This window comes from Marmota flaviventris, chromosome 7 (genome assembly GCF_047511675.1).
Source record: "Marmota flaviventris isolate mMarFla1 chromosome 7, mMarFla1.hap1, whole genome shotgun sequence".
Classification (NCBI taxonomy): domain Eukaryota; kingdom Metazoa; phylum Chordata; class Mammalia; order Rodentia; family Sciuridae; genus Marmota; species Marmota flaviventris.
This window is the reverse complement of record NC_092504.1, coordinates 70,724,303-70,796,391: the sequence shown is the minus strand read 5'-3', so window position 1 is coordinate 70,796,391 and position 72,089 is coordinate 70,724,303. Positions and strand designations below refer to the sequence as shown.

Below are 72,089 nucleotides of genomic sequence, written 5' to 3'. Positions count from 1 at the left end.
AGAATTACCTTCTTTAGAAGTCTTTCGTATACAGGGGCAATATAGCACAATAATTAAGAACACAGACCTGAAATCAAACAGCCAATTCTCAAATATTTACTCTGTCACTTCTTAGCTGTGGATCATGGAAAAGTCACTTAACCTCTATGCCTTAGTTTCCTTACCAATGAAATGATTATACCAGATTGCCCACCTCATAGAAATGTAGGGAAGATTGTTAGTATGTGGGTAATTGTAAAAATAGTGCCTAAGTACTTAAGACTTAGAAATGTTAGCTATTGTTAATTACCTAATTTTAAATGTTAATCTCTGTCATTTGCACTATATATATAACCATCACATTATAATAAACCCATTGATTTATTTGACTTCCTCCTTTGTAACTTTTTAATGCTGGGAGGCTGGGGGATTACTGCGTATTGAATCTAGAGGCAATTAACCACTGAGCCACATCCCCAGAACTTTTTTATATTTTATTTAGAGACAGGGTCTTGCTGAGTTGCTTAGGGCCTTACTAAGTTAATGAGGCTGGCTTTGAACTAAGGAAACTACTGCTTCAGCTTCCTGAGCCACTGGGATTATGCCCAGCCCTCCTTTGTAACTCTTTTTCTTAAAATTTCTTTTTATTTGTTCTAATTAGTTATACATGACAGTAAAATGCACTTTGATACATCATACATAGATGGAGTATAATTTCTCATTCCTCTGGTTGTACATGATGTAGAATCCCACCAGTTATATAGCTATATGTGTACACATTCAACATCTTTAGCAACTAGAGAAATGAAAATCAGAACTACTCTAAGATTTCATCTCACCCCAGTCAGAATGGCAATTATCAAAAATACAAACAACAATAAATATGGGGGGAAAGGTACACACATATATTGCTGGTGGGAATGCAAATTAGTGTAACTGTTATGGAAAGTAGTGTGGAAATTCCTCAGACAACTTGGAATGAAACCACCATCTATCCCAGTTATCCCACACCTCAATTTATACCCAAAGGACTTTAAATCAGCATATTACAAGTGATGCAGCCACATCAATGTTAATAGCAGCTCAACTCAAAATAGCTAAACTATAGAACCAACCTAGGTGTCCTTCAACAGATGAATGGATTAAAAAAAATGTGGTATACTTTAGATTAGGTAGAGGGGAGTGAAGGGAGGGGAGGGGATATGGGAGTAGGAAGGATAGTAGAATGAATCAGGTATTATTAGCCTTTGTAACTCTTAAGGCAGAAACTATATCCTTGTACTTTGATAGCATCTAGGAAGCGGTCAAAAAATGAATGGAAGAGTGAATAAGTGATGCAAGTTCTGGCCAACTAGACATATTTCTTTTTGACACATTCAGCTACATTTAGATTTAGGAATGTGGAGGAAACTCCTATCCTCCTGTGGTCAAATTAAAAGGGAATCCTTTTACAAATGTAATTAGCCATTTAGATCGCTATAAAAACCAAACTCAAAAAAGAAATAAGCCTTTAATCCACAACACTTTTGATTATTCTTACTGCCCATTTGTAAAAAAAAAAAAAAAAAGTGGTAAGATTCTCTTAGTCTAATTTCATTGTTATTTATGATGAATGTAAGAAAGAATCTTGAAGTTAAAGGAAAATTTGGTAAATTTGTGGCCAAAGTGAACCTTAAATGTTCCATCGGAAATTTTTTTTTGACCTTACAGCAATTTTATATTATTTTCTTGGACTTGAAGCTGTTTATTTAAGAATCACAACTTCTCTTGAAGATGAGTGGAAAGAATTAAAGTTTATTGAGCAATTGCTGCATGTTAGGTATTGTTATGAATAGCACTAATAATCTTTACAAAACTGAGTCAAATATTATATTAGGGTTCTCCAGCAAAAATTGAACTGAGGAAGAGAGATTTATTATGAATATTTGTCTTTCATGATTATGATGCCAAGAAATTCCCATATCTGTACTCTGGAAACCCAGAGAGGCCCATGGTATAGTTCCAGTTTAGTTCTAACACTCAGAGAATGAGAAGAACTGAAGGTCCCAGTTCTAGTCCAAGTCCAAGGCTTAAGAACTGGAAGACTGATGGCATAGTCCTGGCCTGAGAGTATGAGAAGGCCAATGTCCCAGCTCAAGCAGATTGGCAAAAAGAATTCTCCCTTCCTCTGTTTTTTGTTATATTTAGACCCTCAACATATTAAAAGATATCCACTCACAAGGGTTAGGGAAATCTGATTTATTCAATCTAATAATTCAAATGCTACAATCTTCCAAACAAACCCTTAAAAGATAGCCAGAAATTATGTTTAACCATATATTTGAGCATCTAATGACATAATAAGTTGACATATAAAATTAACCATCAAAAATATTATCCCCATTTTAAGATGGGGAATCTGAGACTCGGGTATTAAGTAACTTGCCAAATATCACATGGATGGCAAGTATTGGTCCTGGGTTCAAACACAGTTCTACACCAAGGGCACTAGTCCCCCTCTGATAAACCAGTGTTCCTTGGTTATGGCAATGTCACTCCCCATAGGATATTTGGAAATGCCTGTAGACAGTTTTGGTTGTCATAACTAGGGAGGGCTGGCGGACTGACACTGACATCTAGTGGGTTGATACCAGGAATGCTGCTAAACATACTACAATGCATAGGATGGATCTCCACAACAAAGAATATTCCAGCCCCAAATGTATAGCCCCAAACTATACACTAAGCTGTATTGTTTCAGATTTGTATAGTTTTTACAAATAGAACAATAATATACTGACCTATAAGTAACTAAACTTCCATAAATTTAATAAATACTTATGGAATGAATGATGAATGCTAAATTTTGGAATAGAGGGAAAAAACTTCATTTTTCAGTGATTGTTTACAATTAGCATTTACTAAAGAATAAAATATTTTAAGTGATCGTCAATAATAAAGATATAAGTAGATCTTACATATTTGCTGTGAAAATTAAAGTCGATATATAAAATATTTTATTTTTGATACAATAATCATAGAATGTATTTTAGGTTTAACAATTTAAAGCTAAAAGATAGCAGCATTTAGGAGCTCATGAAATTCATAGATTTTCAATTTTAGAGTTCTAAAGTATTAGAGCAAATCATCTAGGCTGCCTCTTCACAGTTCATCACAATAGAAAGCTATGTCTAAAAAAGGATAAGTAAACTATCTAAGATTCTTGGCCAGTTAGGGACAGTGCCAGAGCCAGAGTCCAGTTCTCCTGATAGTTTGAAGCTTCTTTTATTGTAAAGGAAAAATAAAATAAGAACTAATTTTCAGAGGGACAAAACTGGTAAAAAACTGTAGTTATCTGGCTTTTCAGACATACTATTCCACAAAGACAATAATCTTCTCCAAATACAAAAGACAATATCAAACTCAATATTTGCTAAGATTATTTTTTAATCTTTCTTAAGGAAACTTTTTCCCATCACTGAAATTATCTTCTTGGTTCACAGGTCCAGAAGCATGAAGACTCTGCTGTTTTTCATATACATCTTGGGAACTGCAGTTGCAATTCCGGTAAATTTCCTTTCTTCTGTTATTATATCTCTCCCTCCTGACATTTAATTCAGAAACCTACTATTTAAAAGGAAATATTCTAATATAGTGGCTTGAAGTTCTGGTTTTTATTTCAATTATATTCTTTCTTATGCAAATCATAAATGTATGACTAAAAATCAAGATAAGGTGCTTTTCAAAAATATTTTCTCAGGTCTATCTGGTTTTATAAGACACAATAAATACAGCTGAAAGTGTTGTCAGTCCTTTTATTAACCATAGAATATGGCCAAATACCAAAAGGACAGGAAAAAAAATTCCCAATGGATCTCATCGTATTGGTATGAGATATCTATGCATTTAACTTGGAGCTCATATATATATATCCACATCACCAGCATTTTCTTCAAGATCGAACACATGCTAGATGAGAAATCCTGACAGTCTTGTGATAAAAACAGGAACCAATGGGAACAGAAGCACTGTGGTGATCATAAATGGGTTCTTATCTCATTTTGAGGCACTGTCCAAACAAGTATGCTGAAAGTGGATAGGACTAGAGCATTCTCTAAGTCATGATGAGATATACTGGCTTCAGCATTCACAAGCAATCAAGGAGCCATACACAAATCAGACCATTTCAGACCAGGTCAGCAATCTCAAAACAACCCAAAAGTTCAAAAAACACAATCATTTATATGATCATTTTAGATGCTCTACAAATGATCCATAGCATCTTTAATTTATATCATGTTTTTCTTTTTTTATCAATGAACAATGCGATTTCTCTATTGTCCCTTCCTTCCCTTCCTCTCTAGGTTTAAAGTTCTGTCCTTGCTTTTCAGATAACTGGTGGCTGCTTCAGGTTAATAGCTGTGTCAGCAAAAACAAGCTACATGCCACCCAGATCAAGCAGTCCAAAGAAAACAGAATTTCTGACCACCACTAAGAATCGTGCTTAAATAGTAGAGAGCTACTCCAGCTGGAATTACATAGTGTACTTTAAAATTACAAAACTGGGACAAATTAATAAAGAAAGGAGATCCCAGAGAGTTATTGTTTTCTCCTGAAAATGTGTTTTGCCTTTGCAAGGACGGTGGCATTGTAAATAGGCATTAAAAACTGTCTTTGAACCAAATGTTTGAATGACATGTCTGCCTAAAGACACATGCCAGATGTTTCTTTTCCAGGGTAATTTGTTTTATGCAGACCCAGGCAAATATCAAAAAGCTAAATATTTTTTTCATAGTATTGACCTATTAAAAATCTTGTATCATTTTCCTCACCTGCACAAATTCTCCAGAGAAGTGAACTATGAGTGGTTGGGATATTCCAAATGCACTTCCAGAGGGCATGTTAAATATAGATATGGGTCTAATAATATAATAGACTTTTAATTACCAGACATTTCTGAAAGAAAATAAGCTGCCATGGTTTTTATGCATTTCTTCCTGCTAGGGGAAGGTATGATCATGTGAAGGAAGAGGTAAGCACTGAAGGAGAAAAGCCATCCACTGAAAAAACTAAAATCTCCCCCATCTGTTGTTTTCCATGAAGGCCCTTGTTGGCAACTCGTCAAAATAGCCACCTTTCTTTCTCCTTGCTCTCACAATTGTTTTTTTTTTTTTTTTTTTTTAATCTGTTAATTGCTGGGGAGTGAACCTAGGGCCTTATGCACACTGGGCAAGTACTACTCTACAAAGCTACTTTTCCAGACCTTCCTTTCTCCTTTTTTTTTTTTTTTTTTTTTTTTTGGCAGGGGGGGAGTGCCAGGGATTGAACTCAAGGGAACTTAACTACTGAGCCACACCCCCAGCCCTATTTTGTATTTTATTTAGAGACAGGGTCCTACTGAGTTGCTTAACGCCTCATCATTGCTGAGGCTGGCTTTGAACTTGTGATCCTCCTGCCACAGCCTCCTGAGCTGCTGGGATTCCAGGCATGTGCCACTGAGTCCGGCTTTTCCCCTTTCTTTATGACTTCTTTCAAAACTTTTTTGAAGACTACTAATCCTCTTAGTTGAAAAAAGGACAAGAAGCAAAAGAACAAACCAAATCTAAAATACATTTATACCTCATGGATTGTTTTACAGTACACAGCACTACTGGACCTGCTCGTGAAGTAAAACTGAGTCAATCCAAATAGTCTGAGTTTTATCCTTACATCTGGATATAGCTGCTAAGTACCCACAGCATCTCTATAACAAAAATCTATGGCAAATACCTGCGTCAGATATTTGAACAGTTCATATTATTACCACCATATGATATTATAATTAGGAATTTTAACTTGGGTAGCTCCTCAAAATTTGCAAAATAGTTTATATAAACAACTTTTACTTGATATTTATGCCCACTTCACTTTGAGATTGCAGGGTAGGGTTAGCAACTCCTCAAACCACAGGTGGGAAGTAAATGGCAGAGTTAAGACTTGAAGGGAGGCTTCTCACCATCCAAGTCCAGTTGTTTAACTTCCCATCATGCCTCACTGCCTAGCTCTCCATTTTAGTCCCCAGTCTTTCTAGAAACAGACACAGCTGTCTCTGTCATGAAAATGTTCCATAGCTGCCTTTCTCTATTAGGCTGAGTGCCCTGCTTCACATAATCCTTGAATTAGTTCTAGATTAATTTTTTTTTATTTAAAAACTTCCTAATGGATATTAAGGCCAACAGTGTTAAAAACTTGATAAATAGTAAAAAGTTTTATAGTTTTTTCTATTAATTATCAGCAAATCCTTAAATGTTAAGGAAATGTACAATACTATATCTTATGGCCAGTTTTATTGACTTCCACTTTATACAAAACAATACTTTTCAAAATTATTAAGCACTAATGCATTGTAAAAATTTGAAAACAAAATAATTTCCAAAATCAAAGGTAATCATTATTGAATTATCAAATCATTATATAATTATTGAAGGTTTTTGTTTATTTGATTGATTTTTACCTAGTTTCTTTACACATAACTTTTTTTCAGGTGGGAATTTTGTTTTCACTTAACATTATTCTGGGCATTTGCTTGTATTCTCAAATATTTTACAAAATACCATTTAGCTGATGCGCTGAATGAGGAAAACTGCTACTAATAATGATGATAACTAAAGAGCAGCAGAAAAATTTTAAATTGGCACCTAGAGGTGAATGACACAAACAAGCTCTTAATTTTTTCAGACAAATGCAAGGTTTCTATCTGATCATTCCAAACCAACTGAAACATCATTAATACAAGACAATACTACAATTCCCAGTGCAAAGGTTGAAGCTGAAGAAAATGAAAAGGAAGCTGCAGTATCCAGAGAAAACCTTTCCAACCATAAGGTAAAAATAGCAGTGTTATATTAATATAATTGTTTATTTCTCCAAAGGATGACTCAGTATTAAACCATGGTCAAAGAGATTACATTATTCATGTCCTCAGTTTAATTTATTTTAATATGATGATCATATCAACTTCCTCCAATCACTAGATGATATGAAGATTAATGAGTTTTACTCCTTGGGCTAACACGCTATATAATTGTTTCACTTTACAAAATTCAAGTTCAGGTTGAATCTGTGGCCCATAGAATGTGAAGAACATCATTAATACATTTACATGATATGTGTGAAGAAAAAGAAGGATGAATATTAAAGGTTAGCTTAGGAATTGTAAATAAGATAGCTTGTTTCAAAAACAAACATTAAAATTTTTCTTTTAAGGATGAAAAATCTTCAATATTAAAGTCAGAAGAGGAAAATCAAGAACAGTCAGCAGAACAGGATAAAGCTTACAGCCAAGAGCTAGGACTGAAGGATGAGGAGGATAGCGATGGTGACTTAAGTGTGAATTTGGAGTATTCACCAACTGATGGTAGCTTGGATCTAAGAGAAGATATAAGTGGGCCTCAAGAGAAAAAACTCCCTGAGAGCACTGATTTTCCTCCTCCTGATTCTGTGGATTCTAACCAACAAGAAAACATCACAGAGGGAGAGGAAAACCAAGAACAACCCACAAATTATCCACATCATCATTTGAACAAGAATGATACACACAGCCAAAACCTAAGGGATCAGAGAAAGCAAGAGCAGGATCCTAATACTCCCAATGAAGATGAGGAAGAGGGAAAAGAGCCAGGGGAAATTGGTAGCCCCAGTGATAACCAAGAATGGGAGAAAGAATTTCCTAAAGAGAATTTTAACAGTAAGCAAGAAGAAGACAGTAAGAAATCTGATGATATTTTGGAAGAGTCCAATCAACCAACTCAAATAAGCAAAATGCAGGATGAACTTGAGCAGAATAACCAAGAACAAGAAGAGGATAATTCCAATGCAGAAGCAGAAGAGGACAATGTATCAAACATAAATAAGCACATTCAAGATACTGAATGGCAGAGCCAAGAAGGAAAAATGGGCCCTGAAGCTACTGGCAAGCACGAGGACATGGATAAAAAGACTGTTTCTGAGGCTTTGCTCATGGAACCTACTGATGATAGAAACATCATGCCCAGAAATCATGGGGCTGATGATGCCAGTCATGATGGACCCAGGCAAAGTGCAACTGATGTCGATTTCACCCCAAGCCAGGACTTTCTAGAGGCTGAAAGAGCTCAGTCCATTTCCTACCATCTCAAATATGAGGAGCAAAAAGAAAGAACACACGAGAATGAACATGAAGATACCAGTGAGCACGGAGACTACCAAGGGGTGAGACTATTTACAATAATTCTTGTCCATTAGTTATCAATAAAGATCCATGGCCTTTCTTTGTGATTTCACAATCTCCTGTATTTCTTTTTTTTAAAAAAAAAATAACTTTTTTTAAGAGAGAGAATTTTAATATTTATTTTTAGTTTTTCGGCGGATACAACATCTTTGTCTGTATGTGGTGCTGAGGATCGAACCCGGGCCGCACGCATGCCAGGCGAGCGTGCTACCGCTTGAGCCACATCCCCAGCCCAATCTCCTGTATTTCTATCAGTACATTATTAAAATAAATTATAAGTTGAGCATCGCTTAACTGAAATGATTGAGATCCTAAGTGTTTTCAATTTCTTTTTATTATTTCAGAATATGTGCATATACATAATTTAAATCCTAGAGATGAAACCCATGTCTCAAACTAATTTATGTTTCATATACACTTCATATGCATGGCCTGATAGTAATTTTATATAATATTTTTAGTATGTCTGCATTTTGACAGCATTCCAGCTCATGAAGTTAGGTATGTAATTTTCCACTTTAGCATCATGTCAGCAATCAAAAAGTTTTGGATTTTGAGTATTTGGGGTTTCAGATTTTCAGATTAAGGATGCTCAGCCTGTACAATTATTTATTTTTCTGTCCATCTCCATCATTAGACTGAGAGCACCTGTTTTATTCAGGTTTCCCCTAAAGTTATTGGAGAGACACAGGGAACAACAGAGGAGTGGAGAAATAATTCAGGCAAGGAGAGTAAGCTAATGAAAGCAGCATCATTATTCTTTTAAAGAAAATTCCTCAGAATTTTTCCATTTGGGAAATAATTAGGGCATTTATTTTGGCTGGGCGATGCTAGAAAGCACATCCAGTCAATTGAGTAGACCAAGTAGATTTCCATGGTTTCTGGGACCAGAAATGCAGGTGATGGCAGATGAAAATGCCTGAGGCTAGCTGGAATTGGTTCTGACAGACCTGAAAAATAGAAGACATTGATGGTCACAGTTCTGATGTCTTGAAGGCAGGTGCCATGTTGTGTTGCAACTGAAGCATCAGTGGCAAACAAACTACCTCTGACATGAGAGCCAGCAATGTCCGTTGAGTCAGATGTAAATATTAAGGTACTACTTTATTAAGCAAACATATACCAAAATGAGAATCCAGAAATACTGCATGGAGGGAGTATATTGCTATTTGGCTGTTTAATCATTTGGAGTTTTTGTGCAAAACTTTGCAGCCACCCATCAGGCACAGCTTTTGGTGAGCAAAGTCAAAACTAATCTCAATTACTGAGAACTCTGCCACCATTCTAAGATAGGTGTTTTCTTACATTTTAGAATCCTGTGAGGAAAGCCTTACCAACTTCATAGAGATCACTGATGTAACCCTGTCTTAACTACAGAATCACAAGATAATAATACATTGCTAGTGTTTTCCCAAATCCAAAGAGAAGATCCTAACTCATATTGCATACTCCCCCCAAATACAGCACTGAATTCAGTTGAAGCTAGAGAAGGGTTTTGGTCTCCAAAGATTATTCTCTACCTGTGTAGTTGTGAATGGTTTCCCCTTTTGAGATCTGACATTATTTGGCCGCAAAAAACTCTGTGAAGGCAAACACAGTTGGAATACAAGTTAAGTAAGTTTAACTTTTCTGCTCTTGCTATTTTAAAGGCCAAGAAAGCAGGCAGCTCATCAAACGAAGATGACACTTCAACTGAAGGCAATGTGGGGGTGCACAGTGTGGGTACGTGCTGAGCGAGCTGTTTGTGACTATCCCAAGGAAGAGATGGGATCTGCCATCTTGGGTTTGTCCCTCCCTTCATGACCAGAAATTTCCTTCTCCTTTCTCTCCAAGGAAATGTTCCTATAAATTGTTGATATTATCTTGTGATATTTGATAAACTACAGATCAATGTGTTTACAAACTGAAAGTCCTGTTGAGATATAGTACACAGCTAGAATTCTCTTTGCTTCTGAGAAAGAATTAATTCTGCAATCCACAACTTACTATTAAATTTAGATTCCATACTTAACTAAGCGACTAATTCCTACCCTAATCACAAACATTTGTAATTTCAACACAATAAAATTCTTATGGCTTATTTAACTTCTAACCATTTCACACAACACTGCACTACATATTTCAGATTATGTTCATCTCGGGGAGGCCAAGAAGAACTGCTTGTTCTTTTTACATCACCAAACCAAACGGCTTCAAGAAAGCTAAACAATCATATAAAATTCTGATGCCAGACGGTTCCATCTGGAAATCAGCGCATCAGTTAAAGCAGTTTGTAATGTTTTCTCACTTTGAAATCTTCAAATTTCAGGGTTTCAAAATTTCTGCCTTATTAACAAAAATGAAGTGAATCATACATTTTCATTTACATACTCGATTTTGCTGAGTCCATGTTTCCTCTCCAAACTTTTCTGTTAGATCCTTGTGTGAACTTCCAGTGTAAGAGAGGACACATCTGTAAAGCAGACCAACAGGGAAAACCCCACTGCGTTTGCCAAGATCCAGTGACTTGTCCTCCAGCAAAACCCCTTGACCAAGTAAGTACTCAACAAAGTAGTCCTTCAGACACATCAGAAAGGCCAAGGAGGGCCCAGGGTTGTGACTCAGTGGTAGAGCACTTGCCTAGCATGCGTGAGGCAGTGGGTTTGATCCCTCGCACCACATAAAAACAAATGAAATAAAGATATTGTGTCCATCTACAACTAAAAAAAAAAAAAATTTAAAAAAGAGGGGGCCAGGGATTTGAATGAAAATAGTTTGCACTGAAATTTTTTTGAAGGTAGATGCTCAGTTTATAATCTAATATTTGAAGTAATATTGAACAGAAATAAATGCCAGCCAAATCAAAGTATTTCAATGGTTCCATAAAAAGATAACAGTGGTATTTGGGCTATGAATATAGTTTGTTGCCAAACTGGAGAGTTACAATTTTAATAATCTTACCTTCCTGACCATATCTTTGGCACAGCACCATTTACCAGACACTCTTTGAGCTTTCGGGAGCAGAGTACTATCCAAAAAGCATCAGGATCTATCAACTTTTTCTCTTGCTTGTCTTCCATAGGCTTGTGGCACTGACAACCAGACCTATGCAAGTTCCTGTCATCTGTTTGCTACAAAGTGCAGACTGGAGGGAACCAAAAAGGGACATCAACTGCAGCTGGATTATTTTGGAGCCTGCAAATGTAAGATTCCATCACTTCTGCCAACCACCATTTCTGGGAGGCTTTTGGGTGAATCTGTACATGCTTAAATCCTATATATGTAAATAAGAAAAGGCTAATGTAGTTATGAACTTAAGCTGAAAATTTAAATCAATTGGAGAGACAGAAAAAATAAGGATTCACAGGCCTTAACCACAGGTGATTCTGACTTAATTGAACTGGGCTGGAACCCTGGCTTTGCTTTTTCATTTGTTTTTCAAGTAACCTAGACAATTCTAACATGCAGCCAGGCCTCAGAACCACTATAATAATGTTATCTACTTAATAATAGCGATGAGAAATGGAATTTTGCCAAACTATTTGCCCTCTTCCCAATTTAATTTAAGCCTTTACCAAAAGGTTTTATGACAACATATTCTTCCAGAAGTTTTTGTTTGTTTGTTTGTTTTTTTAAGTTGTCTTCCTTCCCCAGGATACTCTCATTTGTGTTTGCCTCCCCTTGCTGATAAATGATTCTCCACATTGGCAGTGCTCACCCATGTTCTGGTTCTTGCCTCCTTGCAGACACCCAAGAGGATTAAACTTGCCAGACTCCTTGATGTTAGATGTAGTCATATGACTTGCTTTGTTCACTGGAATAAAGCACAATCACCCATGTACGTTCTGGGCAGAAGCACTTCAGAGCTGGTGTGGTTCTCCACTTTTGCTCCCTTTGCCACCACAAACCCAGAGGTCTTGTGTTGAGATGGTAGCAGCAAAAGATAAGCCCCAGGGAGACAGCAGCAGAACCCTGCTGCCAACTTGTATTGGAATTGTAGCAGAATGGAGAAATAAGCCTTTGTCTCTTTAAGCCATTGAGAATTAGCATTCTTTGTAATGATAGTGTAAGCTAAACCCTCCTTTTTCCTCTCAACCTCTAGTAAATAGCTCCTGTCTCCTCCTTTTCTAAATTCCAGCTCTCTGGTTCTACAGCACAGATTCTTAGCTCTAGCTGCCCATCAAGATTACTTTTGTAGCTTTTAAAACTCCTGATGTCCAGTTTCTACCCCAGACCAATCAAATTAGAATTTCTTCAAATGGAGTCTGGTATTTGATATGTTTTTTAAAACACACCAGGCAAATCTGTGGTGCCACCATGATTAAGGACCTCTGAAGTATGAAGGGGCAGTGTGGATGCTCTCTGGGTCCCCAGAAGTTATTAAGCTTCCTGTTATGAAGACTCCAGAGGCAGAACTAATGGTCATGTATTTTCTGCTTAAAACAGCTATTCCTGCTTGTACAGACTTTGAAGTGGCTCAGTTTCCTCTACGGATGAGAGACTGGCTCAAGAATATCCTCATGCAGCTTTATGAACCTAACCCTAAACATGCTGGATATCTAAATGAGAAACAGAGAAGTAAAGTAAGTTATTCACAGGTCTTCTACCTAAGGGTCTGTCTAGAGGGCCTGAGGAAAAAAAGATGTGACGGCTACCTACCTCTGCACAGCTGCAGAAGCCCATTCTGCCTCCCTGCATCTGATTACCCCACAGGGATTAACATTCTTGTAGTTGTCACCATTCATGCCACAGGATTTGAGACACTGTCAAATTGCCCTATTCCTACTGAAAGAGCAATGTCCTTTGAATAAGGGCTCTTTAATTCATACCTAGAGCCAGCAATGGTGGGGCAAAGTTAACATATATTTAGTATTTGTATGTGTTAGTCAGCTTTCTGTACTATAACAAATACCTGAGATAATGCAACTTTAAAAGCAAAGATTTATTTTGCCTTGCCATTTCAGAGATTCCAGTCCATGATTAATTGGTCCCATTGTTTTTTAGTTCTGTGTGAGACTGCACATCATGGCATAGAACATGTGGTAGAGCAAGCTGCCTATCTCATGTTGGGCTAGGAAACAAAGAAAGAGGAAGGGCCAGGATCCCAATATTCTCCCATATGACAAGAAGATTGCCAACCTTTTAAACTTCCACCACCTCCCAATAGTGCCATGGGCTAACCAATCTTTAACATATGGGCTTTGGGTGATATTGCAGATCCAAATTAGAATAGACCCAAATGTATTTAAATCTGAACTTTTGTTTGCCCTCATAGATCTGATATAGATATATAAGGAAAATCTATTATTCACAATGTCAATGATATATGTTTAAGTTAGCTTTTTCACTGCTATGGCCAAAAGACCTGATAAGAACAATTTTAGAGAAAGAAAGTTTATTTGGGGCTCACAGTTTCAGAGGTCACAGTCCATAAATATCCAATTCCATTACTCTGGGCCCAAGGTGAAGCAGCACGTCATGGAATAAAGGTATGACAGAGGAAAGTAGCTCAGGACATGGACACAGGAAGCCAAGAAAGAGAGAGAGAGCTGCACTCTCCAGGAACAATATAAAAACCCCAAAGGCATACCACCAATGACCCACTTCCTCCAGCCACACCTTATCTGCATATAGTTACCACCCAGTTAATCCCTATCAGGGAATTAATGCACTAATTAAGTTAAGGCTCTCATTACCCAATCATTTCACCTCTAAACCTTCTTGCATTGTTTCACACATGAGTTTTGGGGGGATGCCAAAGATCTAAAACATAACAATATATTAAGATTAAAAAGTGAAGAATATTAATTCCAGATATTTCCAGGAAAAAATTCATTCACCATATAGTTATTGAGAATAACCTACATTTCAGGAATTGATGTAACTACTGGAGATACAGCAATGAAAATCTCCCACCTGCAAGATAGCGAGAGAGAGAGAGAGTGAGTGAGTGAGTTAGTTTATGAACATATATATGTAAATATAAACCTATGCAAATATGATCAAATCAGCAAACATATGTATAAGATATGTCAGGTTCTTTAAAACTTGTTATGAAGAAAGATCAAAGAAGGAGGGTGTGCATTAACTGTGTCTCTGATTTAGCATGTGATAGTCATTGTTGACCTTGACACTAGCTGTAAGGTGGATCCAGGCAAGGGAAGACTGAATTGACAGAGTTCAAGAGAGAATAAGAGGAAGGATGTAAAAGCAACAAGTATACACAATACTCTTGAGGGTTAAAGAGAAGTTAAGTGGTAACAGGAGGGGAAAGTGAATTCAAGAAGTCCTTTCTACCAGTTAGAGATGATAGAGGATACTTGTAAGTTTCTACAAATAACCTAGCAATGAAGTAAAATTTAATGAAGACCAGAGAAATGTACCCAACTTCTAGAGGGTGTTCTTGAGTAGTTGTTTCAGGCAGATGAGAAGGGTGAGGCTCTGAATAGGAACACAGGAAGTTCATCACTGGTAACATCGAGGGAAGCCAGTAGATGTGGGCATGGGAAGAGGTGGAAGTTCTGTTTGCTTCCAATTGCTTAGTGAAATAATAGGTAACATCACAAGTTGAGTCTTATGTGCATTGCTCATGGATAATTTCTGTCCTTCCCTTTAGTACATTGTCACAGATAGACTTTCAAGTATAAGGTATGAAAATGGGAATTTCAATGGAGGTAGCCAGGAGCAACAGATTAGAGATAAGCAGACTGAGCAGGAATAGGGAATGAAGAATTGAATATACCAATTGCAGAAAGAACAGGATTTTTCACTAAGTAATCAAAAATTTTGCTCAAGTCAGTTCAGTTCTTTTCATTAAAACCTTCTCATAGTTTTAAGGAATGTAAAGAACATTACTAGTTAAAAGATCAAAAAAGACTTTCTTTTGAAAACCCCAAATTTCTTACATTTGCTGTTTTCTATCTAGATGTAAGGAAGGCTAGAGTATTGACTAGAAGGCATTTAATTTGATGCACATGATGCCTGAGTGTATTTTCCTCTGTCACATTATTATTGTTACTCTTCAAGCAAAGCTGAACAAGTGTCAATTCCATTACTGTTGACTGATGCTCTGACAATCTTCTCAACTTTTTAATTCCAGGTCCAGAAAATTTACCTGGATGAAAAGAGACTTTTGGCTGGGGACCATCCCATTGACCTTCTCTTAAGGGACTTTAAGAAAAACTACCACATGTATGTTTATCCTGTGCATTGGCAGTTTAATGAACTTGACCAACATCCTACAGACAGGTAAAAATTCTACCTTTCCATTACCAGGTCACTCTCTGATATACAAGTATCTATGCAAAAGGGAAAGTGAAATAGAATTATGAAAATCTCCACTTCATGTTAGAATGATGAAATGCCAAATAATGGTGGTTAGGAGTCTAAACACAAAATTGTTTTGAAAATAACAGAATATGGCTACATACACCTCTCAAGTTTACATGCTAAGATCCACCTTCCCACAGAAACTCCTCCAACTTTTTCATTCTTGATTCTAAATTCTATAGATAATCTGACCAACTAGATCAAATGCCTACATCTGGAATAATAAAGTATGACCAGTGGGTTGGAACCAGGTTGTATAAGTGTGACTCTAGGTAAACTCTAGATTTAGGGTGGATGGAGGACAGTTTCCAGTGGAGAGAAACCTTGGTTATTGACATTCCCAAAACTCTCCACCTCACCCACATATTGTTTATTTCACTTTCAGGGGTTTTTTTTTTTAATATTTTTAGTTGTCAATGGACCTTTATTTTTTATGTGGTGCTGAGAATCGAACTCAGTGCCTTACATATGCTAGGCAAGGGCTCTCCCTCTAAGCCACAATCCCAGCCCTCACTTTCAGCATTTTATTTGTGTACTATTTATTTGGCACATGCAGCTAACTTGTGGAAGAAAACTATCCCCGGTGATCCTAAGATTTAAATCTTTATATACAAGTTACTCAGTTAATAGGCTGCCATTTATTTCCCTGCAGAGTCTTGACACATTCCGAGCTTGCTCCTCTACGAGCATCTCTGGTGCCCATGGAGCACTGCATAACCCGCTTCTTTGAGGAGTGTGACCCCAACAAGGATAAGCACATCACCTTGAAGGAGTGGGGCCACTGCTTTGGAATTAAAGAAGGTAAATTCATCATCAGCCAAAGGAGGATGTTGACCCCTTCCCTAAATAAACCCTGAAGGCCTAACAGAGAAGTCCTGCTGTAGGTTCTAATAGAAACCTAAAGGCCCATGAGGTGACATATCCCAGACAGGACTGCCTCATGCACAAGCTGTCATTGCAAGGTCATTTCTCACTACTTTTCAGAACGAGGGTGAATATGCGCTGCATTCTCAGCAACTGGATAAGCCTAAAAAACTATGTGAATCCAGAGAGCCATGCCAATCTCAGAGGGCTTTATACCTTATTTTAATCTCATTGCTTAACCTAACTATAGGGCAAACCTTTAAAACTTATAGCTGCACAGCAAGGCTGCTTCTGACAAGGGGGTATGTCAGAAGACATGTTAGAATTCACTATTAATTAAAGATTGGATCTTATATCACAAATTGTAACCAGATAGTATTGCTTTAATCCAAAACTAGCTCATGCCTGCATCTTCAGTGATCGGTGGGCCAGGAAGCAGGGGGAATCAGGTGGTTCTTTCTTTACTCTTGCAGTGGAAGAATTTAAATTAAGACATTTGTTATACTGGGTTATGTCTTAATCTACTTCCTTTTATTTTCCAAAGTTAGAGTTGACTTTTATGAGTAAGCATGTTTTCAATAATCAAGTTATGAAGCATATCCAAAAAATAGCATTGAAACTGCTCACAAAATGTAAATCAACATTAAACACAAAAACTCTAAAGCAGAGACTTTAGGCATATGATTATTACACAGATGTAGGATGAATATGCAATCAAACAGTAAAGAAAAGCAAGTTCATCAAAAGTCAGAATTTCCCAAAAAGAGGTAAACCATTGCTTAAAAAATATTCTTCATGCTGATGTATAAATGCTTGACATTGAAAAGAACTCGGAGCATGAGGATTTGTTTATTGATTAATAGATTGGCAGAAAGATTAGTTCTTTTCTCCTTTAATATTATTCTGTGAAAGTAACACAATCATAATGAAAAATGTCTATTCATGCAAGCACTTAGTTCTGTGTATTAGCTATCCATGCTACATAACAAATTACCCCAAACTTAGCCATGTAAAATCTCTCACAGTTTTCAAGGGTCAGGAATCTGGGAGTAGCTTACCTGGATGTTCTGACTTAGTTTCTCTAGGGATGAAATCAAGCTGTCAGTAGTGTGTCATCTGATGACTTGAATAGAACTGACAGCTCTACTTCTAAGCTCACTCATTTGGCAATCTGCAGATTTGACTGCCTCACCATGTGGGCCTCTCCACGGTATTACTGACAGCATGGGATATGATTGCCCCCAAAGTGAGTGACCAAAAAGAATATGAGCCCAAGACTAAAGCCCATACCATTACTTGTGACATGTTCTGTTGTTCACACTGGGCAACCCTGCTATCACATGGGAGAAAATGACATGAGGTAGGGAATTAATGGCAGTTATCCTGAAGGCTGGACCCTGTTAGTACTTATGTGAAATTAATGTTAATAAGACTCATACCCACACAGATAATGTCAGTTTCCTTCCTAACATTTATTCTATGAGTACTTACAAAAATTCAAATCTACTTCTAAAAATGGATTAAACAGTCTTTTACAACTCCTCTACTAAAAAAACAAAACATACCCAAGTACAGCTGCATCTCCCCACCAGTATCAAGAGGGGAGAACTTAACTGGGATAAGATATATTTAGGTGTGCCCTTTTATAGGACGTGTGATTTTAAAGCTCTGATAAAAAGGCAAATTTGGACAGATGCTGTTTATTTAAGGAAACCAGTTGTATTTCACTGTTCTTTTGCCAAGCTTCTGGCGGCTCTTCAGAATGTGAGCTCACCCAGGCTCAGTGTTGTGGGGTTGCCTGGGAGAGCAGGAAGTGCTTAAAGTCCAGTGACTTGCAAAGCCACTAATGATCTTGTTTGTGTAGTGTGGTTTGGCTGTCATTATGTTATTTTGAAAAAGAGAAAGAATTATCACATATTAAACTAATAAAACAAATATTAAATATTCAGTCAGAATGAGTAAACAAGTTATTGCTTTGGGATACAGCTAGGAAAAGGGGAAAAAAAATCTCTTTGTAGGTATACCCTTCCTTCCCTCAGGTCTTGGAAAGCCATGGGAGAAGATAGATTTTAGCTAGTGTATTCCTGAATTTTAACTGCCTGTGATCTGAACTAGCTAAATGTGTTCAAATATTTCAGTTCTGTCATTAACTAGCTTTGTTCAATAGGGCATGCCATTTGTCCCCAGTCTCATTTTTTTTAACCTGTAAACATGGGGTTCAAATAACTGGTGGAGGAGTCTTCATCTATGCAACTATGCATGTTAATGTTTAGAAAAACTCTCCAAATGAAACTAATAGGGTAAACAAGTCAGATCATGAAGATCCTACTAAGTCATTTAAAAACATTATTTTAAGAGCACCGGGGGTATCACTAAGCAAGGAGTGATTTTCAGAGTTTGTATTTAAGAAAGATTTCTCTGTTATATTGTGGAAAGGCTAGAGAATAGTTGAGAGCATGTTGTGATAAATCCAGGTAAGACTTGTGGCAACTTGAACTAGAGGAGTGACCATGGGGAAACAGAGAAGTACCATATTCAAGAAATATTTTTAAATATAAACATACTCAAGATATACAACATGTAGAATAAGAAGACAGGATTGGACAGGAAATATGTAGGAGCAGGGAACAGACAGTTGAGAGACTAAGAACAAGAGAGAGATAATGCCATAGGAGCCGGCTTGGTTGGGTCAGGCAGGATGACTAGAGCCACTGTCTACTGAGAGAGAAAACACAGGGGCAGAAGCAGATTTGGGGGCAATGACAAATTTCATTTCAAATGACAATAATTTTGAATTACTCCATGTGCCACTGTCAGTTAAATATTTGTCTGCATTTCAAGACAGATTTTTAGATCAGAAATATATATTTGGGGATTATGAGCACGCAGAGAATAATTGATATCAGGGAAGGGAATTAATTCTCCCAAGGAAAATGCATAAAGTTACATGAAAATGGATCCAGAGTTGAATGCTAAAGACCACCACCACTAGATGATGGATATTGGAGGAGGAAGGAATTCACCAGGGAGAATGAAAAGTCTCTTCTGAAATGAAGGAAGACCGTGAGAGGAGTGCCATGTTAAGAGGGTGTCCAGGGCTGAGGATGTGGCTCAAGCGGTAGCGCGCTCACCTGGCATGCGTGTGGCCCGGGTTCAATCCTCAGCACCACATACAAACAAAGATGTTGTGTCCACAGAAAACTAAAAAATAAATATTAAAAATTCTCTCTCTCTCTAAAAAAAAAAAAGAGTCTTGAAGAGGAGGAAGAGACTGTGCCAAGTGCTGCTGAAATGTCAAGGAGGATAAAGATTAAGAATGTTCATGGAACCTAGAAATAGGATATACTGGTGATCTGAGTGTGTTCTTTTTCACCACTGTGACAAAATACCTGGAAAAACAACTTACAGAAGTGAGCTCTATAAGTTAGCTCACGGTTTCACAAGTTTCAGTCCATAGTCAATTTGGTCCCACTATTGTAGGTGTGTGGTAGGAGCACCTGGCAGATCAGAGCTGCTCACCTCATGGTGGTCAAGAAGCAGAGGAGAAGAAGGCATAGAGGGGCCTGGGGACAAGATATACCCTCAGGGTACTCCCCCACTGACCTACATCTTACCCCTAGGCCCCATCACCTCCCAATAAATCTATGGATAGATTAATCTACTGATGAATTTAGGAGCTCTCATGATCCAATCATTACCCAAAAGGCCCACCTCTGAGTATTTCTGCCCTGGGGACCATGCTCTCAACTCATGAGTCTTTGAGAGATATTCCATATCAAAACCATAACACGTGGTAAGAGCAGTTTTGGTGAAATGGTAGAGTTGGAAACCAGATTCTATATGTTGAGAAAGAATGAAAAATGAGATAGAATAAAGAGTGAATGTTTGGAGGCAGGAAAGAGCTAGAAGAGGACATAGAGTTGAGGGAAGCATTTTTTAGAATAAAAGAGGCTTGAGCAGTCCATTCGTTCTTTCTTATTTAATCACTTTACTGGTGGTCTCTATAGAGCCAGGCAATACTCAAGAGGCTGAATATATAAACGATATTTTTTTAAGACAGAGAGAGAGAGAGAATTTTTTTAGTATTTATTTTTTTTTAGTTCTCAGCGGACACAACATCTTTGTATGTGGTGCTGAGGATCGAACCCGGGCCGCACGCATGCCAGGAGAGCGCACTACCGCTTGAACCACATCCCCAGCCCCTATAAACGATATTTAAATGCCAAGGGGAAGGAGCTAATAAATAGAAAGGTGGGGGAAAGGTTTTGAATATAAGGAGGGAAAACAGGAAATTAGGAGAAGCCTCAGATCAGAAGAGATCTTGAGCACAGGTAGAGGGACTGGCTTTAAGATCAATAGAAAGGACATCTCTCATAGGGTGCAATGGTACATATCTATAATTGCAGCTACTTGGTAAGCTGAGGCAGATTCAAGTGCAGCCTGAACAACTTAGTGAGAGACCCTATATCAAAACAAAAAGGACTGGGAGTATATAGCTCAGTGGTAGAAACTTGCTTAGCATGTAGGGGCTCTGGATTCAATACCTAGTACACAGAAAGAAAGAGAAGGAGGGGAAGAAAAGGGAAGAAAGAAAAGATATCTCTCATCTGAACAACCAAAAAAGTACAGAGTACTATGTGTGCATGTGCAAATATAAATTTACAGGTAATAAAGTTAGTATCTCCATTTTAATAATAAAGTCAGTACTCAAAAGAAAATATGTTAAAGTTTATATTCTTTCAACTCTCTGGGCTAAAAACTTACATTGGAAAGGAAAATTACCTGGTGCCCCAGATAGGGTCATAGTTTAGTGTGGTTCAAATTAATCTGCTGTAAATATCTGTTTAACAATTATTGACAAAACACACCCAAGTGCAGGCAGGTAGGCCAGGCTGGTGTATCTTTTATATCTTATATCTTATATATCCATGATATCTTATGTCTTCTCCTAGTGGTATGGTAATAAGTTCTTCAGATTATTCAATTGAAGTTTGATTGAACTGGTACTATACTTCTGCCTCTTCCTATTAAAATTTAGCTGCCCTTATAGATTATTATATTTGACACTTCTTGGCTGGGCCTCCTCTTAACCTACCCTTCCTCTATCAGTGATTGAGAACTATCTGCAGAGTTGTCTATATGTCCACCTGCCATCGGTCCACCTGCCATCAGTCCACCCCTAGAGAATTCTGATTCCAGAGGCCAGGAATGAGATCAAAGAATTTATATTGTTTAAATTTCATGGATGATGTTGATGCCCTACCAGGGTTCAGAACCACCACCGTGCTGCCTTATTAGATGGTCTGTCTAATCTCCCAGCTCTAACATACTAGTTTATGCTACTACTCTGGTACCTTTCTAAAAGTATATTTGTTTTGTTTTTGTTTTTACAGAAGACATAGATGAAAACCTCCTGTTTTGAATTAAGATTTGAAGAAGTCAAACTTTCTAGCATTCTCCTCTGTCCTAACCACTTCTGAAATATATATAGCCATGATACCGGTAGATATATATTTAGTAAAATATCTGCATGAATGAGAAGACAATGAGAATAACTGCTTGATAATAATATATACACACCAAGCATTCAACATTGACTTAGGAAATAGAACTTTAAAATGAAGTAATGTCACTATATACAAAAGATTGTAAACCATTTATATAAGTAGGAGCTTAACTCATAGTGATTTCACTCTCTGAATCAACTTATAATTGCTAATTATACAACTTAAAAAAATAATGTGTTCATACTGTCCATAACATCATGTGCATTTCAAGAAAATGGAATATTTGTGCTTAACATGTATTGTTAATATCTTAATATCCTAATAAAGTGTCCATAAAAATTCAAATGCCTATTCAAGTTTATTTCTAGTCATTTATTTAAATAAACAAATTTATTTAAGTAATCCCTCAGTGAATTATCAACCCAGGACTCACAATTCAAATCAAATTATAAAGACGCTTCCTAGTTCTTACTATTGGAGGAAGAAAAAAAAAAGAAGCTAGTGTGACTTGAAAAGTGTGAGACGTTTCCTATGGAAAACAAATAATCAGTGTGTAAAAATAGTACTTGCTCACGAAAACCCTTTGTCATATAAGTTCAACAGGAAAAGTGCTATTTAGCCAAATTCAATTTGGATTATTATGCACATCTTGATCCAACTAATTGTAGCTTTTGTACAGTTGTTTGTGTGCATGGGGGAGGAGGATCTGCAAAATTTCTACATTCCATTTTTTTCAAAATAAAGATAATGAAAGATGAAACAAGCCAGTGGAGAGCCATGAAGTGTCCTGATGGTCAGTGTGGTGAGAGGTGAACATTACTACCATAAATTGATAGAAAAAAAAATTATACAAAATGTGATTTTATTTGTGCTCTTCTTTGGTAACAATTAGAGTTAAAGCTGAATCACAAAAATATAAATGAGACCATACAGTTTTCCAAGGTCTGAAACACAACAATAAAAGATCCTGTCATCCACTTCATTCCACTTACAATATTTAAAAGAGGGTTTTTAAAAAACATTTTTCTATCTGACTTGAAAGATATCACTAAGTTAACTTTATTTTTATCTTTTTTCTTCACTCAATAAGTCACTTGTTTTCAACCAGAGTCACATTAAACCAGGTCCTTTCCAAATAATTAAATTGAATTAGTCTTAATGCTAAGGACACTGCCTAAATATTTACTAAACTTTTTTATTTGAAACTAATTTTCATTTTGAAATGCAAATGTCATTTAACATAGAACATTTCAAACCTTAAATTTCTCCAGCAATTAAGGCTTCGGTATGTATACCTAAATGACACGTTATAGAAACACTTGAATATTCTTAGTGGATATCATTTTTAATTATTGGTTTGTTTTGATAAAGATTTAATCTAACCCCAACCAAAGAGATGAAGTTATTTTCTTAGTAATCAGTCTTTCAGTCTCTGTGTAATTGAGATACTAAAGTTGGAATTCCCGATCTGAAACCAACTGCTCAGTTTAGCTTTGAATTGTGTGACTCATATTGCCCATGACTATAAAGGCATTAGTAATATGGCTTAAACACTTGATGGGTAGAGAGGCTCTAGGAGATCACACTGCCTCCTGAATTTGTTGCTCCGAGGGCCATTTGAAGCAAAGGTAATTAAAGAGATATAATTTGGATGATTCTATTGCACTAGATAAAAGAATGTAAGATATTCTTGTGTTGGCTAATTTAATAAGATCCACTTAACAAAGCAAGAAAGAACTTCAAAAGTTTTAATCCATGAGAAAGAAAAATACAAAGACATGAAAAAAAAAAGGAAAGGAAATAAGTTGCCTAAATTCAGGTAAAGTAGCACTAAAATAACTTAGAATTAAGCTTTAAAGATATATAAAAAGCTAAATAATTATTTATCTATTAAATAGTTAAAACTTGTCTCACATACAGGAGAGAAGTATTAATCAGAATATGATTGATTTTTTTTCTTCCAAAATCAAATTCCAGGGTACAGTGATTTGGTTTGAAACTCACACAGTAAGGTAATTTGAATTAAGTGTATTTTTAAAACATTTAAATGTTTACTTGCAGGAACAGCAGGTCAGTAAAGATTATGTTGAGTTGCTTTATTAAATTTATTCATCGTGTACTTATTTTCTACCAACCCACTATACTTTATGAATTTTTTCCTGTATAATCTCTTCCTGAGAAACTGTATGCATCAACAACAGCATCCAGACTATGTAAAGGCCTGGTAAGTCTCCTGGAGGCATAAGCTCCAAGCATATTTATTTGTGTATTACATAAATATTGTCCTCTCATTTTAGCCAGTGATGATAAATTGCCAATAGTAAACATTATGCTCATTAAATATTTGTGTATAGAAACCACAAATTTGAACAACCAAACAGATATAGGCTGAGCTGTAGGTTATAAGGAAGAGTAGGAGATGGCAGGCAGTATTAGGAGTCAAAGACTGCATGTCTTGTTGAAAGGCATTCCAAGTTTTTTAAATGCTCCTCTGGGTTTACACAACCTGAATCTGTATCTGGAGGCAGGATTTAGCTTGACCCTATTTCAACACCTCTACCTCAACCCTCTATTTACAATGGAAATAGGAACGGAAACTGGAAATGATCTCCTAATCTTCAATTCCAGGCTCTACCTTCAGAATGAAATTTCTCATCTTGGCTGGCCTTTTGAGCACTGCCATTGCTCTCCCCATCCCTGTGAGTACTCCTCCTCACTTGTTGACTCAATTTCAGATTTGGAGTCTTCAAGTCTTTGTATTTCTGGGCTAGAAAGCATTTCCTATCTCTTTTCATCTCAATAAAAGGGAAGGTGGAATCCAGGAAAGTCAGGGGCTCAGGGATTCCCACTCTTCCTCAGTTCAATGAGTAGCCTAGTACAAATCCCAGCTTCAGGGGCCATTAACATATGGTTTCCCTGGCTACAAGATGAATTAAAAGAACAATCTCAGAGTAGTGTGGAGGTGGTAAAAATATATTTCAAGTACTTAAAAGTGCTAACTCAAATCATAGGAAGCTACCAGCAAACTTTGCAATAGACAACAAGTTTCTACAGTGATTCAGGTCTAAATTAAACAGTTTGAATTGATCTTCATTTATAATACCCCTGCCCTAAACCATCTTAGGTTTTCTTAAAAGACTGATCTATAAAAATTCTCTGATACCAACCATCTTTTCCTTCTTTTAGATCTGGTTTTACAGAAAGGAATATTTAAGACTACCTAAGTTACAAATGTAAAAACTTATACTTGACTTTATAAGAATCCAGTATAGAGATAAGTCCAAAAAGGATAACATACAGAAATCTTTAAGTCCAAAATTTTTTTGTTCTTTCTAGATATAGAGTGTATTATGACATATTATACATACATGGAATATAACTTATTCTAAATAGTATCCCATTCTTGTAGTTGTATATGATGTGGAATTATACTGGTTGCAGATTCATACATAAGAATGGGAAAGTTATGTCACATTCATTCTACTGTCTTTCCAATTCCTATACTCCTTCTGCCAACTTCATTCCCCTTTGTCTGATCCAATGAAATTTTATTTTTTCCCTCCTTACCCTTCCTTGTTGTGGGTTAACATCCACATATCACAGGGAACATTCAGCCTTTGGTTTGGGGGATTGGCTTACTTCACTTGGTATGACAGTCTCCAGTTTCATCCATTTACTGACAAATGCCATAATTTCATTCTTTTTATGGCTGAATAATATTTCATTGTGTATATATACCACATTTCCTTTATCCATTCATCTGTTGTAGGGAACTAGGTTGGTTCCATAGTTTAGCTGTTGTTAAGTGAGCTGCTATAAACATTGAGTGGCTGCATCACTGTAATATGCTAATTTTAAGCCTTTTGGGTAGGACCTGAAGAGTGGGATAGCTAGGTCAAATGGCAGTTCCATTCCAAGTGTTCTAAGGAATCTCCATACTGCTTTCCAAATTGGTTGCATCAATTTTCAGTCCCACCAGCGATGTATAAGTGAGCCTTTCCCCCTACATCCTTGCCAACATTTATTGTTACTTGTATTCTTGATAACTTTCTGTAAAAGTTCAAATTTTGAAACCAGATCTGGATCAAAAGCTATATTCATATATATTGCCCCTGGATAAAAGCCTAATCCAGGCTACTTTTTTTTTTTTTTTGCCAAAGTTGAGAAGTATTGTTTTGTTTTGTTGCAGTGCTAGAGAATGAACCCAGGGCTTCAGTACATGCTAGAGAAATACTGTACCACTGAGCTACATCTTTAGCCCTAACAAGTATTAACTGTCAAAATGCCAAACCATTTATATCGTCTGTTTAAGATTATTATACTCCTGGAAATGTTACAGTATGCATATTTTGTTTATTCTAACATATACTTTTCATATTTTTGCATCTCTGAAATTGAAATGTATCTTACAAACATGATGTAATAAAGCATTATGGCAGCTTAACAGCTGGGGTGGTGATATATGAAATAATGATGCATTTTAGAATGATGGTATCTTAGAATACATGAAATACAGTAATTCCAGAACACCATTAACTCCATCTTTATAGACCTTCTAATACTGACTATAACCATGCCTTCCACATTTGTATAAATGAGATCTATAAATTCAATCCGTGTTTACTGTAGTCTGACTATGCAAGGTACTACCTAAGCATGAAACCCTCTCCCTTGAACATTTTATAACAAAGGAGTTTTCAAAAAAAGTAAAAGATCTTTCAAAATTTGTGTTTGAGATACAAGATTTAAGTTTACCCTCTCATACTCCCTTTGCTTTGAACTTAAAAATGCTGAAAACTGGGCTAGAGACATAGCTTAGTTGAACAAAGCCCTGGGTTCAATCCCCAGCACCACAAAAAAAAAAAAAAAAAAAAATGCTGAAAACTAGAGAACACTATTTATTTCAAAGATTTTACGGCACATACTGTGCAACTAATCTTAAAAAAAAAAAAAAACGTAAATAAAAGCATTGGATATAAGTTTAAAGGTAAAAAGTATTCCAGTGTTCTAAATCACTGGATAAAATTAATTCAAGTTTTCCCTATTAGACATTCAACTACTTCTATTTCAGAGGTGAAGCATTATACATCACTGACAGGTATAATGCTCAATGGTGGGTTGTTACCTGTTCTCTTTTAAAATCAAATCTCTTTTTAATGGATCATTTACTGCCTTTTGCTGCCTTACCTTATTGCTCTTGTTGTTTTATAAGCTTGAACAATCTGGAGGAAGTTCCAGTGCACAGGTAAACTTTGTATTTTCAAATGACACATTCATCATTTTAAATGTTTTCAACTGTCAGAATTACTCACATTATATTTCTTTTCATAGAGATTTAACTTTTTCCCACTACAAGTATCACCGTTTTTCCCTCAGATCCTATTTCCACAACCTCCACAACTGCCCCTGGTAAGCGTAGGTTTGGGAATCTCAAATTGATTAGTTGGATGATGGTTATGAAACTTTCTGAATTTTCATATGGAATGAGGTCGCCAGGCATCGGCTATTCATACTTCTCTCCCTGAATATCTGTGGTGGGGTGTGACAAGGGATGAACAAATTTCCCCCAAATCAACAACCTCCTCCAGAGTCCTTCTACTCCTATCATCAAAAAGATATTATCTGAACTGATTACTTCATGACAGGTGTAGTTGGTCTTGAGGAAGAGAACACTAACGTCTATGACATCCATTCTTTTGTTTTTACTAAATCACCTTTGCTTCTTTCTTTTCTCTAAAGTTTTCCCCAGCTTTCTACAACTCTTTATCAAAGGTCAAACAATAAAACTAATTCTATTCTTGTTGGGGTTTCTCCAATCTCTCCTAATATATTTTATAACATCTTTTCAATAAAGGCTGGAAGAACACTAAACATAGTTTCCTTTAGTCTACATATAACTTTTATAGACAGACAACATTCATCAGCTAACACTAAGTGTCTACTACATAATAGGGTTAATGGTGAATGCTAGAAACTTAAAAAGCATTAGATAAGTTCATAATCTGATGAGGAAGAGATATGAAAAATGAAATGAAAAATACAACACCATTTGATAAGTGCTCCTACACAAATAAAAAGCTAAATCAGGCCACAAGTCAGACTTCACAAAGGAGTTAGCATCTGGGCCAGGGCTCAAAGAATAAGGAGTGGGCAGCATTTTGAGTAGAACAGTAAGTGCAGGGCCACAGACCTGAAAAGCACAAGGCAATTTGGGGGAGGAATGATTAATACAATGAGGCTGCAACACAAGTTGTGACCATGTTAAAGTTGGACAGTATTTAAGAAATGATGTTGGGCTGGGGATATGGCTCAAGCGGTAACACACTCTGCTGGCATGCGTGCAGCCCGGGTTCGATCCTCAGCACCACATACAAACAAAGATGTTGTGTCCGCTGAAAACTAAAAAATATAAATATTAAAAATTCTCTCTCTCTCTCTCTCTCTCTCTCTCTCTCTCTCTCTTTAAAAAAAAAAGAAAGAAATGATGTTCAGAAAAGTTCAAACACATTTTAAAATAGCATCTTGTCTAATTTATTGTCTGATCCTCTAAATATTTTAAAAATATATAACTTTCTTAATTTAGTTTTATATTTAAGTGTAGAAAAACACTTCCCCTTATATTTAATTTCAAACGGTTTCAACTTTAAATAGGCTTTGGAAATTTGTGGCTAAAGCTGTCCTCAATGGAACATTTCTTTCCCTTTAACATTTTCACATATTGAATTCTACCTGCTTAATTTCTGGGTACTTGTATTTATTATTAATTGATAATTATTCTAATTATTTTGTCTCTAATAGGAGCTAAATACATTGTTTCCTTTATCTGGCTGAAATTCAGTAAATTTGTTTTTAAGTTGGTGTAAAAGCCTAAAGTATTAGTTTTTTATTATAATTTAGTAGCCACCATTAACATCTTTTTTTTTTTTTTTTTTTTTGGTACTGGGGATTGAACTTAGGGGCATTCAACCACTGTGCCACATCCCCAGACCTATTTTATATTTTATTTAGAGACAGAGTCTCACTGAGTTGCCTAGTACCTCCCCGTTGCTGTGGCTGGCTTTGGACTCTCAATCTCAAGCCTCTCAAGCTTCTGGGTTTACAGGCATGCTACCACACATGGCTTAACATCTTTTTTGGTGTGTCTGTGTTTAGTCAAATTGGATTTATTCCTATTTGATTCACTGTTAAACAATAGTATTATTCAGGATATCAAAAAATTAAAATTACTATCAATATTACTTAAAATGCAATGATAAATTCACTATGGTTTCCTTTCCTGGCCCATTAACATCTTATATTTTAAATTATGTAATTATATGTGGAAACAAAAAGGAATCAATGGTATCTGAAATAGAAACTCTTCCTACCACCAGAGGGCAGAACAGTATTTAAAAGTAAGCAAGTAAAGAAATCCCACTGGAATTCGCAAGAACTATCAACACTGATTAAAAAGACAGATTGCCAGGCTTTAGTTTTGACTGATAAAGCAAAATGACCATACCTCTTGAAAGAAAAATAAATCATAGAGAATCATGTGCTTCCTAAGGAAAGTGTCTTGTATACTGATATGCCCAGTCCTAGACACAAAGTTAATTGCTCAGTACACATGTCAAGCATGGATAGATGGACAGATGGTTGGAAGGTTAAATGAATAGTTGTGAGAAAAAAAGCCCAAAGGAAATGTTTGTGGTCTGTTTTGTTCATAATTCATTTCTTCCCCTTCTTTAGAGTCCAATTCTTTTTCATTATAATCCAAACCAGGTAATTATACTTAAAACTTTAAGAAAATATTTAAATGAATACAAAATACAAACTTGAAAATTCTCTAGAATTTTAATTAGAGAGGAATTTTATACCAAGAATTAATGATTAGCATTCTCTTTGGGGACTACTAGTTATTGATACTTTGTCTTAACAAAATACCAATTGTTAAATTTTGAACAACTTAATATATAAATCTCAAACCTAAAACCTGATACATTCAGTGATTGTATGGAATAAACCTGGGGACCAGTAGAAAAATTTGAAGGCAAATTGTTCTAGAGATGCCAGCTCTAGGTCTGCTCTTTAACACTTTGGAATAATCAGGCTCCTCTCAGCCTTACCTTATTCTCAAAGACAAGAGAGTAAAAATAGATCTTTTATGAAATACATTGTGCCTCTGAAGTTATGCTTACATTTGACATTCATGGGGAGAGGGGATACTTATTGAAATGTATCTGTCCTTGAAGCCTTTGAACTATATTTAGGGTTATGTTCATGGTATATAAGGTTTATTTAAATTTTACTTTAATGGGACTTCACTGAAGTACTGATAATTATATGACTGATTTAGAAAAAAAAAGTTATATATTTTATAGTATATTAATTCCAATTTTTAAAATTATACTCTTCTTAAAATTACAGAAAATAACATTATTATAGTTTCTTTCATAATGTTAATGCAAAAGTGTAGTATTTTTTCTCAACCTAGTAAGCATAGGTTTAATGATCTTCAAAAAAGAAATTCCAGGCTGGAGTCATGGCTCCGTGGTAGAATGCTTGCCCAGCATATGTGAGGCCCTGAGATCCATCCTCAGCATGGCATATAAATAAATAAAAGACCCATTGGACTAGAGCTGTAGCTTAGTGGCAGAGTGCCTGCCTAGCATGCGTGAAGCACTGGGTTGGATCCTCAGCACCACATAAAAATAAATAAAATAAAGCCATTCTGTCCATCTACAACTACAAAAAAAAATTTTTTAAAAAGATTCATTGACAACTAAAAAACATTTTTAAAAAAACTTATAAAAAAGGAAACTGGGAAACTGTGGCTCAGAGGAAGAGTGCTTGCTTAGCATGCGTGGGGCACTGGATTCGATCCTCAGCACCACATAAAAATAAAAATATTGTGTATACCTATAACTAAAAAATAAATATTATATGTTTGGAATCCACAAAAGAAAATATGGACTACATATATCCAGAAATAGGTTTGAGAAAGAGGTACCAAGGGGGAGATACTTTAAAAATATTAGTAAATATGAATCTTAATGATATAATTCTTAAATGCATTCTAAAAAGCATGTTTTCATTTACCAAGCTAATATAAAATTATAACAGAAAAAAGTTAAAATGCTGAATTATCAACTCCTAGATTATTTCGTATTTCCTTTATTCTAGGTCCTGACACCTAATGAATTCATAATGGTAAATACATTTTGCCTTGTTAACCTATAAGTCTATAAATATATTATATTCAAAATACTGCATAAAATGAGCCAATTCATCCTGAAAATTACTCTTATTAGTCCAATTCATGTAGATACAAAATAAAGCACAGCTGTTAAATTCAAACCCAAAAAACAATCTTAATGCCTGAGAACAATTATATATTCACTTATTCAATTCAACCCAACTATACATCAATGAAATAATTTCTTCTGTGATTGCCAAGAGTGAGAGTCAAACATAATGAATAGAGTTACAAGACAGAAGAAAATATTTCTGTAAATTAAAGAAATGTAAATCTTGGTATTGACTCTTCATTTTAAAATCTTACATTATGTAAATAAAATCATAAGTAACAAAGTGGAATTTTCAATAAAACCATTTTCATATACAAAATAGTCTAATTTATACATGTACTACATTAAAATTAAAAATAAACCTACTGATAGTCCTGACATTGATTTTTCTTCTTTCTCAGTTGATCACCTCCATTTTGAACCAACTGGGGGTAAGTATTTTTAGGCTACTATAAACTACAAATTTAATGAATGGACTAAAGATAATAGCTTAATTTTTTTATCTTATTTTTAGGGCTTCCTTGGGGTAAGATTTTATTTCTACTTATAAAATAAGTGGCAATGTCAAGAAAGGTAAGAATAATGCCTCTGAACTATAAAAACACATGGCAGAATAACCCACTTCATCTACCCAATTAGAATTCATTAGTTATAAACTCAGTGTCCTCCAAGACTTTTAGATCAAAATTTCTGCATGTCACATCTCCTTAATGCAAGAGCCATCAGCTTGCTGGATGAAAAGGCTACAAACTTTAGGACATCTGCTTTGACTCTCTCTCAAGCAAGTTTGCTTTCATTTAAAACATACAGTAAAAAAAAAAAAAAAAAAAAAAAAAAAAAGTAGGAACAAAAAAATATATATTCCTTTTCAAAATAATTGAATATAATTAAAATTATATACATATGTATTTTTTAATCTACCTTGAAGAAGCTGATGAATCAAAATATTTTCAACTTCAATATTGAGAAAGAAATTGGATTTTTACCCAACAGTTTCCCTTCCTAATCAGTTTCAATGCCCTTAAGTATTAATTTAGTATGTTTTTAGCAAGTATTTCTCTAAGGTCATCAGAGGCCAAACGGGAAAAATAAAGTTCCATGTTGTAGACAAGACAGTTCAGAGTTCAATTTATCAGCACTAAAGTGCAGTAGAATCACGTTATTTTCCACTCCCAACCAACAGAGTCACTTCAATATTAACACATGAGCAATAAAATAACCATAAAATGGGAGAAAGGTGATAACAATATTTTCATATAACTATAATCTGTATTTTCTATTTCAACAGAAATAATCCTGTCACCATTATGCCAGAAGTTATACATGGTTAGTAAAATCTCCAAATATTTTTCTATTTGCAGACCACCGTTATATATTTCTAAATATTTTTGTTAAGTGTTTTATCACCTTGAGATTGTGTCCATGTTGGTAAATTCATAGTATGATGAAATCAACCATAAACAAGACCAACCTAATGACAAAGGATTTCTTCAAAGGATATATTTTTAAATTAGTTTATTTATTAAAACTCCTGAAATATTTGAGAAAACAATAGCCACCAGAAGTCCTAAGCATAATTTACACTTCTAAACAAGAGTAGCCTCTAAAACTGCTAGAATTTTCAAATTCTCTCCATAGCTACCCAGTGTCTAGCTTTTAAGATAATTACAACCTTAAGTAAACTTAGCATACACTTCTATTTGAGTTGGAAATTCTTTCAAAAGCTCAAGAATGTCTGCTGGCAAGACAAATATTGATATCTTAGATTAAGATATCACCAAATAAATTGTCTTTGGTCCAAAATTATACAAACAATTTCAACAATGCTGGCTTAATCAGGTGTGGCCCTTAAATTTCAAGTCATAAACTATGCATTATTTTGGCTAACATGAGTATCATTTATGTAACATACTTTTCCTATCTGCATCCTTAAAGTGACAAATCACAACACTCATAACCTGAGTAGGGTTAATATGTAATAGAAACGAGAACAGATACTGGAACTAGGTAGATCAGAATTCAAGCTCTATCCCTTACTGAATAAAACCTTAGGCAATCTTTCAAAGTCTCAATTTCTTCATCTGTAAAATGGAATGGAACAGTCCTGTGACTTCACAGGATTGTTGTGAGGATTAAGTAATAATGATATAGATATTCGGTAAATGGGATCTATTATTGCTACTTACTTTGTATTCAGTCTCTAAAAGAAAAAAATATTAATTATCTCTAAGACATTAGGAAAGTAAATATGAAGGGGACATTATCTAGCAATAGAGATGCAGATGTTCCTCCAGAAAGGTCTTAAACTAACATTTTAATCTGTTTTTTCTTAATTATAGATGGTGCTGGATATTTACAATTATCACAAGACTATCTGCATTTATCTTATCTATAGTTGGTAGTGGTTTAATCATTTTTTATACTCTGTCAATGTTCTAATGAAAACTCTAAAATACCACAACGAATGTTATCTATAGACCTATCTGCTTCAGTCATACTTCAAATAAAACTTCAACACAAACTAATATCTTTATTATTTCAGTTCAAATATACCAAAATTATTAAAAAATAAGTAAATGTTATTTTCACAAAATTTCTCAAACTTTCTTGAGAGCTTTCATTAGTCATTTCAATTTCAAAGAATTCTATTTATTGCCAGGAAGAAGCAATTTCTTCCTGTCAAACAGTAAAAGTAGAAGCCAGCTCTTTCATGCTGGGAGAAAGTCATTCAAATGAGGGTGATCAATGCACAGGATCCTATGGACCAGGATTTCATGGATTTTAAAAGAATAATATCATAATAAGCTTCATAATATAACTCTTCCAGAGGAGACCAAGGTATCCTGAAATCAAACACTGCAACATTTCTTTGCAAAACTTACAGTTACACTAAGAAGAGAAATGTCTCTTTCCAGATCAGTTCGGGTTTATCACCAAAAAAGTCATGACATCAAATCAACAACAATCAAGACAAAAAAAAAAAAAAAAATCCCACCATTTTGTTTTATCTTAGCCCTAATCTTGCTCTCTAGCTATGAGAGTAAGCCTGGTTACCCTTTTCAAATATCTGTAGAAAAGTACCATGTCTCTTTCCACAAACTTCCTTTTCTTTAGGTGTCCCATCTATAATCTAACTGGAAGGAAGAAGGAATTCTGACAGTCCATACTGCAGGTTGTCAGGAGTCAATATCACAGGACTTTCCAATAGAAATCCTTAGCCTGAGTGTGACAGATATGTCCACTGGGACAGGCAGTGCTCTTTTTCTTTCCTCTTCCCTGCTTCCAAAACACCCTAATACACCAACCCTATCCTTCCTCTATGATTTACACTGACCACATGTCTCTCAAAAATTAAGTTCAATCCTTAACATTCCCTTCCTCATAAAAAGTACTCTAACTTACAACAACCTCTCTGTCCCTGCCTTTTTACATCCATCTCTAATTCATTTGTGACATACAATAGTTATAGTAGAGTGAAATCTCCATAAATTTCTAATCCCCTAGGCATATTTTTAAAATTCAGAATTTCTGAAAAATGAGAATATGAGCTCTTATTCATCAGTCTTGATCTTTATTGACAAGATAACTGAAATTTCCTTATAAAATGGATGACTCAAAGACAAAAATACAGTTTCCACTTTTGAAGTCAGCTTCAACAAAATCATATGAAGCAAAATAATTTAAATAAAAATCAGATTAGACATTAAACTATACAACCAATGGCAGTACTCCTCCAAAAGAAGTTGGATGTGGCACAAACATCCTTCAAATCTCAGTTTAGAGGGAGGAAAAGAACTAACGAACAAGAATTAGATGGAAAAAGCAGAAGTTACAGCTGATGGGAAATTTATCTTTGTTCTAACTACAACTCTTCAAGAGCATCAGTTATTAAACTTGGTTTAAGCCATGCTTATAGAATGCATACAAAATATAACTATTTCTAATCTTTTTGATCAGAAAGGTGAAAATTCTATTTTATGATATTTACTCATATTATTCTGATGCAAAAACCTTCTAAATACAAACATTTTGAAAGTGAATAAAATTACTTCCTAGTGAGCTACGCTGCCTTTTTACAGCATGAGTTCTGTCACTGCCTTCTTTCCAGTGCATGTTCCTTTGCTTGCCTCTGACTCACACGGAGACCACAAGCTATGACCCATTGCAGTCAGCTTCAGAGTCCTCACTCCAGTGTGCGTCTCGTTTCTCTGTCACAAGTTTGATGAATTGGGAGTGGCTGGCATAAAGCTTGAGTTTATCACTGATGTCCACCCATTTCACTTTTCCAGCATCATCTCCAGCTTCTAGGGCAAGATTGTCCATTATCTCACCTGGTTACCAAAGAAAAACCATCACCAAAAAAAAGGAATTCATTTATTTATTTCTTTTTCCCAGCATAACTACATCTCCAAGTATTCTTAGTAAAAATAATCATAAATCATTACTGTATCAGTGGCCAAGAAATTTAAAAATTAAAATATTCCAAGTTGCCTATATTTTAATTAAGTTACTAAATTTCAGGTTGAGCACCAAAAAGAAAGATTTTTCTCTTTAAAAAAGTAAGAATAGTATACTTATCAAAGAGAACATATCAAATGAGTACAAAACCTTACATCAAAAAAAAAATTCCTGAGGGATTAGACACACACAAAAATAAATAAATAAATAAATACAGGCTTAAGCAGACTTTTCTAAGCATGACAAAAAACTACAACAGAAAATATTTATATTTATACAAGCATAAATATATTTATTAAAATATCTCTAACTATAATTATTAAAAAATTAAAATAAACATTCTCGGTCATTTTTAGGAATATAAATGGCATATTTCTATAGAACAATTTGGTAATGTTTATCAGGTATTTTTAGAAAGCAAATGCTTCTTTATAAGTATTCAACCAATAAATATCAGAGTGTCTGTGTACCAAACATTAAACTAGGCACTGAATGTACAATAACAATCCACCAATTCCTCTATGAAGAATTTATCTAAAAGAAAAAAAAAACAGCCTGTTAAAGCATTTCCTCTTTACGTCATTTATTTTTTAAATAACTTTCAATTAAGTTTACCTATATAATAAGTACTTGTAATAAAATAATAAAGCTAGTGTTTAAAAGAAAGAACTATTATTATATTTTAGCACAGATTCCTAAATACCAATGCTGAAATGATAGCTCTATGTGCATCTTCATTATAACTGCAACATCCAACCATCCACAGAGAAAGAGAACTAAAAAGTAAACCTGAATCCAAAAATTAAAGTATCAAATTATCTAAATAATAACTCTCTACATCAAGTTTCTTATTAGAATTAATAATGTCTGAAAGGTTCTTTTACTCACCCCTATGGTCACTTAATAAATTATACAAAACAAATTTTTAAAAATTTAAAGGGAGATGATCTGACATTTAGACTTCAGGAGTCATAATTCCTACCTTAACAAGAAAAAAAGCTGAACTGAAAATTAACAATTCTTCTTATATCCAACAGAGGGCAGAGTCCTTCCCCCTCTTTAGAGGAAAATCCCCTCTAGTTTCCAGAAAGGGGAAATGAAAGTAACCATTTTGAAATACTCCCACAGTATATTGCCCTTATAGAAAATTATTTTACCAAGGCTTAACCAACCTTGGAGAAGGGAAATACCCAATTCCAGAGCTCTCTGTCTCCTTGTCTGACCTAAGAATGGGAGAAGGAGGAAGAGAAGCCTAGAAGCACTTGTAAAGGTCATAGGCCAAGGGCACAGGCTCACTAAAAGGCTGAGACCCAAACACTGGATTCTACCCCTAAACTTACTATAACAGGAGAATACAACTGAAGAGCATATCTCAGACCTTATTAAGAAGTCTCTAAGGCAACCCTAAAACAACAGAGTAGGTTAAAAAATTAAAAAAAAAAAAAAAAAAAAACAAGGACACTAGAGGAAATTTTAGTCTCTGACTCTTATTATAGCTTTAGCAATAAATACAGCTATCCTGGCCAGATAAAAACAAAACTTCACACTAAAGTCCTATTTGCCTTAATTTGTTTTACCAGATAAATTGTGTCCAGCTTTTAAAATACACTGCAGGTATGCTAAAAAGTCAAAAACACAGTCTGAAGAGACAAAGTAAGCAATAGGACACTCAGATATCTATTTTGGAAGAATTCTTTTTTTTTTTTTAAATGGAGAAAAGGAAGTGAAAACAATGAACAACATATAAACTATGTAATCAACCTTTTTGGAAGATTAGTTATTATTTTTAACCACTCCCACCAAAACAAAATAACAAATTTGTCCGTATTTCCATTGTATAAACCTGCCTCTAAGTTCTATTTGTATATTTCTTCTCAGTTCTTAATACCAGAAGGATGAATTCTTTTTTACTATCTTAAAGTAGAAGAATAGAAATAGTGCCAAAAGTTTCCCCCAAGTTCAACAAGCAAAAGCACAGAGAAGTCACAGATCTTCTAATTCTAGTCTGTTTTATAAATGAATAAACTGAGTCCAAGGGGAAAATTGATTTGCACATGACTACACAGCTCAGAGAAGAGCCATGAGTAGAACATTCAGTTCTCTGATACAGTGTCCTCACTCCATTATGCTACAGATAAATATCAAATACTTAGGAAATCATCCAGTTTGGCAATCAAATGTGTTTCAAGAGAAGATATTCAATGTGTAAATTTAAAATAATAATTAATTTTTAAGATAGCAAATTTCATCTCTTTTTATAACACATTTGATTCTCCCAAATAAATTCTAAAATCCACAGACTAGAAAAAAGCATTCATTTTAAATTTTTTCAGTATTTGTAACCTTTCTGATATTGTTTTGTGCTTTAAAAATGCATGCTTATTATTAAAATATTTCAAACACTAAGACAAATATAAATCTCAACTCCTTTATTATTGCCCTACTCTCCCACCCAAATTCCTAGTTGCTTTTATTTTTATCTTATACACAAATGGATATATATTATACAAATAATAGGACAACCTTTAAAAATACATCGTTTTAGCCCATAAATTCAACCTTAATTTCATATGCTACCAATAGTTACTGGTGAATAACACTTTTGAAGTTTTGTTCTATGTAGTCTTTTAATGCCAATAACTTTGCTTTCATATAAATATAGTCCTAAAATCAATAGTTCATTGTCCTGGGGCCAGGGTTGTGACTCAGTTGTAGAGCACTTGCCTAGCATGCATGAGGCACTGGGTTCGATCCCCAGCACCACATAAAAATAAACAAATAAGGGCTGGGGATGTGACTCAAGCGGTAGCACGCTCGTCTGGCATGCATGCAGCCCGGGTTCCATCCTCAGCACCACATACAAACAAAGATGTGTGTCCGCTGATAACTAAAAAATAAATATTTAAAAAAAATAAAATAAACAAATAAAATAAAGGTATTGTGTCCATCTACAACTAAAAAATTTTAAAAAAAATAGTTAATTGACCTTAAATGCTAAGATAGTCCAGCTATAACTGCCCCAGTCGGCTGCTTGACTTACATTTATCCTCAATTCCAATCAATCCAATAAACATGAGTATAAAATTACCTGTTTCATCATGATAGTTCACAGCTTCTGTCTCCATCCATGCATTGTCAGTGTTTCGAGGATCATCAACATATCCCTTATATATCTATTTTTAAAAGGAGGCAGATTAAAAAAAAAGTCTAGGGTGAAACGGGAATGGGTAGAACAAAAAAATGTTCAGAAGATTCACTAGATTCAGAAATGTAAACATCCTGTTGTACAACAATGGTTAAATTTTATTGCATGTATTTTACCAAAATTTTTTAAAAAGAAGAAATGTAAATATCATAGAATCTTTACTGTAGCTTTCAAACACTTCTTTTAAATTTCTCAGGAGACAATATTTTCGTTAGAGGCAGCTTTAAGGTTCAAAAAACCCTCCATATCTTAAATTTCTAATTTCAAAATGTGAAAGGGGTTGGGGACATAGCTAAATGGTAGTGCAAGTGCTTTTAGCATGTGGGAGAGCCTAGGTTTAATCACTAACATCAGGGGAAAAAAATGAAAATAGTCCTTTTGGGGGCTGGGGATATAGTTCAAGTGCTAGAGTGCTTGCCTCACATGCACAAGGCACTGGGTTCAATCCTCAGCACCACAAAAAAAAAAAAAAAAAAAAAAAAAAAAGAGGAAGAAAAGAAAATAGTCCTTTTAATAATTTCTGTGATTATAAGTTCATAAATAGAAAGGTAGATTTTCTACTTAAACAAAGGAGATCTATAAATAAAACTAACATATTTAAGCTGTTAATACATGAAAAGATTTGGTTCTAGTCATCTAACACAAATGTGATACAAAAAAATAAATACATCAAACTGGATAACATAGACAAAAGATTAAGAAATTCTAATTCCAGAAAGAAAACAAAGTAATCCAAATGAAAGGCAATGAAAAGAAAAGAAAATTTATTCCTTTCCTTATTATTAGTGCACATATACCTTATAAGGTTTTTTTTAATTTTTTTAATTTTTTAATTTTTTAAATTAGACCTGAGATTTAAGTAGTTATCTACCTGAAAAACTCTTGTAAAATTTAAAATGTGAATGTCCTTTCAGAGAAAGGAGGATTCATGCAAACAAACAAAAAAGAGGAAAGAGGGCTGTTGGATGTATACTCAGCAGATTAAAAAAGAGCTTATCACATTTGGTCTACAGAAAAAAACTAAAAGAAATTATTATTAAATTTACCTAAAGCTATTAAAGTTTAAATAGAAATGTATTTCAAAGTGAAGATCTACAGCCTAAATTTTTTATGAATATATTTTTCAAATATACAAGGAGTTTTATTTTCTTTAGAGAAGGTACTTTTAGGTTGCAGATATATTTTAAGTCATTTTTTATTAATTCACAGGACTAAATCCCTTCTGGAAACCATCAGTTCTTACCACTAGATGTTCCTGGCTGAAGAGTTTATGCAACTGTTCCTCTATTTCTCTCTTTTCAGCACTGGATTTCTGTAAGGAATTAAGAGCTTCCTCACCAAATTCTCTTTTCAGTGTAGCACTAATCTTCTCTCCTGGATCTACCATCCCCTAAGAATCATATTATTTTTAAAAAAAAAAAAGAAGAAGAAGAAGAAGAAGAAGCAGTAATAAGCTTTGATTTATTAATGAAATATTTACTGAGGTACAACAGACCATTATTCAATCAGCCTATAATAATGGTCCTTATTCCTCTGTAATATGCTCTCCTCTAAACCATTTGTTTCTAGTAGAAGTAGCCAATAAATGTGCCTTATCTATTTGGCCACAGTGATTATCCAAAGTTGGCCTATGGTAAGCCAATCAAATTCATATCCTGACACTTTCCAAACTTAAAGGAGAGAAGGCCAGAGGCAAGAAAGAATACAGCAAATAGAGTCATCCCAATTGTCCATTCCATTCCAGCAGACTGATCTCATCTCCTTGGTGTTCACAGAACACACCAGACCTACTCCCACCTGAAGGCCTTTACACCTGCTATAATCTTTGTCCAAGATGTTTTTTCATGGATGCCTACATGGTTCATTCATTCGCTTCCTTCAGATTACAAACATCACTATCTAAAATTGTGAATTCTCATACACTTCTTAGTCTCCTACTTTGCTTTAATTTCTTTCTTAATACTTAGCATTTCCTAAGGTAAAATATATTTAATTTTTATTATCTCCCTCTCTGGATGTGAGCACTATAAAACAAGGATGTTTGTTTATGTTGCTGTGTTGTACCTTCAGTGTCTAAGATACTAGTCAACAAAGAGAAAATACTCAAATTATATTGAGTAGATGAATAACTCAAAATTTTATCAGTAACCACAGTTACCTCATCAGAATGTCAAATGACAATTAAAATATAAGTTCCTATGATGAAAACATTATGACATTGTTGCACTGAGCACGAGTGAAGTCTGATGATTTGGTTCATAATAATTAGTCTAAGCTTTTATCAGAATCAGCTTAGATCTTTAATTCCATTCTACTCTTATCCTACAAAAAATTATTTCAGATAACAGTACATTTATAGAATATTTATTATATTAAATCATCTCCATTTCACAATATAGAACAAAATAGAAAACCTTCTACACACATATGATACATATATTAAAAGTCACTTCAAATATCATACTGGCATAAATTCAAACTAAGGTATACTTGGTTGACAAAAGTATATTTTTCCTAATATTATGGAAATTTTTAAACTAAAAGGAATAATAAGTAAAAAATGCTATCTTTTTTACTATGTATAAAGTATCAGAAATTAATAAATAATGCTAAAAATATTACCTTCGATTTGGAATAGTGGTTAAGATGGGAACCCACATTAGTAAGTGCCTATGCTATTTTGTAAGGTAGATATGATTACTTTTATTTTAAAGATGAGGCCTAAACTGCATGTCATCCAGTTGCAAGTAAAAGGGCCAAAACACAACCTGAGATCTACCTCTAAAGTCCACATGTTTTTACAAAAATGTTAAAATTAAACTCAGATTCTACACTTGTTATTAAAAATGCCACTTCATTACAGTGATGAAAGATGATGGAAATAGGCAGAAAACTCAGGAGAAATGGAGCAGTAAAGATCCACACACAAAAACCCTGTAGGAAATAAAGTAACTAAAAAGGACTTAAAACATTAATTTGATTTAATTGCAATGCTTACCCCTGGAATTGCCCATTCTCCACAGTCTTTCCTTTTTATTGCAACAAACTGTAAGATGTGTTTCCCAGAAACAGGGTGGGTGATTTTATTTCCACTGCTATCCCTTTTCCACCTGTGAATAGTAATGAAAGATCGTAGCTCACTTAGAACAAAGACCAAGGTTCTATCTCAAGCCAAGACAAAATTATAAAGATATATTTTTCTTTATAACAGAATATATTTAAATTTACCTCAAATAAGTTTTATACAAGAAAAACTATTCTTTTTTTCATTTGAAATATTCTGCATTAAGCATTGTTACAAGCAAGGACAAAAGTCTACTACACATAAAAGATACCGTGCTCTCACTGTAATGAAAATTCAGGATATTAACAGTTTTCAGTTTTTACTATTTAAAGTACTATCCAAAAAAAAAAATAGTTTAAGAGCAAACAGAATTGAAAGAAAGGGTTGTAAACATGTATTTTTAAATACAAAGTTTTTTTAAAAAAAAAATTATAGGTTGAAAAAAGAAAAAAGACCTGGCAACATTTGCATTTAAAAGTTCACCCTGAGTTATAAGAAAAGCAGATTACCTGATACAGTTTTACTCAGTGTCTAAAGCAGTGTTTTTTCAATCTTTATGCCCTCTTTTGATTAAAAAAACAAAAACTCACTCCATTCTTTAATCTAATTTTATATTTTGAATTGAATTACATGGTCTTATAAAAAGTATCAAGGCATGTTAATTTCAGAACATACTTTTTCTAACTATGATCACCTTCCCAGAGATGACAAATGTACCTCCCCCCTTCCTAACCTCCACCATACTTTTTAAGAACTGTTCTGATGGTCTCTTAGGCGAAGGTAAAGATTTTAAACTTCCAATACTAACTCAAAAGAAAATCTATGATCTGATCATTTCTCTGGATGAGACTCAATAAAATATTCTAGCTTGGATATGAGTTTCCAGGTGGCTTTTTATATAACAGCTGACTATCATATCCAACCTAAAATTCTCCCCAGAAATAACTTACAGTCTATCAGTAGAGTTAAATGTGTATACATGAATAAGTTATAAGATGGTAATAATTTGTATAGGGTAAACAGAAATGAAAGAATAACTATTATAAGACAACATCTATTTTTAAGATATCAGACAGAAGAATAACATAAGCAAGAAGCAAAGCAATAAAATAAATAATGTGTTCAAGAAACTGAACATCTGTATGGGGTCTAGTACTGTGGGTATTATTGAGGGAAAAGATGGGGGATGAGGCTGAGGAAGCAGGCAAAGTGTTTACATGACAGCAGTCATAAAATTCCTCTGATTAGAGAGCCAGAAAACATTTTAAGCAGGATAAAGCAATTAAAATTTAGAATTAGAAAGCTCCCTCATTTTGACAAGAATAGTGGTTGGTTGGGAGGGAATCAAGACTAGGGGCAAGAAGACAAGCTAAAAGGTTACCACAATCCATGTAAAAGATAATGAGAATGGGAAGGGAGGCAGACAGTGAAATGGAGAGAGAACAGATTTTTTTATTTTACTGAAATCTGTTTATATAACACTTATTATATATCTTATAAACAGATATAAATCTGTTTATATAACACTTATTATATACATTTAAATGCTTTAATATATTTATTTTTTTAAGCTTCAAAACAACACCATAAAGTAGTTGTATTATCTTATTTCACAGACATGGAAATGAGGCAGAGAGAAGTCAGATAACTTATCTAAGACAACAGTGTTAATAAGGGTATAAACCAAGATTTGAACCCAGGCAATCTGGTTCTAAAATCTGAGCTCTTATTATTGCTATCTATTTAACTCAAAAAAGCAGAATGAATATATTAATCAGATGAGAGGTAATAAGACAAATGACAGCTCTGTTCACTCATAAATGTTTACTGGCACCTATTACAAGGAAATAGGAAAACAGATTTAACACAGAGCCCCTGCTTCACATCCAGACAGTCTGACAGCCATGGCCAGAAAGGATCAATGAAAAGCAAAAGAAAGAGATGCTGCCAGGTAAGAAGATAGGGCCAGAATGATGAAGAGCTGTCTGCCTACTATGTTTGTATTCTTAGATTTTATTTTGACCCTTTTTTAAGGATTTTAAGCAGAAGTTATTTGCTATGTTCTTTTAAATATATATATATTTATATATATATTTACTTGTAGATGAACACACAGCATCTTTATTTATTTTTATGTGGTGCCTGGGATTGACCCAGTGCCTCACACATGCGAGGCAAACACTTTACCACTGAGCTATAGCCTCAGCCCCTTTGCTATGTTCTTTATTAGTACTAGATATATAACATCAAAGTAAAATATTTCTTGATAACAAAAGAAGTAATGTTTCATTTTAATTAACAAACTTCATTACTATTTACTGTCATTATTAACACGTGATATGTAACGATGATATATGATAATATATGCCCTACTGACATTCTCTAACCACTTCTGATGGCATACACCTTCCTATGCTTAACCCAAAATGAAAAGAAAATGATATTGCCATTAATTATTTGAACTAAGTTTATTCACAGTAATATACAACACTTCCTATCTCACCTTAACTTTAAGGAATGTGAAGGAACTTATTGGAAATTTGAAAATTTCATACTTGCCCTGAAGATTCTGAACTGGAAAGTTTGTGAAACTCTGTACTATACAATGCTGTTTTGAATCTTGAAATACATGAAAGAAAGGGGGATGGAATCTTCATGCCCATGTGATTCTTATGATTACTCATTATGGCTAAAGGCAAAAGTACAAAATCTAAAGTCACATATCCCTGATTCAAATTTCAAATCTGAAAGATTTAGATAAATCACTTACCCAAGTTAAGACTTCATTTCCAAATCTATAGAATGGATATACTGATACCTACTCTGGGAAATCAAAGTAGGACCTAGAAGAATGGCTGTAGTAGAGCATTATTTTTAATAATCCATTTAAGTCTTGTTAATTCTTCCTTCAACATCTTTCCTTCTTCTTATCCCTCCATTTTCCTGCCACTCATCTATTTAGAGCAATTTATCAATTAATACATGCATTATTAAGATAATAAGCATCAACCTGAAAGTACAGACCCATCACTTTGGGCTTGTGGTAAGGCAACAACTCAAGGCAACATCTCATGGCAGAGAGGGCCTGTCACCTCATACAGGCTACGAAGCAAACAGAGAGAGAGGGGGCCAGGGTCTCAATATTCCCTTCAAAGGCATGCCCCTGATAACCTAGCTTCCTCCTCTAGGCCACACATCCTAGAAGTTCCATTACCTCCCAAAAGTACAACAGGGTGGCAACCAAACCTTTAACATATGAGCCTTTGTGGGACACTTAAGACCCAAACTATAACATTATGCCTCTGGCCCCCAAAGGCTCATGTCCATTTCACAACACAAAATACATTCAGTCCATCTCCAAGAATTCCCAGTATTGCTGAAAAGTCCAAGTCCAAAGTTTCCTCTGAGACTCGAGGCAATTCTTAGCTGTGAACTTCTGTAAAAATCAAAAAGTTACAAACTTTCAAAACACAATGGCTGGGAATGAATAGGGTAAATATTCCCATTCCAAAAGGAAGGAATAGGAGCATAGAAAGGAAGAAAAGGACCAAAGTAAGATGGAAACACAGCAGGGAAAACATTATGTATTGTTAACTCCATGTGTCATCAGGAGCACAAAGTAACATGATGGGACCTCCAAAAGGACTGGGCAGCCCCATCCCTACAATCTTGTTGGATGAAGCCTACTTTTCTGGCTGGGATCTCAATCGCAGCCTTGGCTTCATTCTCACGTTACACATCACTCAGTAAGGGGCTATGTTGCAAGGAGGCCTACACTACCATACAATGCCTGACCTTCCAAGATTTCCTTTGCAATCTTGCTGCATTCTGCATACCTGCAAAACCAGCATCACACAGATGACACCAAGGTCTGCTGCCTGTAGGAGCTATACCAGGGCCCAATAGAACCAAATCTGCAGAGTCTCTGAATGCCTGAATACAGGGAAAATGATCCCAAGGAAATAGTTCTGTAGTTGGACCTGAGTGAGCAGAGCTCTCTACTCAAATATGAGTCTTGGAAACAAGTGTACCTTTTTTATACCTTTGAATCTGTGATGGGTGGGGTCCAGCTGGTACCTGAAATACCCTCAAGGCATCTTTCCTATTATCCCAATATAAAGTTTCTTTTTTATGGTGCTAATCTTTTTAGCAATTGTACCCTTCTTAAAAGCAACTTTAACTTCTCCCCTTTTCCGGCTGAACTGTAAGTTTTTCAGATACTTCCACTCTGCTTTTTGCTCCCAAATCTCACTGCAAATCTGGCTAAAACAAACAATAATATCTTGCTACTGACAGAATTCTGTGCTGCCTTGAAATTTCCTCTGTAAGATTAATTAATCCATCACCTTTAAACTCAGTCTCAAGCTGAGCATGGTGGCACACGCCTGTATTCCCAGAGGCTGGGACAGGAGGATCTCGAGTTCAAAGCCAGCTTCAGCAAAATTGAGGTGCTAAGCAACTCAGTGAGATCCTTTATCTAAATAAAGTACAAAATAGGGCTGGGGATGTAGCTTAGTGGCCAAGTGAGTCTGAGTTCAATCCCCGATAGCTCCCCCCAAAAAAATAAATACATAAATAAATAAACTTTGCCTCCCACAAAGTCTCAGGACATGCACAAAAGGTAGTCAAGTTCTTTGACAAAATGTAACACATACAAATGGACTCTAGTCCAATTTCCAAGAGAGTCCTCATTTACACTTCATGAGCCTGGCCTTTTCTCTTTAAATTCCTAACAGCATTCTGGTCTTCTGAGCTTTCACCAGAATCACCCACTAGGCTCTGTCTACAGCATTCTAGGGTTTATCTAGCCTGCTTCTCCAAACTTTTCCAAATTTCTCCCATACGCTAATTCCAAAGGCCTGAACCACACTGTCAGGTATAATCACAGCAATGACTCCACTTCTCAGTACTAATTTTCTGTGTTAATTTCTGACACTGTGGGGCTGGGGATGTGGCTCAAGCGGTAGTGCTCTCGCCTGGCATGCGTGCGGCCTGGGTTTGATCCTCAGCACCACATACAAAGAAAGATGATGTGTCCGCCGAAAACTAAAAAATAAATATCAAAAAAAATTCTCTCTCTCTCTCTCTAAAAAAAAAGAAAGAAAAAAAATTTCTGACACTGTGATTAGATACCTGAAAAAAATCAAATTATAAGGATGAAAGATTTATTGTGGTCCATGATTTCAGTCCATGGTAGGTTGGTTCCAGTGTATTTGGTCCTGTGGCAAGAAGGGGAAGGATATGGCAGAGGTAACTACTCACTTCATGATGGTCAGAAACCAAAGGGAGGGTGGGGGGTGGGGGAGGGATGTGTGTCAGGATCCCAGCATCCTCTTCAAGGCCCCTCAATGACTTCACTTACTTCCACTAGGCCCCACCTCTTAAAGGTTCCACCACCCTCCCCCCAACAGTGCCACAGGCTGGAACCAAGCCTTTAATACATGGGCCTGTGGGATAAATTTAAGATCCAAACCATGAGTTGCTAACATACAAGTTTCCAGCTTCCCTCTTCTGCTTCTTGTCCTCTTACTAGTATTATAGTTCCACTTCAAACCTTCCTATGTTTAGCCAACTTCACAACATTGGAAAGAAACCAATAATGCCAGTAGTATTTTTTTACTTCAGGTCATTCACAAGAATGCATTCACTGTTCCTTTCTCACTTAAACTATAAAAGTTCTAAGAGAATTGTAGACAGAAAAATAGGTAGGATGGTAGGTAGATAAGTTGGTAGGTAGATGAATGGATGGACAAAAGGACAGAGAGATGGAAGAAAGGGAAGTTGTAAGGAGTAAAGATCAGTTGGGACAGGGAATTGAAAGGGTAAGAGAATAGGACAGGATGGTATTAGTGCCTCTTTTCAGTAACTTTAAAATAAGGCAAATAAGCTGCCTTCCTAGAGTCAAACTTCCTAGAGCTTCAAATCATTATCATAGCTCAGATCATAGAAAAACAGTCTCCTTAAGAAAGGGAAGGTATCCAAAATATCAAAACTAAAAAAGAAACAACATCAAGGATATTTGCATTATTTAAAGAAGGAAAGTAATCATTATGATAGGGAAAGCGTTGGTCAGTAAACAAATTATAAAAATAAAAAGAAGAAGAATGGTAGATATAACAGAATATTCCAGACGCACTGGAAAAGATGTTTCCTGTGGAAATGGCTAAGTCCACCTAAATATTAAATTTACCTACCTTCTTTTATTTAGATTCATGGAACCAACCCAGGTAGCCTTTAACAGATGAATGAATAAAGAAAACGTGGTATGCATATATACAATAGGATAGTACTAAGTCATAAAGAAAAGTGAAATTATGGCATTTGCCAGTGAATGGATGGAACTAGAGACTATCAAGGACAAGAAGCTAAGTGAAATAAGCCAATCAGAAAAATCAAAGGCTGAATGCAGATGCTAACTGCTAATTGACAAGGGGGGGGGGGGGGAAGGATAGAAGTTAATTGGAACAGACAAAGAGAAATGAAGGGTAGGGGGAGATGGGATGAGAATAGGAAAGACAGTAGAATGAAACAGAAATAAGCTTCCTATGTTCATATATGAATACAGAATCAGTTTTAATCCACATCACATACATTCTTGTGATTACAAGAATGGGAAGTTATGTTCCATGCGTGTATAACATGTCAAAATGCACTGTCATGTACCTAAAAAGAATAACTAAAAAAAGAGTATGCTATGTTACACCAGTAGCAATTTCATATATCTTGTGTTTACTGCATTTTTTGATTACATTGAGAATCTGCATCAAATAATTGACCTTGGATTCTTATACACATCCTCTACAGTGCCTACTCAATGCCAAAAACAACTAGACAATCCATTAAATATCTAGTGACCTTAACTTTAAATGCTTAATTTACTCATACAACATAAAACTGCAGCTTTACACTTATATCATGATAATTTTAAATGTCCCATTAAAATACGGATTATATTTACATGTATGCATATGTGCATATACATGTATGTGAACATATATACACATATTTATAAATACATCTATAAATATTTGTATGTCTATAAGTATGCAGATTTACATATATGCATACAGATATACTGTACCTACACACATGGAAACACACACATATAGCTACAGTCTACATTTTTCTAATCACTTAGCTCTTTACTAAAATATTTCATTTGGTTCTCACCTGGTTACAATAGGATCTGCAGCATGGTTTGGGCCCCATCGCCCCAAAAGCCCCCGGCCAACCAATCCTGTTCGCCCTGCAGGATTTCTGGGGGGAAATAAAAACATAAAATCAATTAAATGAGTTCATCTTTTTTAACCCAACTTGCTATAACCCCCCCATACAAAGTGCACTAGAAGAGAAATGTATTTCCTCATAAATCTAGCAGTATTGTCACATATCTACCACTGAAATCATATCACATCATACTGTTACTTAAATTTTCTTTTGCACATGTCTTAAGCTTTAGATTTGATCTGTATGATCTGATTTCCAAAGTGTTTCTACAATATACAAAATTGTTTCAGTTTTCATGTGTGCACCGAAATCCAAACTGAACCTAACTGGACCCTTAAAATGCTCTGTACCCAAACATCTATCTCTACAACAGTTTATCTTTCAGGATAGCCAACTTCTCTTTACTTTCTCATCATTCTCTTTTCCTATTCCAGTCTCCTACAACCCTTCCCATTATTTTATATTACATTTTTAAGGTCATTTTCCTAAGTGGGTTCAAGACATTGCTATATCAGTGTATCAATAATATATATTTTGTAACACACACTGAGATTTTGGTATGTAAACATACACATTTATATATATATATATATATATATATATATATATATATAAATAATATATATATTATATATATAAATTTATATATATATAAATTTATATATATAAACATATATACATAAACATATATGTATACATACACACACATAGATGTTTTGTATACATGTATATATATTCATGTGTGTATATGTACATTTGCACACACATAAATAAATATAACACAAAGTAAGATATTGATATCATCTTTATAAAATTAGATTTTAGTGTACTAGAAATCTATAAGATTTCTATTTGCTTTATAACATAATACCATAACCCAGTGTTAAAAGTCTGTCAGATAAATATATCAACACTCATGCCTGAGTAACTTTAGCAGGAAAAAGAACAAGGTGGTCAACTTACATTTTCTATTCTATGTAAAAACACACTCTTGAACACAAATGACCAAAGCCAATGTAAAGAGAATATTACTTTATATAAGGACAAAGTTTATAACTTGTAAACTAGAAACTGTGAAACAGACATATAGAAATTATCATATAGCCTGAGAAACAGAGAAAATTGTTTTCAAAGAAACAAAAATGAACGCAACATATAGGGAAATAGAAATTGGCTTCTGTTAGAATCCTAACTAAAATAATAACCTATCTTGGCTTTGCTGCCTATCATTTTCTGTGTGTGTGTGTGTGTGTGTGTGTGTGTGTGTGTGTGTGTGTATACTTTCATATATTTTACTCGGAAAAGAACCTAAGGAATAAATTAAATTCAAGAGTTAACTTAAGAAGACTCAATGATCATTGGAAAGTGAATAAGTTTTGATAAAAGGAAGAATTTAGCAACACTGGAGGACCAGGTTGCAGTGAAAGAAACACTAACACCTCCTTGTTCTAAAGAAACTAAAATAAAGATTGTAACATTTTTTATAAGGTTATAATCATAATTGTGATTCTTATCATTTTACATAGGGTATGCTAATTTTCACATTTACTCCTCATTTCTGTGTCTTCTTAAGGAAAATGGATAATTTTTGAGTTGTGTAGAAAAATCATTTTTCAAAGTACACAAAAACATTGCTGCTAAAATTATTGAGTTAGTTATATTCTTACTTTGGATAAATTCTTACTTTAAGGCATCAATAAAAACTAAAACTACAATTTTCAATCCTTTCTGTTAATTTATTCAATTAATTATTTCTACCTTCAAGATAAAATTATGAAAAAATGCATTTAAATTCTGACTTAGCTACTTATACTCTTTCCATATCTGTAAATAGAAACTAAAAACATATAACCATAGTTTTGAAGATTTAATTAGATTGTATATATAAAATTTTTGCACAATGTTTGGCACATACAATCATATAATAAATTTCAGTTATCTTTTCTACATTTTGAAGACCATTATTGTAAGATGCTCCATTCCCAATACCTACCGGGGTCTTCCATTTTCAATCTCATACAGGCCATTCTGACTCTTTCTCTCAACATGCCCATCCTTTTCATTAAACTTGGGAGAAAAGTTACTTTCACTGTAATGAGAATACCAATACAAATCAAGACATAATCATTCAATACTACCAATAGCTTAATATAATATAAGTCTATTATTAATATAAGTCTATTATTATTATTATTATTTATTCATAAGTGACTTCCTTGAATGAATAAATTTTTAAAGGTTAGTTTTTATTTACAAATCCATCTAATTTCTTCAGAATAGTTACTTAAGAAGAAAAAAAAACATTACAAGGATGTGTATTATTACTATATTTATAAATCACTCTTAGAAGAACTACTGGCAAAAGAACTGAAGGTCCTCCCCATACTATTAAAAAAAAAGTCTACACTACCTTCAGCAACAAAAAATTGTTTGTAGAACATTATAGGATTAGTATTTTGTAGTTCCAAAAGTAAGATTCCTTTTTATATTCTTTTGTTTGTTTGTTTTTCTCTACTGGGGATTGAAACAAGGCAGGCTCTACATGTCAAAATGCACTGTCATGTACATTGAGCTACACCCCTAGCCCTTTTATATTTTATTGAGACAAGGATTCACTAAGCTGCTGAGGCTGGCATCAAACTTGCAATCCTCAAGCTTCAGCTTCCCAATTAGCTGGGAGTACAAGTGTGCACTACCACACCTGATAATCTTGATGTTTCAATTGTTTAAAATCTTAATTTCTTGAAATGTATACTGATTAGTATTATCAAAGTACACTCTTAAAACAGTAAATTTACCCCACAGATTAAAAACACATATGTAGATTGTGATTATTAAAAACACATGTAAATGCTAGAAATATTCTAGATCTTGGTCTTAGTTGTAGTTACAGAGCTATACAAACCCAATTTTGCTGAGCTTCACCTGCACACTTACAAGAAAATGTGGACTTAACTGCATTTATATCACCCCTCAACAAAAATATTTTAACCACTTAAACTATATAACTGAACTACTTTCCTCACCATTAGGACATCATTGATGTAACTATACCAATAGTGGATAAAGAGTTGTGTGGCACTGGTTAGTTCCTGGACAGTTTTGACATATGTTTTACTTTTTCTTGCTATAACAATTCCAATAAATGAATAAAGAAATACTTGTGATCTGTTTGGAGAATAATATCCAATTTGAATGATCCAGACATTCTCTCAAGATTTTTAACCAATATGCCACACACAAATATTAAAAAAATTAAATGATAAAAACCATGAAATTATAAAACCAAAATTATAATGTTTTGAGATTCTAGAAATTCATCATTTTTTTAAAAATGTGAATCTAGTTATAAATGAAGCATTAATATTAGTAATAAGGCTTGACTCGGATAGTGATACAAAGTTAACTCAAAAAATAAATTGAAAGAACAAAAAAAATGTATTCCATCTTCATCTATTTACATTATATAGCACCCTGCCAATATTATTAATCTTTAATTGTGCTTAATGTCTATATGTAACAGATGTACAAATATGTACAACCTCTAAAATGGGGGAAATGGAACTCATTTAAAGCTAATAATTTCTCCACAGATGTCATCATAACTAATATCCTAAGACTATCATAAAGTTACAAACATTACCTGTGAGTACAATAAGAAAACCATGAGTCAAAATCAAATCACAGGAATAAATCCATGGTGAAGTTTAACAATCTAATAAACTATTACTAGACCTATTCAATTAGCAAATGTCTTTATTTAGCACTGGGTAGTTTACAATAATTATTGTGAGAGGACTATCATTTATAATAAACTTAATGAATCAAACTTTTTAAATAAAATGTTCTAAAAGTAATGTGACAATGTAACAAAATGGTTAAGAGAATGAATTCTGGAATCAGACTGAATCTAAGTACAAACTATACCATCTAGTACCTCTGTAATCATAGGCAAAGGATAAACTTTTTGTGCTTCCATTTTTTGTTTTTTTTTAATTAACATATAAACATGATACATATTTATGGGTAGTGTGATAATTTGGTCCATATATAGAATTGTCATGACTGAATTCGAGTAATTAGCATTTCTATCTCCTTAAACATTTATCATTTTTTTATGGTAGGAAGTTCTGGTGTGTTGTTGCAAAGGAGGATGACTATAGAGAGAAGTATGTACTGTACATAAAAGCTAGAAGAATGGATTTTGAACATTTTTACCATAAAGAAAGGGCAAATATTTGAGGAGACAGATATGTTTAACCTCATTTAAACATTACAAAATATATACATTCATCAAAATATCACATAGTACCTCATTAATATGAATAGTTTTAATGTATATGTTTAAAAATAAAGTTAGCCTGGGGATATAACTCAGTTGAAGAGTGCATGCTTAGCAATCCCCAACACTAAAAAATAATAATAAAAGTAAATCTAGTTAATAACTACTCAGGCATGATGGCACATGACTCTAAAACCAGCAATGTGGGAGACTGAGGCAGGAGAATCGCAAGTTCGCAGGCAACTTAGTCAGACCCTATTTCAAAATTAAAATTAAAAAAAAAGAAAAAGAAAATGGATGGGGAAATAGCTCATGTTTGCCTAGCATGTACAAGGAAGCCCCTGGGTTAAATACCCAGGACCATAAAAAAAAAAAAAACTAATTTTGGAAAAGAAAAATCTCTACCATTACATTTATTATTAAAAGAAACAACAGGTTTAATGGATAGATGTTGATCAAAGGATACAAGGTTTCAGTTACACAGAATGAATGAATAAATTCTACAGACCTAACTTACAGTTCAGTGACCATAGCTAATAATATATAATAATGTATCCTCAAAAATTGCTGAGTGTAGATCTCATATGTTGGCACCACAAAAAAAGAAGAGGTAAACATGTGAAGTGACAGATATGTTAGTTGGCTTTATTGTGGTACTCATTTCACAATGTATATGTGTATCAAAATACAAGTTTTACACTTTAAATATACACTTTTGTCTATTATACCTTGATGAAGCTGGAAAAAAGTAAGAAATATAAACATAAAATGTGAACCAATGCCACACTTCTATGAATTTAGTCAAGAGATCATTTTTTTGAGTCAAGCCTCAATTAATATTTCCTCTCTTTCCCTCTCCCTCTCCCATCCCCAGCCCCACCCACTCTTTATCTATCCCTTTTCAATTTTTTCCCAGGGGTCTAATTTATTATCATCCTATTCTTAACTATCTGAAAAAATATCTGAAAAATATTTTCACTGCTTCAAATACAAGTCTAGTTTTGAAAGATGAACTATTGACAGCCAAAAAAAACACATGAAAATAGATATCACCAGTTGTTATTTTATAACTAATGGCAGTTATTTCAAATCAAAATGGATTTACCTATTAGAAAGTATACTCATAAAATCCCCTCAAAAATTAACAAAGGTGAACTGCTTAGCTTTGGCAAAAATTCAAGCAAATATCGAAACTGAGTTGTATAAAAGTCAAACACAGATAAAAATTATTTTTCAAGTGTCAAAAAATAATTTTACAAATATATTCACTACCTTTTCCAAAAATCTATACCCAGCTAATTACAGGTTCTTTACTCACCTGATTTGAGGATCTGCCCACCTGGGGCCAGCCAAAACAGAAACTGCAGTATATTCCACAGGGTTATAGTCCTGCCACTCAACAAGCCAGCCTACTTTCTCATTAGGAACCTGGCTTCTTTGAACTTTTGAACCTGGGTAAGGAGATGTCCGAGCCTTGTTGTGGGAATTGTCTTTGACACCGTTAGAACCAGACATGATGTTGGAGTTAAGATGAAACCAAGAGGATAAAAGTGAGTTTCTGGGAAGGAAAAAAAAAGGAGAAACATTTTACAGAAACACCAAAAATATGTTAAACTCAACCATAAATATGAAGTAAAACTGTTTAAGTCTATTCAAAGGAATATATTTTTTTAAAAACCATCTATAGTCTAACAGGTATGTATAAAACATGATAAAATAGCACAAAGGAAAAATAGGAAGATGAAAATTTACTGTTGTAAAGTTCTTACACAATGGAATGAAGTAACGAAGCAATTAATGTAATATTATTTGAAGTTAGTGACTGATATATATGTGTGTATATGTATGCAAATGCATATATGTGTGTAAATATATAACTTTAGAGCAAAATTTAATAAAATTAAAGGATATAAAATAATTGGAGAGCACAGAAAAAAAACTAATAACTAAACTTTCATACTAACCTCAGAGCATACACAAAGTCTCCTCTTGCCTAAAAACTTATAGATTCTTAATATTCTTACAATAAAAATTAAAATTCCCAATGACCCTAAATTAGAACATCTAAAGTGGAGAAAGGGATCTGAGAACATGGTAAACTGATGACAGCTCCGAAATAAAATACATTCAAATTGGAAAGAAAGAAGAAAAATGATCTACTTGCAAATCACATGATCTTTTATTTAGAAAATGCAAAAGACTCCAAGAATAAAATTGTTGAAACAAATAAATGAATAACAAAATAGTTACATTCAAAGCACTAACAATAAACAATACAAAAAGAAAATTAAGGAAATAATTCCACTTAAAATAGGACAAAAAATTATTATTTAGTGATTAACTTCAAAGAGGCAAAACTCCTGTACACTGAATACTGCATAAGGTTGCTGAGAGACATTAAATAAGATATTAATAAATGAAAAGACATTCCATGTTCACTGATTGGAGGACTTAATATTGTAAAGACGTTAAAACTACCCAAGGTAATCTATAGATTTACTGCAATCCCTGTTTCCATTTTTCCAGAAATAGAAAAACTCCATCCTAAAATTCATATGAAATCTCAAGAGGACCCAAACAGTCAAAACAATCTTCAAAAAGAAAAATAAAACTCAATGTCTCATTCTTCCTGATTTCAAAATTCACTGCAAAACCATAATAATCGCAAGAGTGTGGTACTGGCATAAAGAGAGACATTATAGATAAATGGAACAGAATTGCAAGCCCAGGAATAAACCTTCATATATATGGCCAAATGTGTCTTATTTTTAATTATTCTTTATTGATGAATTATAATTATACATAATTATTGTGATATATTTGGTAAAGTTTTCCCCAGTACTTTCTCTTTCATTTCTAGCCTCCAGCCCCAGAACCCTTCCTCTCCTCTGCGGGCCTCCCTTCTCGTTTCATTAGATTCCCCATCCCCTTTGTTGTTCCTTTATTCTCTCTAGCTTCCACATGTAGAAGAAAACACATGACCCTTGACTTTCTGAGTTGAGTTTATTTTCACTTAACAAAATACTCTCAAGTTCCATCCATTTTCCCATAAATGACAGTCTCATTCTTCTTTATGGCTGAATAAAACTCTATTATGTATATAATATGTATATCACATTTTCTTTATCCACTCATCTGTTCATGGACACCTATATAGTTCCTTAACTTAGATCAAATGTTTCAACAGTGTGCTAAGACCATATAAACAGGAAAGAATAATCTTCTCAACAAATTATACTGGGAAAACTGATTATTCATATGCAAAAAGAACCTTTTCTTTATGCCATATACAAACATTAACTAAAACTAGATCAGGGCTGGGGATATAGCTCAGTGGCAGAGCACCTGTCAAAAATGTTTAAGCCCTAGGTTTGACTCCTAGCAATAGCCAAAAAAAAAGATCTAATCATAAAACCAAAAATGACAAAACTCTTAGAAAAACACATATAGGATTGCATCACAATACTGGATCTGAAATGATTTCTTATATATGACAACAAAAACATGGGCAGCAAAAGAAAAAACTAAGTAAACTGGACATCAAAATTTAAAATATAGGCCCCAAAAAGAACACAACACAATGAAAAGGGAACTCATAAAAATGGAAGCGTAAATCATATCTCTGATAGGGTGTTGGGTAGACCCAGAACACATAAAGAACTCCTATAACTCAACAAGAAAATAATCCAATTACAAAATCAGCAAAGAGCCCGAACAGACATTTTTCCAAAGATATATAACTGGTCAACAAATACATGCAAAGAAAGTCAATGTCAACGTCACTAATCATTAAAAAATGCAACACAAAACCACAAGGAGATGTCACCTCATACCCATTATGGTGGTCATTATGATAAAAGAACACAGCAAGTACTGGCAAGGAGAAATTTATTTACTGTTAAAAATAACATCATCAGGGGCTAGGGTTGTGGCTCAGCGGTAGAGCATGTGTGAGGCACTGGGTTCAATCCTCAGCACCACATAAAAATAAATAAACAAAATAAAGGCATTGTGTCCATTTACAACTAAAAAAAAATTGCTTAAAAAAATAACATCATCAAATGACTTGGCTATATTTTCATAAGATATTGGTTAAAAAAGAAAGAAAAACAAGATGTAGAAAAGTGTATATAATAAGATTATAATTTTATAAAATAATGACTTTAAGTAAGAGTATGTACATAAATCAGTTTTCTATTGCTACTATAATACCTTTTCTAGAGGGCACCATGGTTCTATGACAATGGCCCTCTTTCTTTACCTTCAAAGATAATGAATCTGTGACCATTTTTCAGTAGTCATACCTTTCTCTGAACACAGTCTAGAATGTCTCCATTTTTGAGGACTTGATTAGATCAGATGCACCTGGCTAACCCAGGATAATTTCCCAGCTCAAAGTCTTTAAACTTAAAAAAAAATCTATAGTCTCTTTTCCCAAGCAACATATTTAGAGGCTCCATATATTAGGAGGTGGATATCTTTGGGGTGGGGGGACATTATTCTGCTTTCCACAAATGTTTTTACTATTTATTACCTGTATGTGGTAGAAACTACAGAAAGAGCATATCTTCAGTTTCTTAATATGGATTAGAAGATACAGTGCCACTGTGAGGTAGAGACAGAAGGAAAGGAGAATATGAGGGAAAGGTTGGGAGGAGAAAAAGGGAAAGATGGAAGAGATACAAAATGGGAAGACAGTGTGAAAAAGAAGGGCAGAGAAAGGAAGAAAAAGAGCAGGAGGTTAAAAAGAAGGGATAAGAAAAGGAAGCAAGCAAGAATGGACTATCCAAACATATTAAAGAAATGGAAGTATGAATGAAGTGATGAAATTTATGCATTAAGGTCAAATTATGTATTTAAATTGTATAGAAACTTATTAAAAATTAAGATTAAAATTCTTAACCTGACCTTCAAGGACTGCCTATCACACCGCCTCCAGACCCCTCTTCAAAGTGTATTGTATATGCAATGAACAATATAAAGACATGTGATTATATTGTTTATCCAAATCCATAAATAAAACAGAGACTCTAATGTAAACTATGGGACTCTAGGTGACAATGACACATTAACAGAGCAAACATACTACTCTGTGAGATACACTATAAGGGGGAACTATGCATGCATAAGGGTTGGGGATACATGGGAAATTTATATAACTTCTATTCAATTTTGCTCTAAAAAATAAGCGATTAAAAAGTAATCATCTGTGCTCCCCCAATTCATTCATCCTGCCCCCACAACTCCTGATCTTGTTACTGTTTTCATAGTTTTGCCTTCAAGAATTGTCATATAGTTTAAATCAGATAACCTTTTCAGACTGGCTTCTTTCCCTCAGTAATAGACATATAAGATTCCTCCACATCTTTCCATGGCTTAAATAACTCACTTTTTAGCACTTATTATTCCATTATCTGGATGTACCACAGTTTATTTACCCATTCACCTACCAAAAGACATCTTGGTTGCATCTAAGTCTTGGCACTTTTAAATAAAGCTGATATCTGTGTGCAGGTTTTTGTGTGAACAAAACCTCATTAATTTGGATAAATAACAAAAATTGTGATAGCTGAGTCATACAATAACAGTTATGTTTAGTTTTCTACAAAACTGCCACACTGTCTTCTCTTCCTTGATTTTTTATTGGTTTAAATCTTTCCTATTCTTGTGTCTATAGCTCTTGTGCAATTCAAGATGTCTTTCATCCTATTTAAAGACTTTGAAACAAGCACCATTTCATTTTGCATTCCCTTTGCATCCATGAAGTACTGTCAAACACCCAAAATTCTGGGAAAGCCTAACTAGTAAAGAAATTAATATCCCCAGAGAGAATGAACACTAGCAAAAAGTGAGAGAATTTCGACTTTTGACTAACTTTATTAAAAGTTCATTCACTGTTTTCATGTTATGATAACTTACTTGCTTCAGCTGCCACAACTTTGGAAATCTAAATAACGACTACTCTTAAAAGATCTTTCCCACTGATTCTAAATTCATACTCAATAAAAATGTATAAATATGAAACACATATTTATCAAAATTAGATTTCAGGTATGTTATTTAAAAAGCATAATATAATATATGAAGCCCTAGTCTCTAAATAAATCCTATTATAAATGACAATTTTGTTTCATGATTTGATAGCAGGGCAAGGAAAAAATGTCCACAAGAAACAAGAATCTTGTTAAACTCTACCCCCAACATGTACAAAAAATGTTCTCTAAGTAATTTTGGGTTCTCTGTTCCCTGATTTAGCAAGGTTAAGCATATGGAATTCCAAAAATCTGCTACAGACTCAAACGAGAGAAAACGTAATACACCTGATTGTTTACTTTTCTAAATAATTTTACTTTTGCAAGAACAACATCAAAAATTCCTCTTACCCTACAAAGAAGCACTAATGCCATTTATATCTTCTGTGTACTCTGACATACTAAAAGATATCAGAACAAGTATACTTATCATATATACATATACAGCTTAGACCTCTTTTAACTGCATTACTGAATAGATGCAAGAAATTTATTTGGCCTACCAAAGGCAATTAAATACCTTTGTATCTTACAAAGCAAAAACTGGTTACCAAAACTGGCAAATTTAAGGAAATGCAATATTGCCAGGCATTATTACAGTGGCACACACCTATAATCCGAGTGGCTTGGGAGGCTGAGGCAGTAGGATGATGAGTTCAAAGACAGCCTCAGCCACTTACGGAGGCCTAAGCAATTCAGTGAGACCCTGTCTCTAAGTGAAATACAAAAAAGGCTGGGGATGGGGCTCACTGGTTAAGTATCCCTGGGCTCAATCCCCCAATACTGAAAAAAAAAAAGAAAAAGAAAAGAAGAAAAGAAATGTAATAGTGACATGTGCTTTAAACCAAAAAAAAAAAAAAAAAATTGCAATAATCATAATAGTTATAACTACATATATATAGTAAGTGCATGCTGTGTGTGAAAAACATTGTTCCAAATATTGTAATATTATTAACTCATTTGATCCTCAACTCTGAGTTTAGGTATTATTCTTCTTTTAGAAATAAGATCATTAAGGCTCATCTACAAAAAAAATAAAATAAAAAAGAACATTAAGGCCCAGAGAGGCTAAGCAAGTTTACCAAAGTCATACAATTGATAACAGAATCAGAACCAAATCCTGGCAAACTGGCTCAGAGTTTCAGGCTCTAAACACTAAGCAAAACTATCTCTATTTCAATCTTTAGCTCAGACATATATATATATATATATATATATATATATATATATATATATATATATATATATATATATATATTCCCCCCCCCCCCCACAGAGACAAAATATACAATGTTCTCAACCAAGGTATGTTGTGGTAGATCCTGCTGGGAAACCTGGAAACATAACAATCCAAATACTATTGCTTTTTGTAGAAAACAGACATTTGAAACTGGTGAACTCAAAAAAACTAACTGCAAAACTATCACTTTCTGGGCTGGGGATGTGGCTCAAGCGGTGACGCACTGGCCTGGCATGCGTGCGGCCCGGGTTCGATCCTCAGCACCACATACAAAGATGTTGTGTCAGCCAAAAACTAAAAAAAAAAATAAATAGATATTTAAAAAAAAAAAAAAAAAAAAACTGTCACTTTCTGGATTTTCCCAATTATTAAAGAATGGTAAATTTTGGTGGGAGAGATACCAGGGATTGAACTTAGGGGCACACTATCACTGAGCCCAGACCCTTTTTGTATTTTATTCACAGACAGGGTCTCACTGTGTTGCTTAGTGCCTCACTAAGTTGCTGAGGTGGGATTTGAACTCGGGATCCTCCTGTCTCAGCCTCCCGAGCTGCTGGCACTACAGGTATGGGCCACCCTACCAGACCAAGAATGGTAAAATTCTCAATAATACATTTCTTTTGTCTTCTCCAGGATGCTTTGCAACATTAGAAACCAGGTACTCCACACACATTTGTTGACTTCACTTCTGGGTTTTTCTTCTAAGCTGGTATGCAGTCTCTGGTTCTAGAGTTCCCACCTTATAAAAATGAAGAATAATTGCCAAGCAACTTTACATTGTTCCAGGGGCAACTAACAAAAATAGAATTAGTGACTTCCAGATACCACTGTCATGTGTTCCTTCCTTCTCAAATTCCACTGGAAGAAGATAAAAGATGTATACAAGGAAATAAAATCCATACTATCAGAATAAGTGGAACACCACTAGTAAAGAGATTTTAACCAATTTCAGGAAGACGGCAAATGGCCAGAACCATAATGGCCTAAAAGCCAGAGTAGAACAGATTACATTTAGGAGTATATACAAAAGGGTGAGAGATGCCACCCCAACAAGAGAAGCCAAGAGATTTCAAATTTGAAGTCAGTAAGCCCAAAGTTTGTTAAGTGGGCAGTGAGACAATAACCATGGAAGTTATTCAAATGAAAACCAAAAGTTGGCAATAGCTATTTATTCCCAGGATAAAGTCAAAAGTTTAAAAAACAAGGGAGGTAGCTGGGACCCCTACCATTAATACTGGTGTTAGAAAACAAGAAAAAAACAGGTTTAATAATTTTACAAGTCTCACTAGAAAATAAAGTTGAGGAAACTATACTACTGTAAATTCTAGGGTTAAAGGGTTCAGGTCTGTACACCTGGTACCAGCTCACACACTCTCCACTGAACTTCCAGACTAGGAGCCAGATACAAACAGCCAAAGTCAATCAGTCTTCCCATATAGAGAAAACAACGACTACTTATATTAGTAAAACACAGCCAATGTCCATGATGTTTTAAATATTAACCAGAAAAGAAAATGACACGGGGCAACAGAATCCAAACAAGCGCTTAACGCTCTGATGACCACAATGTTGGTGACTTACAAAAGACGGCAAATTTCAAAATCAGGGGTTAATAAAGGTCCCAGAACTAATTTCCCCCAAAAAAAACAACTAATACATTTTGAAGATTTTTGTTTTCTTTTGTTTTTGTTTTGGGTATAGGGATGCGTAAATCGGGGTCATAAGTAAAGCCTACAGAATACGCCGGAAAGGAAGCTGATTCCCACCCCCAACCCAAGGTCTCCGGATAGGGGTCAGCACCAGGAGTGGTGAATACCTGTACGCCGGGATACTGCGGCAGCCTGAGGACCTGACAGTCACGGAGGCCAAGGCTACTGAGAGAGACACCGTGGCTAAAGCCTTACGCAGGGAGCGTCCGGCCATCAGCGCCCCGCGGGCGGCTTCGACCCTAGCTTGGGCCTCAGCCTCCGCCGGCCCCACTGCCCAATCCCCGGCTCCGGGTATCTAGCGGGCACTAGGACCCGGCAGCCCGCGGGTTCTTCCGCTGCATCTATCTAAAAATACACACAGACTAGAAGTTCTCCCCGAACCGCCGCTTTCCCCAGTGCTATACAGAAATCCCCACTAGCAAGTACCGCCGACTACACCAGGGTGAGCTGCCGAGAACAGCCACCCGGGACCCGTGACGTCCCAAGTGCGTGGCGGCGCTTTTCGGCCATGTCGCAAAGCAAAGGCCGTGCAAACTTGGCAGCGCCTGTCTTCGCCGACGGCCTGATCTGCGCAGGCGCAGGCGCGCGACGAGGCGGAGGGAAGTACCCTGACAGCCAGAGAAAAGGTGACTTGGAAAGGAGGAACTGGAAGGGGACAAAAGGGGAAAGAAAGAAAGGGATTTGCGAAAAGTTTACTGCCCTTTTTTCTAAGGAAGGAAATGCAGAACCACGCGCTCGTAGTCATATGATGAACAATCGGTGGTTGTAAGAAGAAGTAGGAAAGAAACCTGGAGCCCACGCACCTGGAGGCGTTTCTCTTCCTTCTTTAACAAGTCCTTCCCTCCAGTTGGTAAATTGCACTGGGCTTTGCTGGGGTGGCCCTTGGAAACCCGCAGCTGAATAAACAGGATGTAAAGTTGGCACACAACCTGGAGAATAAAGTCGAAAAGCAGATATTAGCCAAGTTGGAAACCCAAGTTGTCCAAAGCAGTTAATGATCTGGTTTATATTTTTTATATTCATCAACTCATTAATATGTCAATTCGTAATGTTTAAAAACATAATCCACTATTTAAGGGGTACAGTTCAGACACAGACATTGTAAAGCTTTGACTATCTTAAAAGACAGTTAAATTTTAAACAGCACTTTTCCTGAAAGCTGCAGGACTCTTGGCACATAGTGACTCTGACCAAATCTATGCACTAAGATTTGATCACCCTCTATATACCATGGTTTCCAGCAGCATAAAGGCTTGTACTTGAGATAACCCCAGATCCTCTTGAAATGCCTGCCTGAACACAAAGCTAGTAGAATTTTACTGTTGTTCCTAACAAAACCCAGTCATATGATAGGTGTCTTAACTCCTCTTGATAGGGAACAGACAACTGGGAATGGTGGTAACAGGAGGTTTGGAGAATAATTCTATAAAATGGGCCCACTGTGCTGACCACCCACATGCTGTCTTTTCCAAAAAGCAATTTACTTGAAGCCCAGCTTAAGTGGACAGAATATTTTACATTCCTCAGCAAACTACCTGTTATCTGCAGGAGAAACGCAGGCCTGAAATAATGTCCACAAGAGGAACCCAAGTTACCCTGAAGAAGGAGACTTTTGCAACCCTTTTTACAGACCAGATCCCAAAAACTCAGGAAGATAAGAGTAGTTCCTCCTAACCATAAAATCTGTAAGAATTCATGGTTAAGAATCCATTAGAACCTGTCAGCATGGGTCAAAGTGACCTAGAGTTGCCATGGCAGTGGGGATTTGAAATTGCCATGCTATCTTGCTGTGAGTCAAAAGTCAACAAGTGGACCTGGGTGGGACTCTCTGGAAACATCTCTTAGCTCCCCAATAAAACTGGAGGCACACTGTCCCTCTCATCTGAAAAGACCCACTTTCTCCCTTGAGAGTTTCGCTTTTCTCTTTTCGTATCCCTTCAAGAAACTCATGCCTGTTACTGTGAGCAACATGTCTAAATCCTCTGACTTAATCTCAAGAATCGGGGTTTGAAAGGGGTCTTTATGCTGCCTCAATTTCCCAGACGGCCCCAGAGCTATAACTTTAGAAAGCTTAATTATAAATTTTTTTCCTACCACCCAACCCTGTTTGCTGTGGACTTGAGCCCCATCTCTTTGAGATGTTGAAGTGGCACCCCCTTTCTCCACAGAAAAGCCCTCTTCACCATGGCTGATTTTAGTACTGTCAGCAACAGAGTCCATTGTATATAAACTTCCTATTTTCGTTTCACCCTATTTACTTGGCCACTGGCTGGGAAGATACAAGCACTCCAGGTGCTGGACACCCCCTTACTAATTTTTCACAAATGTATCCAGTACAGTATTTTGAAGAAAAGTGAAAACAAGGCCTCTGGCCTTGAGCTGGGCTTCACAGAGACATCTAAATTTTTAAGATAAGTTACAAATGGGCTCCATGGTAACCGCTGGCAGGGGGAGGATAGAAAGAAGAGAAGAAGCTCTCCCCTTCTCAGGTGTTGTCCTTGAAGAGTTAACATGCCCAGAACAGTGAAAGAAAAAGCTGCTTTTATGTGAACTTCTGCAGACTGTGAACTTCTGAGCCCCTCCCCTTACATGCTGGGTATAAAACTCCGAAACTCCCTGAACTCGGGGTTCAGGGTATTGATTGATTACAGCAAAGGCTGTACTCTCTGAACCTGGCTGCAGCCAAATAAAACTGTTTCCTGCTATCTTCTGTGCCTTGCCTTGTTTGTCCCTACAACAATGTAACATAACTCACACTAATCTTGAATACTTGTGAGAAGTGCCCTGTTTGAATTTGCACCACTGTCTCCTGTGGTTAAGATAGAAATTTGTTTCCCCTCTGTCATGCACCCCGCGCGTGCACACACACACACACACACACACTTTAGAGCCTGCAGTGCCTTTCCTTTATAACACAACAGCATTTAAAACATCTCCCACCTTTTGTTTCAGGGAAATAGAGTTCAGTTCATACTGTACTCTCTTTGTTTTGGAAAAAATACTAATAAAATCTTGCCTTAACATTTTAGTGCCAGCTTTGTTTATTATTGACAACTCCTTCATGGAGTGAAGTACTTTTATTAAAATGTGCACTTCAAAGATAAATATCAAGCCAGTTATGGCAGTGATGTATCTGTAGTCCCAGCTACTCAAGAACCCAGGAGTTCCAGGATAGCCTGGGCAACATAGGGAAAACCTGTTTTAAATAAATTAAATACCAGTACTTGGCTTTCTTTGCTCAGATAAGCTTTGCTTTCAATGTTTTCAGCAGCCATTAATCACTACTTCAGCCAGAAACATGTTGGGCAGGCTTTGTTTCTGAAGTTCAGCTCATCAAAAGTCTACTGATAAATTAGTCACTAGGGAGAAAAGGAGTAAGGCAGTGACTCAGAATGCCTCTCATCGACGGGAGCAACAAAACGAAGGTCTCATAGGAAGCCCCTCAGACCCTAGTCTTCTAACTCCACATTCCTTGATGAGAGGCTGGAATGGACCTGGTTTAAATAACCACACAATAAGCAAACAAATCCAATTCTGTGGCACTGAAATTGAACCACAATGGGCTCAGACCTCAGGTCTCCTGGGTTCCTCTCTTCAGAGATGTGTATTCCCTGCCTGCAAGAGTGTAGTGAGTGCACATGCTGCAGCTTACTCTTGGGCAGAACCTAAACACCTTCTCATCGACTTACCAACACCCAAAACTATAAGTTGATATTATCAGAACATAAGAAAATGAGAGCTTTTATTTTCTTCTTAATTTTGAAACCATATCAGCTTTAAGGGCAGAAGCATCTTAAAATAGTAAGACAGGCAAGAGACACTGAGCAATGAATTCTTTTAAGTAGAAGAGCCATGTATCTGATTATTGAAATTAATATGTATGTTTAAAAAAGAATGATTAAGAGTCTTATCCCAGGGGCTAGGGTTGTGGTTCAGTGGTAGAGTGCTTGCCTAGCATGTGTGAGGCACTAGGTTTGATTCTCAGCACCACATATAAACTAATAAATTAATAAAGGTCCATCAATAACTAATAAAAATTTTCAAAACAAAAGAATCTTATCCCCCCTTTTTCCATTATTAAATTATGCCACAAATGTTTACTGAGTATATACTTACTATTTACCAAGCACTGTCCTGGGTGCCGGGAGTACAGTTGTGAACAAGATGGTATTCAGCCCAGGGATGCAATTACCCCAGTGCACTGTTTACTGATCCCAAAGAAAGAACTTGGATGACTCAAAAGGGAGGTTTTGCACAATTTATTACTCATACTTTTCATGGCAACAGACTGTACACACCACACCTACAAACAGGGGGAATATATGGGATAAGTTGCATGCCCACTGTACAGGTGAATTTCTCCGTTGTTTTATGAGTATATTTCTTTAGCGTACAATAAGTGTCATTCTGTTCAGGTCCTCTTCTAAAGATTGAAGATAAAAGGAAGTGGCCAGCTTCCCCTCTCCATTTCTTTCATCATCACATTCTTTGGAGGTCTTCTCTTACTACAAGCTTTCCCAGGCATTGATTAGAATTTAATCCAATATTCCACCCCTTCAGTGCCTCAGAAGCCCCTTCATATCTCTCACAATCTAATATTGTTTTATGTGTTAAAAAAAAATCCCTTGGGGCAGGGTTCCAGAGGTAAATTGCATCTATATCTTAAAATAGCAGTACAAAGAGCAAGAACCTATCAGCAAACATGCTAAGGTACTTAAGATGGCTTTAATTTGTTTAGACACATGGGTTTAAGTGTGAGTAATTCTGTCCATTATCAGATGTATACATGCAGCATTCTGTCCCTAAGGCTGCACATACAACACTTTGGGCAGCCACAAGAACAACACCATCTTATTTTGTAAAGCTTCCTTTCTTATCCTAGTAGTTTCCTCAGTTATCAAATTATGGCATGTTTAGTCTCATTAAGAATGAGAGGCTGGGGTTGTGGCTCAGAGGTAGAGTGCTCACCTACCATGCGTGAAGCACTGGGTTCGATCCTCAACACCACATCAAAATAAAACAAAGATATTGCATCCACCTATAACTAAAAAATAAATATTAAAAAATTTAAAAAAAAAAAAAAAGAATGAGAGCACCAGGCGCTATGGCACACACATGTAATCCCAGCAGATCAGGAAACTGAGACAGGAGGATTTCGAGTTCAAAGCCAGCCTCAGCAACTTAGCAAGGCCCTAACTCAGTGAGACCCTGTCTCTAAATAAAGTACAAAAAAAGGGGGCGGCTGGGGATGTGGCTCTGTGATTGAGTGCCCCAGGGTACCATACCCAGTGCCAAAAAAAAAAAACCTGAGCAGTGTGGGAGGCTAAATCAAGACTTAAGCTTCTACATCAATCACTGTAGTTTGTGGGGAAAGATAATCTAATGATTAAAACCACCAGATGGCATGGCAGGGCCTTTATGCTACTCCATTTACTAGGTGTGTGTGTGGCAAAAGAGGCAAAACTTGGGCTGAGATCAAAACCATCCCCATGTACATTGTCCTGTCCAGTGGTAAGGTAGGTAAGGCCATCCATAGAGCCCACATATACACAGTTCATCCCATGGCAGGGGAAAAGCCCCATGAGTAACAAGGGATGATGGGTGAGTTGACTGTTTTCTCACACAGACATGGAGGCATAAAACCTGCCTTCTTTTTATCATGACCCTACAGGGTGATGCAAAGGAAAGTTTACTTTTTAACTCTAACCTGAATTGCTACCTCATATAAAAGTCCATTCCATATATAAGTATACCCAGGTACTTGAGAGAAATTTAATGTCTCCAATCAAAGCAAACGTTTTTCTCTTTAGTGTAATCATATGAAGGCCATTTTTGCAGGCAGTCTAGTCAGTGTCAGCCAAGTCTATTCCATCTCATTTCCAGGTTAAGATATCCAGGGAAGTTCTTGTGCTGCACTCAGAGTTCTGAGCAGATCCAACAGTTATTCTGGTTAGCATGATGTGCAACTTCCATTACTCAGTCCAGGAATAAACCTGTTGTTTATAGGTTTATTGTTAAGCAGTTGCTTAAACCTATTGTTTAGCAACCTCGTTGTTAACCTGTGGAGAATATGACAAATGTTTAATAAACACCAATAATAGCAAAGCAGCTCCATGAGGCAATATAGCGGCTATTATATGATCTTTATTGTATGGTCCTTACAGCTTTGTCCATAAATTAGCCTACATGGCAAGTGTACCATATCAACCTGTTTGCACTTGAGGGGTATAGAAGGAACAAGACAACTCTGGAATATATAACTGCCATAAACTGATACAAAATTTTCCTCAAGCCAGGCACGGTGGTGCAAGCCTGTAACCTCAACAGCTAGGGAGGCTGAGACAGGAGAATCACAAGTTCAAAGCCAGCCTCAGCAACAGTGAGGTACTAGGCAACTCAGTGAGACCCTGTCTCTAAATAAAATACTTAACAGGGCTGGGGATGTAGCTCAGTGGTCAAGTGCTCCTTAGTTCAATCCCCAGTACCTCTCCCCCCCCCCAAATTTTTTTTCCTCAGGTGATAATGCCAAGAGTATCATCGCCTGTACTTGTGAGTGCCAGGGTCCCAACATTGTAGGTTTTACTTTTACATTTAGCCATTCTTCCTCCCTACAAGGAACCAGAAGGCAAACCACTGGAGGTGGTTACTTGTACAGTCCATGGCCAACTAATGCTCCTTGTCTACCAGGTAATATCTTGAAGAGCCAGCAACGGTAAATTGTTACTTGTGCCCAGGCCAGTTTAAGAAAATGTTCAGTGGATGTGCACTTTATCTGTAACCCCAACCCTGGCAGCCATAGGCAAGATAACATAGAAACAGCTGCAGGCAGCTGATATCTGGGTTTCTCATAAGGAAAACCCAGCCCTGCATAGAGTCATTCTCAGTCCTTATGGCTTGTTTCAGCAGGCCATTCATTATTTCAGTTAATACAGCTCCTGTTGTATTGCATGGCAGGTGGAAAATTCATAGTATGTCCCAGTCTTGAACCCATTGCTGTATGGGTTCAAGACCTATGAAATGAGTTCCTTGGTCATTGTTAATTCCTGTGGTATGCTACACATGGCAGTCAACCAGGTCAATCCCTTAATAATTGCCTTTTGATTGGCTTTTTTTGCTGTGGAAGACTGCACCAAGTCTGTTACAGTGGCCACACAAGTTAATGCATATTTGTCCCTTTCTGATAATGGGAGAAGGCCAATGTAGTCTATCTGCCATTGCTGAAGAGGGACATCACCTCACTTGATATACCACTTGGTAGCACTCAGTTGTTGTGGATAGTGATAACAGACCACAGGAAGACAGTTTCTAGCTGCAGCAACAACATCATACATCTTTATGGGTGTGTCACAGCTACTCACATAATCTTCCAACCTGCATTCTTTAATCTATGATTTAGCCAAGGGGCAACTTCTCCTGCAGGGGTTTGCTCTAGTCATTTTATCTTTGCCAGTTAGTCAGCCTCATCATTTCCTGTAAATCAGAGAGAACAATGGCAATTACATGGTATATTGTAACAATTTTGGTTTGGGCACAACACCAAATATCTTCTCATATCTGCCATTTATCATCCACTATTGTTGCCACTGAGACAGTCACATTGTTAAGTCTTCTGAATATGTCCCTACTATCTGTAAAGATAGCTAATGGCCCACTTTGGTGAACAATAGACATCCATATCACTTACAATTCAGCCCACTAGTTGCTGTTTCCTTGTCATCAATCAATCAATTTCCTTCATCAATTCACAATATCAGTCACTGGATGAGAGGCTACAGCTGTCCACTCTGGGGGTTTCCTTTTGCTGATCCATCAGTATACTAGGCTTGCTCTGACGTTGGAGAATGGCCTTCTTGTATGGGTGAAGGGAGTAAAGGTGTGTCTTATAATGTTTCATCCTGTTATTCTACATATGTGATTGGTCCCAGGAACTGTTGACTGAGAGGCAAAGTGTTGTCTATTCCTTGCTGTCAAAGGTATTTGCAATATTTCCTAGTGGTTGCCGTCTGAGCTACTCCCAATTATGGAACCTTGGTCATTTGATGTAGCCATTCACTTGTTACCAAAAGCTTAGTCCTTGTCCTCAATGCCAATCTAGTGATGAAGACAATCACTGATGAAGCAAGGCTTCTCTCAGTGAGACCCTGTCTCTAAATAAAATATATTAAAAAAGTGGCTGAGAATGTGTGTCTCAGTGGTTGAGTACCCCAGGGTTCCATCCCCAGTACAAAAAAAAAAAAAAAAGAACCTGAGCCGTGTGGGAGGCTAAATCAAGACTTAAGCATCTGAGAAAAACAAGTTTCATTTCTTTGCGAGCAAAGGAGAAACACAGGGGACTCCTGTCCTAGAAGTTGTGTATCTGCTTGTCAGGGGGGAACAGAAGGCTTTTATAAAAGTGATTCAAAGGCCAAAAAATTCCAGTTCAACCTTGTCAGGGACCATAATTCACTTATGACCCTGAGAGAGCGCAGTTTCTTAGGTCAGTCCCAAGGCCTAAATAACTTTATTCCTCTGGCATGTGTATTCAAAGACAGGTAGCATGACCTAAGATGGCCTTGTTTCCCCAAAGGTTAGGAAGGTGGAGAGGGAGAAGAGAAAAGGGGGGAAAACATCAGTTTTAAAATAAGCCACAGTGGCAGAGCAGCAAGTGAACTCCTGTTACGCCTAGATAGGCGGTCACAACCATAGCTAGTGATGGGCTCCATGGCTAAGAAGGCAGCACAAGTAGCACACTGTTGTTTTTCTAACAATTTTAGCATTCCTCTGCCTACTTCTGTACTGTGACCAACATCCAATGAGTGTCATATGTCCCTTAATCCACTGCCATAAGCTTCATCAAAAGCCATCTGGAGTGACATGGGTGGTAAGCACAGCAGGTTTCCATGTCTAGTGTCCAAGGGCTTGTGCCTGCTTGACTATTGGTTTGGCTTGATTAAACAAATGCCTCAGTATGCCAGTCAGAACAGTTCCTGTACCCCTTCTAAACAAATTATAGAATTGTAGTAATAACTGAGCCAGATGAAGGATGAAACTCCTCCAATAACCTAGTAACACCATAAATTTTTGCATTTGCTTTACTGTATTTGAAAAGTGGAAACACCTAAATTTTATCTATCACAGCCTGAGATATAACTTTTGTCTTACCTGACCAGACAAAGCCCAAGAATTTCACTGATAAGCCATGACCCTGCACTTTGTTGGAGTTCATGGTCTACTCTCTTCTTTGCAAATGAGGCAAAATCACGTGAGTATCCTTGGTGAGCACTGAAAGAAAATCTGATGTGATAATTATATAAACATTTTTACCAGTTCATGTTGGCAGCAGGTTTTTTACCATATCATGACATAAGATGATGTGATGGAGACATACTCCAGATAAGATTGTAAACATCTATTATCCATCCTCTCCCATGAAGACAAATGAGTCTTGACCCTCAGACACTTCATCTATTCCAAAGAAGGCATTAGCAAGGTCTAATACACAATGATAAATTCCCTTCTAGAATGGTGGCTACATTGGCAATGGCTGCATAATGTGAGTGGATCACATTATTTAATTCCCTGTACTCCACTGTCACATACTAAGCTCTATTGGGGTTTCTTACTGTTTATGAAGGAAATTTAAAAGGACTGTGGTTTGGAAAAATTGTGTTTACTTTAGCCAATTTACATATAGTGTCCATTATCTCTTGGGGGCCAACAT

At 35.6% G+C, this 72,089-nt stretch overlaps 2 protein-coding genes and 1 long non-coding RNA gene across 7 annotated transcripts in view; 1 reads left to right on the top strand and 2 right to left on the bottom strand.

Moving 5' to 3' along the window:
• The window catches only part of Sparcl1 (SPARC like 1), a 38,796-nt gene extending 16,566 nt beyond the window's left edge, over window positions 1-22,230 (top strand). For 2 of the 3 annotated variants that reach the window (XM_027939853.2, XM_071614422.1), the window contains 10 exons: window positions 3,462-3,525; window positions 6,676-6,822; window positions 7,204-8,187; window positions 9,856-9,928; window positions 10,622-10,740; window positions 11,268-11,388; window positions 12,632-12,768; window positions 15,285-15,433; window positions 16,167-16,315; window positions 21,772-22,230. In XM_027939853.2, the coding sequence (XP_027795654.2) occupies window positions 3,472-3,525; window positions 6,676-6,822; window positions 7,204-8,187; window positions 9,856-9,928; window positions 10,622-10,740; window positions 11,268-11,388; window positions 12,632-12,768; window positions 15,285-15,433; window positions 16,167-16,315; window positions 21,772-21,800 (1,962 nt within the window). In that variant the 5' untranslated portion in view covers window positions 3,462-3,471 and the 3' untranslated portion in view covers window positions 21,801-22,230. Of the gene's footprint in view, window positions 1-1,689; window positions 1,799-3,461; window positions 3,526-6,675; window positions 6,823-7,203; window positions 8,188-9,855; window positions 9,929-10,621; window positions 10,741-11,267; window positions 11,389-12,631; window positions 12,769-15,284; window positions 15,434-16,166; window positions 16,316-21,771 lie in introns of all 3 variants that reach the window. The other variant, XM_071614421.1, reaches the window with a different exon arrangement.
• On the bottom strand, window positions 8,346-10,655 carry LOC139706416 (uncharacterized). Its single transcript, XR_011707990.1, has 3 exons — window positions 10,577-10,655; window positions 9,727-9,786; window positions 8,346-9,156 (listed from the first exon to the last, which is right to left on the bottom strand). It is a non-coding gene; the product is annotated as an uncharacterized lncRNA (long non-coding RNA).
• Window positions 22,231-34,721: 12,491 nt separating the features above from the next.
• On the bottom strand, window positions 34,722-62,909 carry Nudt9 (nudix hydrolase 9). 3 transcript variants are annotated; one of them, XM_027939823.3, is made up of 8 exons: window positions 62,497-62,902; window positions 54,727-54,966; window positions 51,120-51,215; window positions 49,070-49,156; window positions 41,834-41,945; window positions 40,079-40,225; window positions 38,719-38,803; window positions 34,722-35,503 (listed from the first exon to the last, which is right to left on the bottom strand). In XM_027939823.3, the coding sequence occupies exons 1-8, from the start codon at window positions 62,601-62,603 to the stop codon at window positions 35,325-35,327; spliced, it is 1,053 nt and encodes a 350-aa protein (XP_027795624.2). In that variant the 5' UTR covers window positions 62,604-62,902; the 3' UTR covers window positions 34,722-35,324. The 3 variants fall into 3 exon arrangements, with proteins under 3 accessions (XP_027795624.2, XP_071470525.1, XP_027795625.2); XM_027939824.3 differs by lacking the exon at window positions 34,722-35,503 and adding an exon at window positions 35,945-36,164 and having other exon boundaries at window positions 62,497-62,909; XM_071614424.1 differs by lacking the exon at window positions 40,079-40,225 and having other exon boundaries at window positions 62,497-62,906.
• Between the last annotated feature and the right edge of the window lie 9,180 nt (window positions 62,910-72,089).

Excerpts from the sequence above, each read along its gene's own strand:
- Nudt9 (XM_027939823.3), bottom strand. The coding sequence starts at position 62,603 with ATGGCCGGACGCTCCCTGCGTAAGGCTTTAGCCACGGTGTCTCTCTCA. Across the intron at positions 54,967-62,496 it reads CGCAGTATCCCGGCGTACAG|AAACTCACTTTTATCCTCTT; the intron begins GTATTCACCACT and ends TTTCCTTCCCAG. Across the intron at positions 40,226-41,833 it reads GAGAATGGGCAATTCCAGGG|GGGATGGTAGATCCAGGAGA; the intron begins GTAAGCATTGCA and ends TATGATTCTTAG.